Consider the following 62,349-nt stretch of genomic DNA (forward strand, 5'->3'; position numbering starts at 1 on the left):
GTGGTTCTCCTGCCAATAGAAGTCTCCCCAGCTGAGAAGAAGGCTGCACTTTAGGGCATAGTTATCTCCTTGGGGGTGGAATGGGGTTATGTGGGAAGTTGGTAGGAAGGGAGATAAAGAAAAACATCAACCAGAAAAGATGAAGTAGGGTGTGGTTTCCCTAGAAGGCCTCCTTTGCAGAGCCTCCCCAGAGAGTGGTGGAGAGATGGCCTAGGCTGGCCACAGCTGGCGCTGGCTTCTGCCCAACCTCTTGCCCCTAAGTGATTCCTGGAGAAAAGAATGGCAACCTAAGAACATGAGGAGCAGGAACAGGGCTGCAGAGAATAAAGGGCACACATGTCCATGCTCAGGGAGACAGGGGGCCATATATCCCCACCCAAGGAGTCAGGGTGGCATGGAGAGGAAGGGAAGGAAGTTGGGTGTCTGAGCAACAGCTGGAAGTGAGTTGTTGTCATGGGAGGCAGAGCTGGACTGGGGTTTGTCAGGGAAAACTGTGTCCAGATGTTGGAGAGGCAGCGCCATGCCTCATGAATGGGTTTCTGCATGTGGCCAGGGCTGGCCATCTTCGTTGGTTTTTAGATCAGGGAAGGAGGCGTATCTCTGTTGTAAGTACACGGGGGCAGGGGACATGCTGTCAGGGTGTTCCCAGGCAGGGCAGCATGCCAGCTTCCACCTCATAAAAAAATCAAGCCTGGAATTTCCCTGAAGCTCATTTCCTACCGTTTAATTCTCAGTCGAGGACCTTAGCTGCCGAGTCTATCTCCCAAAGTTATACGCTGGGTGCACGCAGGGAGCAGAGCCTCTCAGGGTGCTTCCATGCCCTTGTCCTCCTCTCTACCCAGATGCACCCACTCCTAATACAAGGCACATGTGTCTTCCCTCGGGGGTCCTTCCTCCCTCCCCTCCAAGAAGGGATTCAGGGTTAGGAGAGCTGCCCCTCTCACTAAACATGTGACCCTGGCATAGGTGCTGGACCTCTCTGGACCTCCGTTTCTCATCTGTAATATGGGTGCTGCAACAAACACCATGGGGCTCCTGGCCGAATAAAAGAGATAAAGAATGTAAATGTGTTCAGCCAGCACCTGGCACATGGCTGATGGCTGATGTTCCCTTAACGTCTACTCATTCATTCCTCCCCTCACACCTCGGGAGCATAGCCTTCTCCCCATACCTTCTGGAGACAAAACACCTGGGCTGGCCTGTTTCCCTCCCACCCCATGCATCAGTCAATCAGTCCAGCATGCAGAAAGTACTTATTGCCCCCTGCCTCTAAGAAACCCATGCAAATGCCAAATGCAAAAGAGTCAGAGGGAGACACAGCCAGCTGGGGAAGGAGGCTGATCACCCAGAGAAGGCGGCTTCATTGTGGTGCTTCAGCATAGCCCAGCAGCTGGTTCTCAACTAACCCATGCACACCGTGGACAAGCCAATCTCAGGGCCAACAACCACAAACTGAATGCACAAAGACTAGCATACGGAAACTGGATGCAACTCCTTAATCGGCAGAGACATAGTCCCCAGGTACCTGGACACATCCCTCCCGGCGCCCTCAGAATGTAATCACTGAGCAGGGAATCAGAACAGGGCCAGGGCATTGGATGCACTTAATGGCTGGATGACAGATAGCCTGAGGCTTCCACACCCCTTTGGGACACTTCTGTCTGGTGGCTTGGCCCCTGATTTTTCAGGACAGGTAACCAACTTTCCTGCACCACCTGGAGACCCAGCACCTTATTGTAAGGAGGAACTTCCCTCTTGTGCTGGCATTTTCCATCAGGCAGAAGACAATGCAGTTACTTCGTTAAAATGCCATGGCAATCTTATTTGCTCCTCAGAGGTTTCACCCAGGTCTCCTTAATTGGATCTGGGATATTCACAGACAGTCAGTCTCCTAGGTAATTTCTGCAGAGGGCTGATATCCTCTCCTAAACCGGGTTTCTCCCTAATTGAATTCTCAGAAGGTGATGTTAACTCGAAGGTACTTGGCTGTCAGGCCCAAGTCCCACCCACCTGGGACACTGTGAAAGGGACATAGGAAAGAAGTGTAGACCCAAATCATTCCTACCTCTAAACAGTGCACAACCCATAGGAAAAAACACGACAAACACATGTGGTACAAAGAACAATCTAGCGCTGGACGGTGTGCCTGACTGTGTGGGTCTGATGAGTGTTCAAGTTCCAAGGAAAGACAGCTTGGGGTGGCCTGGAGGAAGCTGGGAAGGCCTTGGGAGACTCTGTGGACAGCTGATTTACGTAAGATAAGCGGGGGAGGTGGAATATTCCAGGGGCAAGCGAGGAGTTGGAGAAAGGAAATTGGATGGTGTGGATGGAAGGGGCAGAAATGGCAGATGGAGAGCCTGGCCCTGTCACAAATGCCTGGCCAGTTTCCTTTTCACCCACTCTGCTCTGGCTGATCTTTCCTGTACAGGAATTGAGTGTGTCGAGAAACTCAGAGCCCTGGTGAGGCCCTGCAATTAACACAGACCTGGCAAATGCCCATCTCCCCACCACACGTACACACAAACAAACACACACTCATCCAGTTGCAGAGTTGATGGTGTGCTTCCGTCCGGCGGGAAAGCCCGGTCAGAGACAGAGGGCACACAGCCTCCACCCTGCACGAGGAGGGACACCCTGTGCCTTCCACCTGCTGTGCTGCCCATGTGCCTGATTCAGCCCGGAAACCAGCCCCGGGTGCTAGACACAACACAATCTCTTCCCTTCACCTAGCCCCTTGGGGTTCTCAGAAGTGATAAGAGGGAGTTCCCTTGTCAGGGGCTTTCCGAGTAGCTTCGGCTGCTGCCCCCCTCCTCCGCCCCCATTTCCCCTCAGTAAGCTACTAGCCCAGGCGACAGCAAAGCGGAGTTTGGCATGCCATTTCCTGAAAGGACTTGAGGACAAGACTCTCTGTGCCCATTTTAGGAGTGTAGGTTCAGGGACAAGACATTCAGTCCCCTGTTGGTCCCTCTGTAATTCCACTGGGGTCCTTTTTGAAGGAGCTCCATCGTGGAAACAAGACGACTGCCCCTGTGCTTCCTAAGATCACCGATCTGTCGGGAGAGCTGCAGTGGGGGGCCGAGGTCTCAGGAATGGGGGGGGTCTGTGCTCCTGCTGACCCTGGCTGTCTGTGTCTGGGGTGATGAGCTGGCAGGCCAGGCTGCACCCTGGGAAAGAGGGAGTGCGCCTGAGGGAGCCAGCCGTCAGTTCAGGCCATGAATAACGGGAGCCTCATCACCAGACCAGAGCTGCGAGGGCAGGAGTACCCGCACAGGGCTGACTAAGAGAGCAGGTCGGGGCGGGTGGCTGATGAACAGGGAGGCTCTGCCAAGCTCTCACACAGCAATTCCCCTGGCCTGCTCATTGGTGTCCCTCCTTTCCAAGCCCTTCTCCCACAGGACTCTGCTTCCCAGGCTGACACAGCCTCCCTGCCCACATCCACCCACCTTATACCAAAGGTCTGTCCCTGGACTCCTCCCTGCCCGCTCCGGGCCTCAGACATCCCTTAGCTGGAGGCCTGATCTCAAGAGGCATTTGCCACACCTCTTCTTAGAACTCCTTATCTTAATAAAGGCCTGTCTCTCCGGAACAGGGCCGCAAGTCCTCCAGGGCCACAGCCATATCTCCAGCCACAGCACCTTTACATGCCCCACAGGCAGAAGACACAACAAACGCAGCTCTCCCTGAATGCATGCAGATGGCAGTTATGATAGTGACTGTCATTTTTGCAGGTCCAGCTCATAGGCCAGCCCCCCACAGGGTCCTTCCTGAGCATTTCATGTGGAGTTCTTTTGAGGCATTTGAGGCATGTTCTGGCTCTTCTGGCCCTGCAGGTGAAGATAATCCCTCCATACCCTGGCCCAGCTTCTCATTTTCTCTCGGCCTTCTCCAACCACCTCAGTATAGAGGCTGAAATCCAAGGTCAACAGAACACCAGGCTGCAGATATGCACGGGTCACAAAAGCTGCTCACTGAGCCACTAGGTCAAAGGACAGTGTTGCATATCCTTTTCTCCTGCCACCACTAACAGCTGCAGCTCTCGGGTACCAGGACACCCAGGCTCAAGGCCTCAGGGAAGACTGCCCAGCCTCAGCCTGTTAGGTGGACTCCTTCTAGTGTGATAAGAGGGCCCCTAACTCAAGTGTCCGTGGCCCCAGGGGCGCTGGTGCCTGAAATGCACACCCTCGCTCTCATGGTCTAAAGTCATCATCTTAATCTCAGCGAAGAAGTTGCCAGTACAAAACCAGACCAGCATCCCAGGATTCTCCCTCAAGATTCAAATCATCAGAGGTAGGAGAGGGTCTCAGGACTTCTCAAAAGCTCCTGGGTGAGCCTAACGTGAAGCTGGGGCTAAGAACCAAGGTGTAGAATGTCACAATTCCAAAGCAAGGGTGACAGGAGGGTTTAAAACAGAAACCATTAAGGCCTGAGTTGGAATCAGCTCCTTCTTAGCAGCAGATCTGAGGGGAGGAGGGGCAGGACCTAGATGAGAAGAGTTCAGAAGGAAGGAGTCAATGGTGGGAAGGCGAGGAGTGGGACATGGGGAGGGAGGGAGGGACCTGGGCCTGTCCTGGAGCGGGCAGGGACCGCTGAGGCACTGAAAAGCAGAATGGAGGCTGGTTAAGAACTGGGGGTGCTGGGGCCAGCTCCTCTGGTTGGCTGCATGACCCTGAACAAGAGAATCCACGCGTCTGTGTTGGTTTCTTCATAGGAAGAATGGAGTTAGTGCCCCTGCCCATCTCTGGGCTGTAGGAGAAAGGACTCAAGACAGCAGTGTATACCAGGGCTTCGCAGACAGCAGCTGCTTGGCAGTTTAGTCATTGTTGCTGCTGGGATCTGGGGAAGGGATTTTTTCCTAAAACTCTAAAGAAAAGGCCTGTCGACCCCAACATCATAGAAATCAATGTATTTGCAGATCGGAACCCACCCGAATAAATTAACAGGGGCAACTACAAATCCAGACTGCCTGGCACAATTTTTGGACTCTTGGCATCCATCCTTCCTCTGGCCTTAGCTGTGTGGAAGGCCAGGATGGATCTCAGGGGACCAGTAGCCAGCAGCCCTCTCAGTGGTGGGAGTGGGGGTGTTCTTGCTGTCCCTTCTGCACGTAGGTTTTTTCTGGGCCTTCCAAGAGGCCCAAACTTTGCCCTCTGGCACCACACACAGAGGGGAGCCCTGGGCTGACCTCCACCCTGCCCTGGCCTGCTCTGCTTCAGCCCAGATGGAACTCTCATAGGCTCCACTTTCTGGAAATCCTGCCCCGGAACCTAGTGCTGTCTTACTTGGTTTCTGGCAGCGGCTGGCCCCTCAGAGGTCTATGGCTATTCTAGCTGGCCTCAGTGGAGCTGGGCTTCCTTGCCAGATGCTCCTTTTGTTCTGGGCAGGGAACCTCGTTTCTCCCTGTAGGAGATCATCTGCCTTAGAAGGCCAGAAAGGGTGCAGGGGACATTTCCCTTAGTTGGTCCAAAGGCACCCAGACCTCCAGCATCTACACCTGGAGGACAGGTCATTACGGGCTTCCCCGGGCCGGGTGGGGGCTGTTTACCTGCTGGGGGCAGGAAGGCTCTGTCCTCTCCCTGCTCCCTTGCTCCCTGGAGGGTGACTCTCCCCTGTGCTTTGTTTTCTTTCCGGTGGAATTCCTGCTCTTGAGGACTTCATGTTCTGTGTTACTCCTGCTGCCGCCACTGCCATTCCTCACATCCCGTTTTCCTCCTGTCCAGACAGTGCTGGCCATCAGCCAGGACCTCGACCATTCATGGAGAGGATGGGGGCTGAGGACAGCAAAGGGGGAAAGCAGGAAATGCGAAGCCGACACTCCTCCTGGGTCAGGGCTTCAGCCTCTTCTGCAGGGCCTGCAGCCTGTCCACATGCGTGGGCAAGCCCTCCCCCCCTGCAGTGGGGGGTGTGAGTCCAGGGACCTGAGGTGCACACATGAGGAGGCCCCACACAGTTGGGGACATGCCCTACAACCTTGGACTTCATACTCCCCAATCAGCTTCTCCCTGGATTTGGTGTAACACCCTCCTGGCTCTATGGGAGGCAAAGAGCCCAAACAGACAGGTGAAGATAGAAGCCAACTTCCTATGCGGTTGCAGGCCAGGGAGTGAGGGGTTGGGGAAGTGGCCAGGACTGCCCAAATCATGCCAACTCTCCTGCAATGGCACGTCTTGTGGGGGCGCACAAGGTGGGGGAAGGGGCAGGCGTGGAGGGAGGTGACTCTGCCCCCCATCTCCTGTCTCAGACCCTAGGCCACATGCCAATTCCAGGGAAGAGCCCAAGTTTGATCCTGGGGTGTTAAATGCACCCCAGGTCAGCCTGCCCTTCAACCCTGGAGCCCTTTGTCAGCCAGGTACCTAGGCTCCCCTGGCCCTGACCCCCCAGTCCCCTTCCTTCAGCACTCTCCCCTCCAAAGGCAGAGCTATAATGTAGCTCTGCCCTGCTTTAATCAGCATCTGCCCTACTCTCACACATGTCAGCCTTTACTCACACAGTTCTGTTACTTCCTGACACAGATGTGGGGGTAGCTGGGTATGGGGGTGTACAGCAAGGCCTCCCAGGCAAGGGACTCAAGAAGAAGCCACGTGATAATTCAGGGTCCTGGAAATGGAAAGGCCAGTGGGCACCCCCAGCCTTGAGCACCTGCTTTAGACTGAAGGGATTTTGTTTTTGCTTTGTTTTTTAAAGAAAATTATATGACTTTATTTAAGGATATAGAAGAAGATAAAAATAAATGGAGAGATACCATGTTCATGAGAGGAAGACAGGACTGTAAATAAGTCAACTGTTCTCCCCAGTTCCTCTGTAAATTGCAGGCCAGACCAATTAAAGCCAAGCACGATAGTTTTCCGTAGAAGCTAGCACATTTATCCTAAAATTAAGATTAATGAGTAAAAGGCCAAATATAGTGAAGAAAATTCTGAAGAAGTAAAAGGGGCATGTGTGTAGACATGTGTGGGAGTAGGGCAGACGCTGATTAAACCAGACTCCTGAACCCATCCTGTTTGTATACAGGAACTGGTATATTCTTAGTTCAGATCACTGGGGAAAGGATGGCCTAACCACCAAATGGTGTTGGAACTATTAAAATGGAAAAAGAAAACCCAAACCTTATCCTACACCATCATCCAGAATAAACTCAGATGGATTTTTTGCTGCCTCAAAAAATTTTAGAAGAGAATACAGGCTTGTCTTTGCAATCTTCGAATAAAAGTGATTTTCCAGAGACCAAAACACACAAGGCCCAAGGGAAAGATTGATGAAGATGACCTTTTAAAACTTTCATACTAGAAAGTACACTATAAAAAAAGATTATGAGATGGTCAGATAGGAAGAAGATATTTGCAAGCCTATAAAAGTGACAAATGTTAGTGTGTAGAATTTAAAGATTCCCTGTAACTCTTTAAACTGATCTTTAACTTAAGAAAAGAAACCAATCAGAAAGATGAGCTAAGCATATGTATGAGCAATTCACACAGATATGTAAAGCAAATAATCAAAATGTATATGCTTTTATGTTCAGTAGTAATCAGGGAAGGTAAATTAAAAGAATGAGGTACCATTTCACAACTATCACGGGTGCTAATGTTTAAGTCTGCCGATTAGGCATTTTTCTAAGAATGCTTGGGTCTTAGCTGCTTAGTCCAAGTTGCGCAGGAAAGAGCAGCCGAGTGGCCCAGCACATGGCCAAGGCTGCCCAAGCCCCGTGTCCTCCTTCTCCCTTTCCCATTCCCACATGCACACCGTGGTCTTAGGAGGCTCCTCAGGTCTCCCCACCAGCTGTGCTGTGGGTATCCTTAGTAGGGGACCCCCTGAGGAGGTGGGCACAGAACCATCAGACCAGGGCCTGGCTATAGTGGAGTGTTCCCTGGTTCACCAGGCCCTGCAGAGTGTACCTCTCCTGTCTGTGAACGGGTTGGACACTGGTATGGTTGGGACATGATGGAACCAGATGAGTCCACACCTGCAGACATCCATACCTGCCTCTATGCGAATGAGCAGCTGAGGGAGCACCTGATGTTGTGGCCGCCGTGAGCATGGAGAACTCCTTAGATACAAGTTCTTAACATGGTGCTAGTGCCTTCGTCAGGCATCTGCAGAAAACCCAGTTCCCCCGCTCCCAGCACCGGACATGGGCCAGAGCCCTTGGTGGCCCTCCTTGGCCAGCCCCGCTGAGCTTCTGGGTTCCTTACCTGAGGACCTAATTAGTTAACCCCAGGAGTCCTGGTCTCTACCCTCAGGAAATCAAGAGGGTCAAGAGAGAACATACCATGCAAAAAAAAAAAAAGGAAGAATACCATTCTCAAAGTCAACTGAAACTTACGAATAACTTTCTCTCTATGACTAGACACAGTGGGTCATTTCATTCAGGCCATCTTTTGAAGTCCTAACAATGTGGTTATGAAAGTGGCAGCATTCTTCACACTTGGCAGAAGAGAAAACTGAGGCTCAGGGAGGTGAAGGAAGTTGCTCAGAGCTTCCTGCTAGTCCTTGGGCCAAGTCTGCCTCTTTCTACAGAAAGTTCCTGATTTGCACCTGTGGTATCTGTCCAGGTGGATGAGGTCCTAGACAGGACAATGACTTGCCCCCAACCACCCGGGCAGCTGGAGCCAGGACCGTCTGGTCACGCTGATGACAGGATAAGAATCCTGTGTTAAGAGCAAATATCTGCCTTGGATATCCGATTCCTAAAGCAGGAAGGGAAGGGGAATCTTCAGGTGGCGGTGATCTCCTTGGGCTGACCCTCCTAATCAGGGTGGGCCCTCTGGGGTCAGAAGGGTACAGCAATGGGGACCTGGAGAGGTAAAGCAGAGCTCCAAGGGCCCCTGAACAGACAGGGATAGGGGGTGCAGTAACAAGGCTCTGGAGAAGAGAGTGGGCCCAGGAAACCAGGAGTTGGGGTGGGTGCGGGAAGTGGGCAGAGTTGGGAAAGTCCTTCCAAGCAGGCCCAGCCTACACGGGGTGGAGGGTGCTGCTTAGGAAGGTGATGCAAGGCAGGCCGCTCGAAGCAGCATGGTGCTCATCCTCCATGTCTGAAAATCACATCAAGCCCATCCCTGAAGAGTCAGAATATCTGCTATAGGAATAGCTGTGTTGGAGGACGAAGGCAAGGCAGTCATGTGTGCGACCTCCTGACTAGGCTCAGGGCCTCCTGCTCCCCAGCTCAGGACCACACGGGGAACATAGAAGGTTCTGGGCCCCAGCTGAGCCAAGCAAGCCAGCAGCCCAACTGCACTGCTGCTCACCAAGCCAGCTGAGGTATCCAGGGTGATTCAGATGGAGAGACATGTGGACAGCCTGCTTCCATATGGCAAGGAAGTAAGGGAGAGGGAATGGCGGGTGACTTGGTATGTCACCAGCGGCAAATTCCATCTGTGCTACGTCACCCACGCTGCTTCATCCCTGGGACCTCTGCCACCCTGGGGTCAATGTCTCTCTGGGCATCTGCTCAGTAAGACAGTGGTGTCCAGAGCCAGGATCCAGACTGGAACAAGAACATTTTTTTCAAGGAAATGGGAGGAGGATATGGAAAGAGCAGAGACTTGAAACACCCAAGCCAAGGCAGAGATGGGATGCCTCAGCCAGAAAGAGAAAAGATTGTTCCCTAGAGATGAAGACGTGGTGAAGGACAGGAGTGTCTTCTTTCTTACCCTGTAGGGTTCTGTGCCTCCCGATCCCCCATCCATACTGCTCTCCCTGCTTCTCTGCCAAGGCCATCTGCCTTCCCCCAACCCTGGATCCCAGCATTATTCCCTCATCCTCCGGGAAGCCTCCCCACCACATTCAATCCTTTATTTTGAGAGCCCAGGTCTTACAGCTTAGCACCCAGACAGTATTACATGTTTAATTACTACATGTATGTTAATCCTCTGTCCCAGCATGCATGTTCCTTCAGGGAAGGGGGAAGTCTATATTTCTCTGAATCACACCATCGGGTGTTGATTGTCAATAAATACTTTGGGCCATTTGGGGAAAGGCAAGATTCACACAATAGCCAGGGTCCAGAGAAAGTTAAGAAGGGAGACTGAGGAATTTAGAGAATGAGAAGAGGACAGTGGCTCTGGGCTGCCCTGCAGGCCTCACTGCCTCCTTCTGGAAGCTCCACCACGCTCTCTAGTCACACCAGGAATTGCACACTCCACCCTTCCCTGTGCATTAAACTTTCCCTTTGGCCACACTGGGCCCTAATCATTCAGGCTCTTTTGCCAAGAGCGGAGGCTCCTTCTTGCTTGGGGGCTGTGCCGACCTCTGGTGCTCACTGAACACCGACACTATGAGAACCCCTTGCCACCCAGGGGATACTGCCCCCTCCCGTCCCCTTGGGAAATAAGGATAAATGAGACATGGCAATGGCCACATTTAATTAATGGCAATGGTAAGTTTAATTAATACAGACATGGCTATAAGACAAGGGGCATGGATAAATGTGCTTTAAGCATTAGAGCGTACTTCAGGGGGCTCAACAGGAGATGGGGACATGGGAGGCAGAGTATGGGTCAAGAGGGCTAGGACTGTAGAGCAGATGAAGCTCAGCTCGATTTTTACCTGTCAGTGAAACAATTCCCCCTCCTTCAGTGGGGTCCACAAGTGACCGGCAGCCCGGAGAGGAAAATCTTCCCCAGATCAAAACCTGCAAAGTCAGCCCATGGGGAGTGTGTTAGGGTCAGGGTGGAAGCAGGAAGCTCTGCCCTGAAATGGACAAGAGGGGCGAGAGCCTGTCTTTCAGGTACCAGCTGATCCATGGCCCAGGCATTCAGCAACCACACTCGAGGGAAGTGAAAAAGAAAGCCTAAATCAAGGAGCTTGCATTGTATGTAATTACCAGCTCAAGCTGTTTGAGTTCCTGTCCTGGCTCTGCCCCAGCCGAGAGCGGCTACCACTAGTGAGAGCCTAGAACATGCCAGACATTTATAGACAATATTTCCTGTAATCCCCACAACCACCCTGAAGGATGGGCATGTTTATCCATCTATCTACAAATTCCTATCTGCATAACTATCTGCAAGTCAGAAAACTGAAACTCACAAAGGTTAAGTTTTGCCTAAAGACACATAACCAGCAAAATGTCAGGTCCCACACAAGGCTGGGTCTGTCTGCTCTGATGACCACCATTGTCCCATTTATGAACAGTGACGTTTGAGGCCACACAGTGACCAGTGTGGCCTCAAACGTTTCATGTGGCCTCAAATGCTTCACGCAGCCTCTCCGGACCTCAGGGTCCTCGCTTGCAAATTCTAAGGCCTGGATTAAACGGTCCTTAGCACCTTCCTCCTCTGAATCTCTGTGATATAACTGGAGAAAAAAAAGCAGCCTCAGAGAAGCAGGGCCATGCTGGGGGCACTGGGGTTTTAGGGTTTCAGTAGTTCTAGAAGACACAGCGGGTGGGGGCTGGAGAAGGCAGAGGAGAGAGGGTTATGGAGCAGAGGCAGGGGATGTCCGGCAAGGTGCCACTGTGAGGAGGGACCCTGGTCAGACTGAGGCGGCCTGTGTCTGTTGGGCTGTCCCAGAGCCATGATCTTAATTCAGTGAGAAGGGACAGAGACACACAGCACAGGCCCAACTCACTCCTACAAGAGGGGCAGAGGAACCCAGCCCAAACATAGGCTATTTTTAGTGCTGTGTTGTTTGGAGCTCAACCAGGCCAGAAATAGTGCTGTGAATTAGTAGGACCCAGGCCTTCTCCCACCCCCAGCTCTCCCAGTGAAATCACCAAGAATCAGGAGGCCTGCTCCAGCATTCCAGGGAGCCTGTGTAACTGACAGGAGGCAGCACTCTCCTCCCCACAGGAAGGCAGGGACCCAAGCATTTGACTGTAAAAGGGATTCTGCAATCGAGGAGAGGGAAAGGGGGACTGAGTCACAGAGAGTGAAAAAGAGAGTGGGAAATGGGGAGATCTCCTGTGGCCAGGACCAGAGACCAGAGGGAAGAATGGGAAAGCAGGGGACCAAGGATTGAATAGTAGAGAGCAAAAAGAGGAAGTCTCAGAGGGAGAAAGGGAAGATGAGGAAGAGAGAGGGTGGCTGTGTTGGGAGCAAAGGAGAAGCAAAGGGGAAGAGCAGAGGGCAGGCAGGAGGGTGGCTGGAGGGCAGGAGGTGAAGGGCTAGAGGGCAGACAGGCGCAGAGGCCCAAACTGAATCAGGGCTACCAGGGGCTGGGGGTGGGGACAGTCATGGAAAATATGACTCTGGTCTAGTCACGAACCACCTGCGGAAGGACAGATGGAATCTCTTTCCCAGCTGGCTGGAACTGGAACTTCCCCCAGAAATCCATGGCCCTGTAACTCACTCTTATCTCTGACCCTCTGAGAGTCAGAGGCAGCTATTTCAACATGGGGACTTTTCTCTTTCAGTTCTTTTGACCCATTACAAAAGAGCCAAGGCTTGAAAGAGGAGATTGGGTCAAAGCTATTCACGCGGGGTTCAGGGAAAGGGGGGAAAGTGACAGTCCCTGAGTCAGGCTGGGTTCTGAGACGGGAGGCCTGCTGGGGCCGGCAGGTGATTGGGCTGCACGGTGCTGTGTGGGAGGACTCCGGGGGGCAGACGAGGTGCGGGTAAGGCCACCTCACTGACAGTGATCGGGTCCCAAGGTCATCTGGCAACCCCAGCTCATCAGAGAGTCAAAGGAAGAGTCAGAAACCCCAGCAGGGGAGTCAGTTACACTAGGCTTTGCCTCAGTTTCTCATACCCACCTACCACACATTCCCTCTGGTTTGGAAAAAAACAGCCCATTCCATTTCAAAGTAGAGCATGCCCCCCTCTGTCCCTGACAGGACACAGACATCTCCCAGACCCCCCTGTGTCCAGGAACAGAGTGTCTTCCCTGGAATAGCATCAGGTCCAGGAGCAGGGACTGAACTGGTCGCTGCCCAGGCAGGACCCAGGCTGTCCATAGAAAAGAGCAGGGGTTTTGATAGCTGAGACCTGGCAAGGGAGGGACAAAAGGAGGGGAGGAGGCTCAGCTGAAGTGGCTGGAGAGAACAGATGGCTTTTAGCTGCTTCTGGGCCACCTGCTCTTCTAACCTGGGGCTTGGCATTCCCAGCCCAGACTCCCCGGTCCCTGTTCCCCTGTGATCCCCAAGGGTGGAGAGCAGGGCACAGGGCTGTTTCTCAGGGGAGAAGGGTGGAGGGTGGCACTTCTGTGTTCTCCCCCTGAGAAAGGCAGGCGTAACTGCTTCTCATGGCCTGCTGCTCTCCAAACCAGATGAAGAGAGGGCAAAAGACATAAACAAGCAGTTATGTGGGAAGAGCCTTGCACTGGGAACGGGTCTGTGATCCTGACTTTCCAACTGAGGTTTCCCCTTATTTCCCTGCCACCCTGCATCCCCACCTGATTCCCAGGAGCAACAGAGCAAACAAAGGCAGACGCAGAGTAAAAATTGGAAAGCCATCCAGCTGTGGTTGCCCTTGGTATCTGTTTACTAAAAAAAAATCCAAAACAAATATCCCTGACGCTTCCACCCACTTAAACTTCCTGTGATTCTGCTATTGGCCATCTCCATGGATACACCCAGTGGAACCCCACCACCTACACAAAGCATGACTGTGTGTGGGCCCCCATATCTAGTGCACCATCTGCCCCCACCCCCCAGCAGGACCCCTCTGGCACCATGCCAGCCACTCCTCTGTCCACAACATGCTGGCCACACCGCCAAGGACGCTTGACTCCACCAAGCACCCAAATGCACTAGTCTGGTCCCACACACTCACCTCTAGCCGATTTCCACCCTCTCTACAATTCCTCAGTCACTCTTCCACCCCTAACCCCAATGCCCTAGACGCAGACCACATTAATTGACTCTCTCACTTCTGTTCCTACCCGGTCCACAGGGGTCTGTGTCTGGAAAAACAGGATAAGCATTATTCTCCCCAGCCACAGCAGGTGGCTCAGAGAAACAAAACTTACACATTGGCTCATAACACCTTGCCAAAGCTACCTTGGTAAAGCTGGTCCCTTTCAGCCTCCACGTCTCCCTGCCCCCGACCCAGTGCACCTCAAACCTCAGCTAAACAGGGCTGTTGACACAAAAGAGAGCCCTGGGAGCACCACGGGAGTCTGGACACGTGGGGGAGTCAGCCGTGCATCATCGACGGGCGGGCAGCCCTCAGCAGGAAGGAGGAAAAGACGGAAGGGAGTCCTCTGCAGGGCTCCTGTCCTAGACAGTCAAAACCCAGACAAACACGTGGCACGCTCCGTGCCCTCCGGCTGCTGGGATGAGGCCAAGAGGAGGGAGGGGTGTTCTTCCCGGGGTGAAACACGCTGGCAGACAAAAGTCTGCTGGATTGTTACTTCTATGATAACTCTGTGCTGACCCATTTCTGCAAAGGAAAGGGAGGACTTGTGGACTGTTTTTCCCCAAGTTGAGCACAAGGGGGAAGATAACCCCAAACACTGGGTGTTTTTTTGGCTCTCTGGCACTGCCAGGGATCAAGCTGGCAGAACAGCCACAAAGAGAGGGACACAGCCAAATCAAGGGAGGCTCCCAGGCCAAGGCACTCAGGGTTTGTTCGATTGTTCCTGCTCCCGCTCACACGCTCACACGTACACACTCAGGACAGCACGCACACACATGCCTCAGCAAGTCCTGTGGAGGGAGGTGCTCAGGGGGTGTGGCCTGCTGTTCAGACAGACTTCCAAAGCCAGAAAGTGGGTGGGGCTGAAGCATGAGTTCATCTATTTCCTGTCCACATCTGTATAAAAGGAGGCAGCAGTGCGCTGAGGAACACAGCTGTTGTCCACAGGGTCCAGAGCCCTGTCAAGAGAGCCACACCCCTTCTCACGCTGCAGAGCTGTCAGCCCAGCACAAAGGACAAACTGCCAGTCACAAGGCACCTTGGAGAACTTCAGGTAAGAGAAGATACTTTCTCCATCTCTCACTTCCAGCTAAGGCAGAGAATGCGCCCTGGCTCCTCCACAGAATCTCCTCCGTCCACGATCCCCACAGTCCTGAGCTGACCCCGAGGCAGTGGTGATCACAGGGGCCCAGGAAGGTGTGCAGGCCCCACTGCTGACCCTTCCACAAGAAACAAGGGCTTCGACTCTCCCTCCATCCCTCTCCATCACCCTTTCCACCTCAGGAGAGGGTTATCTCAGGCCTGCTAACTTGCATGGGACAACAGTTGTGAAAGCTGTTAAGACAATTACAAAGCGCCATGATGTTATAAGTTTGCCGTTCAGCTTCCTGGCAGGAAGATAGATACACAGGAGGGTGGTGCCTTCAGTTTCCAAGATTCCCACAGGTGAAAACTTGTTTAAGACTCCCTGGGGCTGAGACTGAGGGTAAAAGGCTCAGAATCTGAACCCCATGGTTTCTTAATGAACTTTGCCCTGGCGTCCACTAATCACCTGCCAACAGCAGACACCGGGAGCCTGGCCCACGGCCGGGATGCCAACTCACCTCCGCACATGCTCTTCCTCCAGATCTACTCCTGCATCAGATCCTTTCCCACTTGTTCTAGGATGAGGATGTCTGCAGCCTTTGCCTGCCTCACCCTGAGCCTGACCCTCATCTTTGGTGAAGGGTCTGCCTCCCACAATCGCCAGTCTCAGGCAGCCCAGCTGGCCACAGACTTTGGAGTGAAGGTGTTTCAGCAGGTGACACAGGCCTCCAAGGACCGCAACATGGTTTTCTCGCCCTATGGGGTGGCCTCGGTGCTGGCCATGCTGCAGCTGACAACAGCAGGAGAGACCCAGCAGCAGATCCAAGCGGCGATGCAATTCAAGATAGATGGTGAGCAACACAGCAGAGTGGGAGGCAGGCGGTCATGCAGTCTTCCTAGGACAGGGCTGTAACCGACCCAGCACAGGAAAGGCTGACTCCAGGCTTAGCCGGGCCAGCTCCTGTGCTGCTATGCCACAGGGACAACTGTGTCTTCTCCCACCACACCCTGTGTCACTTGGCTCTTAGCGAGTGACAAGGTGTAAGGCCAGTGGATTTGTTGTGAAACAGCTTTGCCTCACCACTTATTAACTGTGTGACCTCAACCCTTCTAAACCTCAGTTTCTCATCCACAAAATGGGGATGATAAAAGTATTTGCCACATAGGGCTGCTGTAAGGATTACGTAGAGTTATGCATGTGAACTGCTTAATAGGAGCTGTTATTATTATAAGGAAAAGTTTAGGGTTCATGACTTAAAAACAGAGAAAGATATTATAACCCAATCAAAGGGTTAGAACTTTTGAGATTTTTTTGAGGACATGAGAGAGATGCAGAAGAGATTAAGGTTTGGTATGAAATCTCCCTCCAGAGATCCCTGGGGGAGCAGAAGGGCCCATCCATGTGGGCAGGGTGGGCCTGTCATGGGGGAAGTCAGGCTAGCTGGGAGCCCTTGGTTCCACATGAGCCTAACACATTCTTTCCTCCCTGCCTGGGCACAGAGAAGGGCACGGCCTCTGCCCTCCATCAGCTGTACAAGGAACTCATGGGGCCATGGAACAAGGACAAAATCAGCACCGCTGATGCCATCTTCGTCCAGCGGGACCTGAAATTGGTCCAGGGCTTCATGCCCCACTTCTTCAGGCTGTTCCGCACCACAGTCAAGCAGGTGGACTTCTCAGAGGTGGACAGGGCCAGGTTCATCGTCAATGACTGGGTGAAGAGACACACCAAAGGTGAGCAGGCAGGAAAGGGAGACTTAGTCCCAAGGGCCTGCATAGAAGGGGATTGGGAAATGAGGCTGAGTACCCCAGCCTCTCCCCAATCAGCACCCCCCTACTCTCTTCTCTGTAGACAGAAGGTCAAGTGCTTTAAGAATCACAGCATATTTTTCATAATTAGGCCTCCTCATCTTAATTATAGCCTCCCCCAAATGTGAGGACAGTTATACAGTAATAACCAGGACAAAGAGCATACACAGTCCCTCCAGATTGCAATGCAGAGAGCAGAGTGAGGGGAAAGGCAAGTTTCCGGGTCTCATGCTGGACAGGCACTCAGGGCCAAGAAGGTATGGTGAGCTGGAGAACTTTCTGAAACTGTTAGGAAGATGGAACAGATTGGAAGCAGCTAGACTGGTTCACACTCCCAATCTGTCTGCTGATCAGATCCCTTCAACAGGCGCACATCCCCCTGAGGATTGGGAGCTAAAGGGGACCATGTAAGAAACTTAAAAATTATCTAGCCTCCTAATCACCTGGCTCTCCCACAGGCATGATTAGTGACTTACTTGGCGAAGGGGCTGTGGACCACCTGACACGCCTGATGCTGGTGAACGCCCTCTACTTCAACGGCGAGTGGAAGACGCCCTTCCCAGAGTCAGGCACCCACCGCCGCCTCTTCCACAAGTCTGACGGCAGCACCGTGTCTGTGCCCATGATGGCTCAGACCAACAAGTTCAACTACAGTGAGTATAAGACACCCTTGCCTAAGCCCCGCCCTTCAGCCCCAGGGTGCTCCCTTCTCAGCGAGGAGAGAGCCTAGGATACACCCCAGCTTCAACAACGACTTCCCCAGGAGGAGACCCTGGGATAACTGCAGCAGCAGAAAGGACCTTTATCTCATGCAAGATGAAGCCGACATCCAGAAACCCACTCAGGCCCACATTTGACCACTTGAGCCATCTCTCATCCTCATGTTTCTAGTGTGATTACTGGGGGTACACAAATCCCGCTGGGGGAAGAGCTTCGTGGAAGTTGAGAGTTAAGGAGATGAGTTAGTGGCTTTGTGAGGGGGAGAGAGGAGTAAAGGTAAAGAAGGCCAAAAAGAGACAGAGAAACCAGAGACACTGTGAATTGGCAGAAGAACTGGAATAAAGTGGGCATAAAAACAAAGAATAGGGGAGCGAGGGGAGGGGGCTGGGGGGTCTCAAAAGCCAAGATGGAGAGCTGGCTTCCAGAAATAGTGGAGGGGACAGGAGACCTAGCTGAGAACCCAGTGTTGGGTGAGATTCAACAGGAGCTGGGGCATTTTCAGTGCACCTTCTTGGTATCTTGACAGCTGAGTTTTCCACCCCTGATGGTCATTACTACGACATTCTGGAATTGCCCTACCATGGGGACACGCTCAGCATGTTCATTGCTGCTCCTTATGAAAAAGAGGTGCCTCTCTCTGCCCTCACCAACATTCTGGATGCCCAGCTCATCAGCCAGTGGAAAGGGAATATGACCAAGGTGCCCCGCCTCCTGGTTCTGCCCAAGTAAGCAACCTCTTGCTCGCACCACACTTGCCAATACCCTAATCCCCTCTAGCGGCCCGCTCCCCTCTTGCCTGACTCCCTGAAAGTAACATTCCTGTGGTGAGTTTCCCAAATGCAATGTTTGCAGGGCAAGGACACGTGTGAGAGGCTGATGGCCGAAACTCTGGCCTGGGTTTGATTGACATTTCTCTCGTCATCCCTCCTTTCATTCCATTTGGAGGGCAGGCAGGAGCTTTTCTAGACCATGCACCCACATTTGCCACCTTCAGAATACCTGGCAAAAGCCAGCCAAAAGGAGAGCCAAAGAACGAACAGGCAGAGGTGGGGGGATAAGCCGGTCTGCACTCTTTTATGAACAACCTGCACTCCTGCCCCCACCTCCTTAAGTCAACAGCCGAACAATGGAGACAAAAGGAACCACTTCCCCAGATGGAATGGCCCCAACTATAGCTTCTAGCTGCTTCCAACAACAGATTTTTTAAATCCTTCCACAGAAGCAAAGAGGGTGGACAAGGCTGAGGCTGGGTAATTTCAGAATTGGAGGGAAGCCTCCCACCAGACTTACCCCAAATTTCCAGATGCTATAATGCCAGGCTTGGGGAAAGAGAATTTAGCTGGTGAGCACGCTCTTTCTCTCTGTGCCTCTCTCAAATCTCGAGGTAGTCATGCCCTGCTGGGAGGCAGAGAGCACCCCAAAGCCTCTCTGCTTGAGCCTTCTTCAGGGTTAGCTCTCAGAAACACAATCTACAGACCAGATTTGTGTTCAGATATACTTGCAGGAGAATTTATACTGAAACTACTGCCTTATTTGAGGAAAGTAATTAGTCATAGGTTCAAGGGGGTGGGAAGATTGCAAAAGGACGTTCATTAATATGAGAAACCTCCAGCGAAGAGACCTTGCTACAGATTTGAAAAAACAAGCCTTCCCTTCACATCAGTCCCCATCCTGTCAGGCTGCTAGGGTGGGGGAGTCACCTGGCAGGGGACTTGGGGGCGGGGGCGCTGGTGGCAAGTGACTGCTGAGCTTGAGATGTTTCCTGCACCATCTGCAGGTTCTCCCTGGAGAGTGAAGTTGACCTCAGGAGGCCCCTGGAGAACCTGGGGATGACCGACATGTTTAGGCCAAACCAGGCAGACTTCTCCAGTCTGTCAGGTAAGAGGTTTTCCTCTCCCTTTCTTACCTTGGTGGATGGTGGGGCCCCTTGGTGACACGGGGGCTTTTCCCTGAGAACCATGGCTGACCTACTCTTGGATCTGCCTGTTTCAGATCAAGAGCTTCTCTACGTATCACAGGCACTGCAGAAAGTGAAGATTGAGGTGAATGAGAGTGGCACTGTGGCGTCCTCCTCTACAGGTGAGTCAGCCTCAGGAGAGAGCTGGCAAGTCTTGGCCCAGTGCCTCCAGGATGGGCCACTGTTTGGCACCCAAACCCGGAGGGAACCTGCTGCTCTTCTCCACCAGGCCTCTCCCCTCGAACTGCACTCCTGTGCAGACAGCATCATCCTTTCCCCGCTAGCTAGTGTTTCTCAGCCTAGAAAATGGGCTGGCTTTCCCTGGGACCCCTCTCACCTGATGGCTCCTGAAGTCCCCTGAATGTGAAAAGGCCTTCTAAAGGAAAACCTGGGTTGTTCCCACAGTGGCTAGTCAACTTTAGGAACTTGCTTATCAGTGTGGCCTAAAGGGGTCTAGACAAATGTCTGTTTGTGAGTAGCTGTTGGATCTCCACCAAACTCCTAGAGGACACCAGGCCTCAGAGGACCTAAATTTTTAAGGTTCAGGTCCAGGAAAACAACCAAGCCCTAATCATCCCCCAGTGCTGTGTCAGACTGGTGCCAATGGATCATGTGACATAATCCAGGCACCAGAGCCAACCTCCCTCTGCTCTCAGACATGCTCCCTTCTCTTCCAGCCATTATAGTTTCAGCCCGAATGGCCCCTGAGGAGATCATCATGGACAGACCCTTCCTCTTTGTGGTGCGACATAACCCCACAGGTGAGCGGAGGCCCATGAGGCTGCACTGCCTTCCCCCTATTCTCCTTGTCTGGGGCACCAATCAAGACAGGTGGAGAACTCCTCATACCCCAAAGGACTCTAGGCAGGGTCTCTCAGGGCGCTGAGCCAGACCCCCAGCCCTAGCTTAGTCACTGCAGCAGCTGTGACTCCAGACATCTCACTGGCTTCACACCTCAGCTCATCCGTAAACATCCAGCTGGGTGAGGTGGGCCCTTCCTCCTCATTCTTATCTCCCGTGACTTTTCCATCCCCAGGAACAGCCCTCTTCATGGGCCAAGTGATGGAACCCTGACCATGGGGAAAGGAGCCCTCATCTGGGACAGAACTGGAGATGTATCAGAGAAGAAGAACTCCAGGGAAAATAATTTTTATTTTCACTAATCTTTCTGGAGAAAGGACATTTGCCTTTTTTTTTTCTTGTAATGGTAAATCCTTCGAATCTGCCTCCTAGACCTCAACCTCTCCCAGGAGTGGGAAAGAGGACCTTTCAGTAAACCTCCCTAGTGGAGACCCTGGAGAAGAGACTTCCAAAGCACACATCCTGGAGTCTCCAAGCAGGACAGTAAGATGCGTAGAACCACTTGCGTAGCAGGACAGTAAGATGCATAGAACCACTTGCGTAGCCACTTCTGCCCACTTGGGTCCTCAGACCTGTATCCCACTGAGGCCCTGGCAGGATGGCACCGCAAGGCTGCTGTGTGCTCAGTAGAGACTATTTGTGTTCCGCTCACGTTGCCGTCACTCTTGCACTGTCTGCCACTGCTGAGGAGGCTGGCAGCAGGCCAAAGAAGGCCAGCGGAAGAAACACCCTTTCATTTCAAGGGCCATCCTTGCCCGGCTCAGAGGTGCTGCAGACTGGCAGAGCGACGGCCTGCCTGGCGCAGAGACCCACCCTCCCTGGCCATCTCCTGCCCCAGAAACAGTGTGCATTTAGTATCTTGGAGTGTAGGTGACTTGTTTACTCATAGAAGCAGGTTTCTGCTTCCCACAAACTATATTTTGCAGGCATAGAAGTAAGGTGAGATCTATGCCTGGCTCTTGGCTCCAGCCTCAGGGTGAGGAGGGTGGGATGCCAAGGGTGTGCTTGAATATTTATCACATCCTTGCCCTTGTGTTTGTAGAGAGAAGGAGGATGATAGTAGAAACAACCCGTATTATTGAAACCTGTTCACAGTACTCCTTTGGTTTGTGTCACTGCCAATCCAGGAATCTGGCCACTTGGCTGGCATGCCCCTCTGGGCCGTGAGCGCAATGGGGCCCACACTGCCACCTTGTGGCTGCTCAGACGCTATCACGCCTCTCCTTGCCTTGCCTCTCCACTTGATGGCATAGGACCCCTGCGAAGATTCTCTCACTTCAACTCACTTTAGGGATTCGGGTTGGGGAGAGGGACAGAGCGAGGACAGAGTGGTTCCAAAATTTTCCAATATAGTCAGGAGCAGGAGTGTAAGGGGCTGCTTGACCTAGCAGGACAGAACTTTCCCCAATTACAGGATGATTCACAGCCGCATTGGTGACTCACTTCAATGTGTCATTTCCGGCTGCTGCGTGTGTGAGCAGTGGACACGTGAGAGAGAGAAAATGAGAGAGACTGAGAGAGACAGCGAGCTTGGCCTCAACTACCCCAGTTAGATAATCTTTCTGAAAACCAGCTAGCTAGAGGGTAGGGCACAAAGACCACTTTATTGAAGAATTGCACATACATGTCGAATGAATGTAACCCAACAGAACCCTAATCACCCGACCGTGCTTTTCAGTGAACACTTTTCGTTCTTTGTTTTTATTTTTTCATTATGCACTGGATAGTGACAGCCACACACAGCACCCCAAGGACACCCAAGTATGGGGTCCAATGTTCTTGAAATTGTGTCAAATTATATGCTTTTTCACTTTTGTTACATAAACAAGTAAAAATGTTTTTTAATAAAATAAATAAATGAAAAGAATATTCCACAAGAGTCGCTGCCTTATTTCACACAGTACAAAACCAAAATCCCACCGGCTCCTAGACCTCTCTGGGGAAAGGGGTCTTTATGAAATACATAGTCATAAGCCTGAGGCACACTGACGTCTCTGCAGGAAGGCCCCAGGGCCACTTGGTACAGGGCACGATTCTCCCCTGAGCATCATCTTCAAAAAGGAAAGAGGCTTCCCCAAACACCTGCCACCCACCAGATGGGCCAGCTCATGGCCACTGTCCCTGTGGACATGTTCATGCCATTTCCCTATCAAATGCCCCCACTCCCTGCACCTATTCCCACTCCCCATTTCTCAAATCCCAAACGAAGTCCCTTGCCCCAACCTAGCACTCCCCACAGATCCAGTCAACCCCATCACTCTCTACTGGGCATTCACCAACCTTTCTTCTTCTGGGTGGGTAACAATGCTTGTATCCATGTATGCTCACCAACTCTGAGTGTGTGTGTATCCTCCCCACTGCCATCTACACATCAGGTTCCTTGAAAACAAGGCTCTTTTGCTAATAGATTCTTAATATCCTCCTCAAAGTGGCACCCTAAAAGTTTTTTATTCTCTTCCTCAAGTAGCTCGAAGGCTCTTGCCAGAGGACATACTTCCCACCACGAATTCCTATTCATATATTTAAAAATTATCTTTTAAACTGAAAAAAATACCAAAAACTATCTGTCCAAACTGTGCTGTACAGCTCTGAAGCACTAAAGATACGACTGGTAGGTCCAGCTCCCTGGTAGGTCATAGAAGCAGGTTCTGTTAAGGTAGGTCATGACTTACTAAGAATTAATTTTCGTCTGAGGGCTCTTGGTCAAAACACTGCCTGATAGTTATAAGTAACGAATTCTCCATTACTGGAAGTGTTCAAGGCCAGTCAGGAGGACCTCTTAGTGATGATGCTTCAGAGGTTGGGGTATCAGATGAGGTGACTTTTTAAAATGATAAAGAACACGTGCTCAAGGTAAGACATTTGTTTCGATAGGGTAAGCCTGGGAACTGAATTTCTTGGGTGTTCTTTGAACTCTGCTAAGCATTTATAACAATATCTAAGATATAAATAAAGGTGAAACTAGGTGATGCCTAGAAAAAAAAGAATATCTAAGATATTCTTTACTTTCACACATATATATGTATATTTATATGCACTAGTATACTAACATACATATTAGTGCTCTGCCATCTACACATCAGGTTCCTTGATTCACCAAATGCTATATCCTACGCACCTGTCCCTAACTCTTTTTGCCAGCTGCATATATGGATGAACTATAATTCCTTAATCACTGCTGAGGGACATTTTGGTTGTTTCAAGGCTTTTTTATTGTCATGGTTATTACCAACAGCACTGAGGTGGACATCGTTGCCCAGCACATTTATCCCAGGGCACATGTGCTCGTGCACCCTCAGGGTAACTTCCTAGCGATGGGCTTTATCTTTCAAGAAATTCCCAATCCTGCAGTTAGGTGATTCTGGTAAAACAAACATTTTGAAATGGGACAAAACAATCAAAAGTGATCAAGTGGCCAGGTTAGAACCTCATCTTTTCTCAAGCTTAAATAAGCCTTCGCGACTTCCCTAAATAAGCCCACTGCCATGAAATAGAGATTTTAGAACTTGAACTAAAAGAACCTCCACATTATCATTTCCTCTAAGATTATGTTAGAGTTCCTTGGAGGAAATTTTGATTATAAGGTAAATCCAGAACAGAGTATTCATTCATTTCCTCACTCCCCCATCATTCAACCTGTACTAAAGGCCTTGCTGTCCTTCCCATTCCTGTTTCCCTGGCAAAGGTCAGCTGGGGGCTTTCTTGGGTGGTGAAAGGAGATGCAGTTGTTGGACACCTCTTTGTGGATTCTTCTGTTTAGATTCACCTTCATCAGGCTTACTTTTCTCCCATGAAGCTGATGTAGTAAGAGGGGCCCCGAAGATGGATCAAGCCTAGAAGGAAGGTCTTCCTCTTTCTTTAGAAAGCCATGGGTACCAGGAAGACCCACAGAAAAGGAGGGCCCAGAATGGGCAGCTCACTAACGCTACCCTTAGCTTTGGAGAGATGCTCTCTTTCAACCTCAGTAAGTTCTTCCCCTACCCCTGTTCTCACTGTGCACCTGGCAAGCTCTGTAGGTCCAAGATATGGTGTAGTAGACAAAAAAGCAATAGAGGTCTCTTGGCCTGCTTCTAGCTGGCTCAGACCAGAGATGCAAAAACTAGTTGTGGCCTGATCCAGTTTCCAAGATGCTTCTACACTGAGAGTTCTGCCCAAAATATCAGCTGGTGCTGAAGTACTCCTCTTCATGCAAGAATACTTAGAGTGGGTAGCTGAGCATAAAGGCAACAGTTCAAGAATTCAGGGGCACCGGGACCGATATATCTTCTGTCCTCCTTATGTCCTAAAAATATGACAATTCCAGGCCCCAGGCTGCTTGTTGAGGAGTTACCCATCTGTGAAGGCTTTGCTTGGAAACAGAAAGAGCCTCTTTTTTCCACAGATGTTTTAAAAAGCAGAACAAAGTTAGCCTCATTCTACAGTTGACAGTTCAAAAACTGTCCCTGCATGCTGAGAAGACTCAGAAGAAAAGACTTCTCCAGAGGCCTCATCACCGCAGAGAATCTGCTCTGGGAAGTGCCCCATTTAGCCGTGCCCTCTGCTTCTTTCAGTCATTTCCAGGACAGAGATGATAATGCGGCCCCACAGTGCCAAGCCCGCCCCATCCCCGCTCGGCTTCGCGAGGGCCCCCTCCTTGGACATTCCAAATCTCTCTTCCTCTCTCTGTTTCTTTAGAAAGGAAAAGCTAACAAGATCTGCCTCCAGCCATCATCACAGCAGATTCCTTGTAAACCTCACCCAGTGGTATTATTTCTCTGCCCACATGTGGGAAAAGAATATGACTCATTTTGTAAATCCCTCATTGGTAAAAATAACCTATCTGAATGAAACGTGTCAAGGAGACACCATCTGTTTTTCCAAACCAGTTTTTAGGAAGCTCCTCAAGTCAGTTTCCTTGGACTAATAGTAGCCAACACTTATGCAGAGAGGAGGAAAGTAAGACACAGAGAAGTTGAGTAATTAGCTGCTATTATTCCTTAACATCTCCAGGCGTCGGGCATCTCTGTACTCCTCACCATTCCACTGTATCATCCCTCTCTAGGGCATCTGTCTACACAGGTCTCCCTGAACACAGAGAAGGGCTCAGATGTGGTCGGAAGTAAAGGTGCTGCCCTCATGCACCAGTCACCGCCATGTCCCGCATGCATTTCCACCTCTGCCTTAGCCTGAACACAGGAGTCCTGAATGTAGCCTTTTATCCCCTAGCCACCAGATGTCGCTTTGACTCCAGTGGAAAGCTCTTCTCAAAGCAAAGCAGCTGTGGCTTCAACCAAAATCTTGCCAAGTTTGAACTCCATTTAGTTTAACAAGAATTTATCTGAAAGCCTAACTTTATACTGGTGCTATGGAGCACTTTTAAGAAAGTGTAAGTGATGTTTCTTATTATCAAGTACCTAAGACGAAGAGACACCAAAAAGCTGAAATGCTATGCAAGTCATTGCAAATATAGTTGAAAGGAATGTTGTAGAAATGATCACTATTGTCTAGACTAGAGTGCAAAGGGTCATCGGGGCAGATGCCTGACTGAAACTTAAAGGGTAAATAAGACAGATTTGGGTCTGTGGGGAGGGAATGGCAGGGCACTCCAGAAAATGGTGTGAACAAAATCAGGAGGAAAAAATAATAGCAAAGGCAAGTTCCAGGGTCACACCTGAGGATGAACTCTCAAGTCACCGGGTTGGTTTTCAGATGGTTGGTCTCAGATGGTTACAGGTTGGTGTAGAGATGAAAGGCTTCAGAAGCCATCTGCGCCATTCCCCCAACCACCCCCAGGAGCCATCTCTATGAGAGAAGGCTCAGGGAGGTGCCAGCATGGTTTGTAAGACAACAAAACAAACACTATCTGCACCTAGGAAGGATAATCTCACCCCTTTCATTTTTCCACAAAGGAGGATTTCATCCCTTTCATTTTTTCATTAATCCAAAGGGCACCACTAATCGTACAGGCTTATCTTTGGTCTTCCTTCTTCTCTACTCACAGATGAGTTATCAACTGCAGCTGACTGGTCCATTACAGATATCACTCTGATTTGTCTCTCTCCATTTCTTCTTTGTGGCTAGATTCTCAACACTGCCTCCTAGATGACCTTCCAGCCTTCACTCTGTCCTTTCAAATTGTCCCCCATAGTACTATAAGCTTAACTTTCTCAAAAGTTATTCAACAGCTCAGACAACCATAATGACTCCCAAATGCCCACTGCATGAAACCCAAGCTCATCTGCAGACACAGCCATGCTGGGTCCACTAAGCCACAGATTCTCCACACTCATCACTCACTAACAATGAAGACATCCAGTCCTTCTACCTCACTTACACTACTTGAAGTCCTGAATTCAGCAAAGTTGCAGGATATAAAATTAATACACAGAAATCTGTTGCATTCCTATACACTAAAGATGAACTAGCAGAAAGAGAAATCAGGAAAACAATTCCATTCATATTTGCATCAAAAAGAATAAAATACCTAGGAATTAACCTAACCAAGGAAGTGAAAGACCTATACCCCAAAAACTACAAGACATTCTTAAGAGAAATTAAAGAGGACACTAATAAATGGAAATTCATCCCATGCTCTTGGCTAGGAAGAATTAATATTGTCAAAATGGCCATCTTGCCTAAAGCAATCTACAGATTCAATGCAATCCCTATAAAAATAGCAATTCTTCAATGAACTAGAGCAAGTAGTTCTAAAATTCATATGGAACAACAAAAGACCCCGAATAGCCAAAGCAATCCTGAGAAGGAAGAATAAAGTAGGGGGAATTACATTCCCTGACTTCAAGCTCTTCTACAAAGCCACAGTAATCAAGATAACAGTAATCAAGAACAGATCCATAGACCAGTGGAACAGAATAGAGAGCCTAGATATAAACCTAAGCATATATGGTCAATTAATATATGATAAAGGAGCCATGGATATACAATGGGGAAATGACAGCCTCTTCAATAGCTGGTGTTGGCAAAACTGGACAGCTATATGTAAGAGAATGAAACTGGGTCATTGTCTAACCCCATACACAAAAGTAAACTCAAAATGGATCAAAGACCTGAATGTAAGTCATGAAACCATAAAACTCTTAGAAAAAAATATAGGCAAAAACCTCTTAGACATAAACATGAGTGACCTCTTCTTGAACATATCTCCCTGGGCAAGGGAAACAAAAGCAAAAATGAACAAGTGGGACTATATCAAACTAAAAAGCTTCTGTACAGCAAAGAGCACCATCAGAAGAACAAAAAGACATCCTACAGTATGGGAGAATATATTCATAAATGACATATCCAATAAGGGGTTGACATCCAAATTATATAAAGAGCTCACGCACCTCAACAAACAAAAAGCAAATAAGCCAATTAAAAATGGGCAGAGACATAAGAAAAAAACAAATCCTACCATTTGCAACAACATGGATGGAGCTAGAGGGTATTATGTTCAGTGAAATAAGCCAGGCAGAGAAAGACAAGTACCAAATGTTTTCACTCATATGTGGAATAGAAGAACAAAGAAAAAACTGAAGGAACAAAACAGCAGCAGAATCACAGAACCCACCCAAGAATGGACTAACAGTTACCAAAGGGAAAGGGACTGGGGAAGATGGGTGGGACAGGAGGGTTAAGGTGGGGGGAAATGAAGGGGGCATTACGATTAGCATGTATAATATGGGGGCAGTACAGGGAGGGCTGTGCAACACAGAGAAGACAAGTAGTGATTTTACAGCATCTTACTGTGCTGATGGACAGTGACTAATGGGGTATGTGGGGGGGACTTGGTGAAGGGGGGAGTCTAGTAAACATAATATTCCTCATTGTAATTGTAGATTAATGATACCAAAATAATAATTAAAAAATGGGCAGAGATGCTGAACAGACACTTCTCCAAAGAAGAAATTCAGATGGACAACAGGCACATGAAAAGATGCTCCACATCACTAATCATCAGAGAAATGCAGTTTAAACCACAATGAGATATCACTTCACACTAGTTAGGATGGCCAACATCCAAAAGACAAACAAGTGTTGGCAAGGATGTGGAGAAAGGGGAACCCTCCTACACTGCCGGTGGGAATGTAAACTAGTTCAGCCATTGTGGAAAACAGTATGGAGGTTCCTCAAAAAACTAAAAATAGAAATACCATTTGACCCAGGATTTCCACTCCTAGGAATTTACCCTAAAAATGCAGCAGCCCAGTTTGAAAAAGACAGATGCACCCCTATGTTTATCACAGCACTATTTACAATAGCCAAGAAATGCAAGCAACTTAAGAGTCCATCAGTAGATGAATGGATAAAGAAGATGTGGTACATATACACAATGGAATTATTCAGCTATAAGAAGAAAACAAATCCTACCATTTGCAGCAACATGGATGGAGCTAGAGGGTATTATGCTCAGTGAAATAAGCCAGGTGGGGAAAGACAAGTATCAAATGATTTCACTCATCTGTAGAGCATAAGAACAAAGAAAAAAACTAAAGGAACAAAACAGCACCAGACTCACAGAATCCAAGAATGGACTAACAGCTACCAAAGGGAAAGAGACTGGGGAAGATGGGTGAGAAGGGAGGGATAAGGGGGAAAAGGGGGCCTTATGATGTAGCTGGGCGGGGGAGACACGGGAAAGGCAGTATATACAGAGAAGACAAGTAATGATTCTATAGCATCTTACTATGCTAATGGACAGTGACTGTAATGGGGTATGTGGGGGGAACTTGATAATAGGGGGAGTCTAGTAACCATAATGTTGTTCAAGTAACTGTACATTAATGATATCAAAACAAAAACAAAAACAGAAACAAAAAAATAAAGGAATGGACCTTAGTTCATTTCTGTTTGTGAAAGAATAAATAAAAAACAAAAACGTAGGTTATCTCTGAATATTCTGATATATAATGACAGACACACAAATTAAGTACAGAATTGCTGGTAGGCAATTCAGCAGTCCCTGATACATTTCTTTTGAGATGTGTTTGGTTAATATTAATACACTGAATTATATCTCTTTCTCAGGCAAAACAATAGCAGCCACTGGATATACATTAAGAAAATAAAGTGTTTTCTACAAGTATATTTGTACTTCTTTTTACTCATTTAAAAATGGATTTTAAGTGAAATTGTTTTAAAAAAAACTACTTGAAGTCTATGATTCTACATGAGCAAAACTCATATTTCTAACATTTCTCTCATGAATCTTATCTTCTCTGTGGCTAGGCATACACGATTAGATAAGGAATAGTAGAAAGTGCCAGCTTTCCAAGGAGTGTAGGAGTTTACACCTCTAGAGCTTCCAAACTTCCAAGGATGGTTGCCCTGTTCTTCTTTATGTTTTTACCTTTTCCTTCATTACATCCTTATACACAACCTTCTCATCTCCCCTATGAGCATATTTCTCTTTATTTGCTTTGCCTTCTGCCCCTGCCCTTCTTACACATTTTCATTCCTTCTTTTCACTCTAGAATTATTTACTGTTTCTAACTCTAACAACTTGCTTTATTGATATTATTCTTGACCTAAACAATAACACCAAGATAGTTCAGCCAATGTCTAATCCATTGGCAAGCCTTAAGTTACTAGCAGAAGAGAAAGGGAAGTAAAAAAGAGGAAAAAGTAGTAGAAGAGAGAAGTTGGGGAAGGGAAACAATGATAATTCCTACCATTATCAAGTGTTTGCAGTGTGCCAGATACTTTCTAGACATCCTCAGAACAACCTTGCAAGGCAGGTATCGCTACCTGCACTTTTATAATGAGGAAATGGAGGGATAAAGAACTCTCCGGAGGCCATACATCTAGTATGGGTCAGATCAGATTGCATCCCAGGTGCGTCAGGCCCACCCTCTTGCTACTGAAGCATATTACCTCCATAACAAAGAGTAAGAAAAAAAGTAATGTGGAGACTGGTAAGGCTTTCCCAACAATTGCTTCAAAAATTATAGCATCATTAGTTAATAATTACCAAGAAACAGCCATTGTTTTCAGCATAAAATTTAAGATGTTCTCTTATCCTTATATGCAAACTCCTTTACTGCATGGACACACACACAGGTGTGTATCCCTCACACACACACACATCCTCAGCCATAAAGCTCAATTACCATTTACATCCTCCTCATTCTTAGACTTGTGTCTGGGTTACATTTATCCCCTTTTAATTTTGACCTATGCTAACCTTTAAAGGTTCTGTATTTCTTCCCCTTTTTGCCTAAATTCATGCTTCTCTCCCTGTTCCTTACATCACTTATATCAGCCCCTCCTTTTCTCTTATTTCTCATCTCCCTCGTTACCTACGCATCTCTCTTCCTTTAAGTAGTGTTGCACCTAGCAGGTTCTCGGTAGATACCTACTTTGAGCTCCATATACTTTTCTCATGTCTGCCCTCCCACTCCCACCCTTTGTCTTCATCTTCCTCTTCATTTCCTTCCCTACATCCAAACCCCCACCTGCTCCCTCTCAGTCGCCCAGCCCCTGCCATTAGTCCTCCCTTCCTCAAGACTCCAGTGGCCGTCGCACCCACCTCTCACTCCTTTTCCCGCCTTTTCCCCCCAAGGTTCCCAAGCTCGAGGACCTCATTGTCCTCTCTCCCATCCTCCAAACAGGCCACCAGACAGCCTCGTTACCACGACGACAGGGCTACTCAAAGCTGAAGTCAAGGACCTGGTTGCCATGGATTCCGCTTCTCCGCCTCCAGCCCCACCCGCGCGCGCCCCGCAGAGTCAGCGCCTGCGCAGTTGGCCACTCAAAGGGCCTCCGGACCTAGGCGGGACGGGGCGTGGCTTCAAGCGAGAGGGAGGAAAAGGAAAGAAAGGATAGGAAAGGGAGTGGAGCTGGCGCCTACGGTGGCCGAAGAGGGACGCGCCGAGCCGGAGGCTGCAAGATGGTAGGCTGTGCGAAGAGAGAGGGGAGGAGGAACCGAGGGGCGTGAGCTGCACCTGCGGGGGTCTTTGGGGGCCGCCTTCAGTGGGAGCCGCTCTTCCTTCCTGTGGTCCTCAGAGTCCCTCACTTACCTGGGCGGGGGGCGAGCCGGCCTCGGAAGGAAGAGCAGCTGGAAATGTCTTTAGGGAGAAGGGGCGGGGAGGGGCGCATTTGTAGGGTGAGAGAGGGCTGTCTAGGGGGCGGTGGGCCTGTTCAGGCCAGGGGGAGCGCTCGGGGGACGATCTAAGAGGGCCCGACCACCGCCGCAGGGAAGTCGCCCGAGGACTACGGGTGCGGGAGGCCTGTTGGCGGAGGGAGGCAGCGGGGGTGGCGGGTCATCAAGTCACTCTGTTCCCTGCAGCCCAGAGAGGAGCGGCGGCCGGCGGGGACAACGGTGTGTGGGAGGGAATAGTTTCCGGGTCCAGGAGTGAACGTCCCGCCTCGGTTATTGCCCTGCTCTCCTAGAGGCTGGGGTGAGGTGGGAAAGCCAAGTGGGCTCGAGGTCTTGCTGACGGGGTCCCAGGTTTCTGATCCCCCGCTCCGGTGCTCTTCGCTCTCCGCCCCCATCCCATTCTCTTTCCGGAACCCAGGCCTTCCGTCTTCCTGCTGGCTTCCCGCCCCCCACCTGCCCCATTATAGACGCGCACGGCCCCTTTGCGCCCCTCTGTTATCCACCTGCCACGCTAGCATCGCTTCCTCTATCCCACCACCCAAAACTCCTCAAATTCTGATTTACCCTACTGAACTAGTACTGTTCCACACACCCAGGGATTCCAGCCCTGGTACTGCCTATGGAGAGGAGAGCTGCAGAGAGAAGATAACTCCAGGATGTGGCCTGGTCCCCCAACTGGGAAGCTGGGTGTGCGTGGGGTGGTACTTCCTACTCTACCTAGCTTCCACTTTGTTGCACAAACATTCCCTAGGGGATCCTCTCTGGATGGCTGTGACCTAGCTGAGGAACTGAAAGAGAAATTGGTCACCTGGTATCTGGTGGGAAGTGGGTATGTAGTAGGAGGTGCCCTAAAAGGAAAGGAGAAATACCAGTGGCCAAATGCCTATATGGCTGAGGAAGTGGAATTTTGGGGGATCCCAATACCATGTGCTAATGTGAGGGATACTCCTGAGCATAGGATTGGCGCTGGAGGGCAGTGTATTGGGGACATCAGCAAGGGCTATGGCTAGGATGGAGTGGATAATTAAGGTAGCTTCTCCAGGGAGAAAATGGCTGATTTCAGCACAGTTGTGGATAGGAGCATGGAAAAAATCAGGCATCTCTTTGACATCAGCCATCACTAAAAGTTACTTTCAAAATGGTTAGAAACGGAGGTCAGAGAATAGCAATAGTGATACCTAATGTGTTACAGTACTTGCTGTGTAACAGGCAGTGGTACATATTTCGACTTATTTATTCCCTCCTAGTAACTCTAATGTAGGTACTTTTATTATCTCCATCTTACAGACCAGGAAACTGAAGCCTAGAATCATAAAGTCATTGCTCAAGGCACATTACTCAACAGGAGAGCCAGGATTTGAACCCAAATAACAGACTCAGAAGCTCTTGACAGCCCCCAGCAGGAAAGGCACCTGCTGATGGGAATACCCAGAGTTGACAGCAAGGGCTGAGTTTTGAAAGAAGTAGGACTTGTGAGGAGAGAAGAGGAGAAGAGGTAGATGGGATGAATTGGGGGCTGTGTGGTTTTGGAGGAAAGAAACAGAGAATCAAATCTCTGACCCTCAGCTCTGTCTCCTCCCTCCAGATGCGATTCATGCTGCTGTTCAGCCGACAGGGGAAGCTACGGCTGCAAAAATGGTACCTGGCCACATCAGACAAGGAGCGAAAGAAGATGGTTCGGGAACTTATGCAGGTGGTTCTGGCTCGCAAGCCTAAGATGTGCAGCTTTCTGGAGTGGAGGGATCTCAAAGTCGTCTATAAGAGGTGACACCCCACCTGCTTTCAGACCTGCCCAGATCCGTCTTGGTTGGGGTCTGGCAATGAGTTCAAGTGGCTGAGAAATAAGCAGTCACTTAGGGCAGGGAGAACTGGGAGCCAAGGACATCTGGACATCAGTAATGAACTCCAGCTTCCTTTACCTTCCAAATTCACCTTGAAGAAATTCTCATTCCTCCCTTGGTTTTACTCAAGCGTGACACCTGCTTCATGCACGTGCCTCTGTCCCAAAGACCCTGTCTTATCCGTTGCATATGTCCTTTGCAGTCTCATTCACCAGTCATAGATCCTGCGCTGCTTTTCTCAACACCACATGCCCTTTCCAGCTCCTCTGAGCAGGTGAATTAGCTGTCTCAGGTTTTTGCTGAGTCAAACTGAACAGATCAGAGGGCAAGAGGAAAAGAACTTGCATGTCTTTGCTTGTATTTATGAGAGGGACTAGGAGGTGGAGTGAGTTACTATTTGTATATCATGGGGCCACCATGTCTGCTTCCAGTAGGAATACAGACCGCTGGGCTGGGAATGAGGAGAAAAGGGACGTTTGAGCAGAGTGCCTGGGCCCTGAGGCAGGTCCAGCAGCACCCCCAGCCACCCCTGATGTGTCCCTGTCCTCAGATATGCCAGCCTCTATTTCTGCTGTGCCATCGAGGGCCAAGACAATGAGCTCATCACATTGGAGCTGATCCACCGATATGTGGAGCTCCTGGACAAATACTTCGGCAGTGTAAGTCTCCCCACCCACTCCAGCAATCCCCCCTTTTTACCAAACTCTGGGACCCTTCCAGTCTCTGCCCTGGAAGACTTGGGAGAGGTGAAGTTGGAGCAGTGAGAATGGTAATAATTTCCTTCTTTAAGCCTTAAGCATATTAGCCATGTCGTTTAATCAGCCCTGGGGAGATGGGAGGGAACCAGAATCTTCCACTTAATCCATCTGGAGCTCAGCTTGGAATTCTCATGCAAGGACAGAGGCCATGTTCAGATTTTATCAGTGGTTCCTCCCCTTAACTTCGCATTGGAATCTTCCAGAAAGTTTTTTTTTTTAAATAGCACTGCCTGGGTCCTGACCCCAGAGATTCTGAGTTAACTGATCTGGTATATAACCCAGGTGGCGTTGGCAGTCAGCTTAGACCTTAGATGGGGAACAGTAATAACTTCATAATCTTTATTCCACTTAACAATTTACAAAGTGCTTTCAGGTTCCCTTATTTGTTCCTCATTCTATCCTGTGAGTAGGTGTTATTACCTCCATATTCAGATGAGAAAAGGGAGACTTAGAGAAATTAAATGCCTTGTACATCTACGTGGTTAGTGACAGAGCCCTGCTTGGAACTCAAGTATTTTAGCCCATGGTCTAGAATCTCCTCTTTCCCTGCTTCCACCCTTTTTTCCCCCACCATGTCCAGGGAGGAAGGCTAGGCAGCCTCTGGTGGGAATAGTGCCACAGATTTGGGCATGGGGGGATGCAACTGTAGCCACAGTCAAGGGTAGATCAAGGCAACTAATATTTCACGATCACAGAGAAAGAGGCAAGAGGAGAAGGAAAAGTCAAACCAAGCACTAAGGCCTAAAGGTCGGGAGGACATAGACCCAGGGCAGGAGCCCAAGATGGGAGAGTAGTCGTGAAGGAGACCATGGGGCCAGGAGGAGGAGATGGATAGGGGTTGGGGTGAGGGGCTGGCAGCTGGGGTGCAGGCAGGAGCAGAATACACCCTGACACTCAACTCTGCTGCCTCCGCCTTGTTCCAGGTGTGTGAGCTGGACATCATCTTCAACTTTGAGAAGGCCTACTTCATCTTGGATGAGTTTTTAATGGGGGGTGATGTCCAGGACACCTCCAAGAAGAGTGTGCTGAAGGCTATCGAGCAGGCAGATCTGCTGCAGGAGGTATGGGCCCAGGACAGTGAGGAGGGCCAGGACAGAGGACGCACTCCCTTCTCTGGGCACCTTGCCTGTGGGCCACAGCTGCCTGGCCGCCCACTTGGCCAGCTTGCCCTCAGACACTGACTGTTTAGAGTGGGAGCTACTCTCCCTTCCATTCCCCAGTACAGATTGTGTAGTCCCATCCAAATCTCCTTTGTCCCATGTTTCTGTTGGCCTTTGGGGTTGCTTAGAGAATGGGAGAGGGGGCACAAGATAGATCATTTTCTTCCCCTGTTTTCCCATACACATACTCAAGAGCTTCTGCTTCTCAGAAGTAAAAGGTTGTGGGGATTTGGGGATGGGGTAGAGGGTGCTTGGCTTGATTCTCTCTGCTCTCCAGCGCCCCTCACCCTCAACCCATCACTGCCTGCCTCTCTGCTGTGCCACTGCTGAGACTTGGTGCAGGGAGATGAGTCACCAGAATCTGCAGTGATGAGCAAGCTGGCCTGAGCTAGTTCTGAGGAGGGGGAGAGATTGGGGGCTAGTCTCTGCAGCAGGAGAAAGGGCAGAATTGAACTTTACAGGTCCAGCCTCCCCTTCACTCACACACACACACACACACACACCCCTTCCCCTGTTGCGCACACACACACACACCCCTTCCCCTGTTGCACACACACACACACACACACCCCTTCCCCTGTTGCACACACACACACACACACACCACCACCACCACCCCTTCCCCTGTTGCTTGTGCTCTGCTTAGACCCTAATGACTCATCTCTCTGCAGTCTGGTTCACCTTCCCTCAGGGACCTGATGCCAACTTCTTACTCCCTCCCCCAACTCTGAACAAAAGAGGACCGTCATCTGCCACCCCCGCACCACTGGAAAGCAGGCTTCCCACCCCCCAGTCCTAGCTTCACTCCCTCCCCACTCAGATACCAAGGCTGAGCCCCCTGCTCACCCAGTGCTGGGCTTTGGGTCCCCTGGGTGGGCGCAGACTCAACCTGCACCCCCCTCCTTGCCACAGTTGGCTCTGGGGTGGTCCTGGGAGGCTGGGGAGCTCCCCTGAAGGGTCCAGCTGTTCCAGCCTTGGCCTCACGTTGGCTTTTCTCTCCCCTACCCACATGTCTCTGTGCTTCCCCCCTTCCCTGACTATCCTGTGATTGCCATTGTCTTGCCCACCCTTCCCTCCCTTGTTTCCTGTCTGTCCCGCCTGGTGTCTCTGTGTCAACCCGTCTCTGCCTTAGGAGGATGAGTCGCCGCGCAGTGTGCTGGAGGAGATGGGTCTGGCATAGCCCCCGCCAGGCCGTGTGGAGATGTGGGAAGCTGGTGGAGAGGCAGGGTATACGTGGCCCTTTCCTTGGTGGGACCCAGCTGCCCCTCTCTGCTGCCTCACCTTCTTTTGGAGTGAGCTGTGGGCTCAGGACCCAAAAACAATCTACCCCTCCACCCCCTATCTCCTGTTTTCCCTTCTCCCCACAAAGGTTTTAGGAGGTAGGAAAACGTGACCAAGATGGGGGTGCTATTTGGTTTTCATTCCCTGCCTTTGAAGAACTCACGTTACCCCAACCTTCTCCTTCCCTTACAACTGTAAATATATAAATATGTCAGGTTAAAGGGAAAAGGGTGTCAGGGCTCTTCTCTTCCTGCCCCATGACCTACCTCCACCCTCCCCACAGCCAGCCAGGGCATCTTCTCTGCCTCGGAGGGGGCTTCTGTGTGGTGAGAGGGAAGCCCTTCCTCTCACGTGCCCCCTCCCCTTCCTTCTTGGCTGCACTGGGGCCACTATCCAGTGCCAGGGGAGGAACAACATAGTTAATTTTTTTCTAACCTTGCCACTTTGAGGGAAGGGAGGGTTGGGGGAAGGGCAGGCTTTATGGGACTGGGCCCTTTCCCCTTCTCTGTGTTCTGGGTGAGGCAAGAGCTAAGGGGTGGGGTAGGGAAGTATCTGACTTTATTTCTTTTCCTCTGAAATAAAAAGAGAAACATTTCTGGACTTTGCCTGCCTTAGGCTCTGTGAAGGAATGCAGGGCTGCTGGGAGTCAGGAGGGGAAGGAAAACACTGCCGGTTTGCCTCTTCCCTGGAACAAGAGCTACCAGATTTAGAGGGAGGGGTGGAATAGAGAACAGCCAGTTCAATTTGAATAATAATTTTTTTTAAGGATAAGTGTGTCCTATGTGAATGCACCTATTGTTTATCAGAAATGAAAACATAACTGGGTGTCCTGTATTTTAAATAGTACCCCTATCCCAAACAGGTTTGCAAGCTCAATGCCTCTCCCACCATAGTGCCTTCAGCAACCTGAGCTGCCTTCAGTCAAGGAGGAACAACTCCTAGGGACATGGTTCCACTCCTCAGCAGTTGAGGGAGGTGGGGCAGAGACCTGGGAGCCATCAGCACTGCCCAAGGATCATGGAAAGAAGAGTCTTCTCAGTGGCTCAGAGTTGGGGCACCTCATTCACTACATCGCTCTGCCAGGCCCTTGGGAACCAATGACTTTGACCACCACCACCCTCAAGCTGGAGGTGGAATTTAGAATGTAGGCCATATTCTCCCAACATACCGTTTAAAGTGGTTCTACCACTCAAGTCCCGCTTTTGAGCCGGGAGAGATGGATGTCCTAGTTGGCACTGACTTCACCGCCCCTTGGGAAGGACCAGGCAGGCCCAAGGGGACGAGTGAATAACGGAGAACAAAGTCCTAATAAAATAGTCACTTTTATTTCTTAGCAAAACTATTTCCTCCGTGAGGGGTATTTACAACAGGGAAAGGAAAGTAGGGGTGAATTCACAGCCATCTCGGGAGAGGGTGGAGAGGCTCATGGGAGGCCCAAAGGGCGGGAAAGACACACTTCACACGATTAACTGGGACGGCTTTTTCCGGTTTCGGACGGGGACAGGACCCCGCGGGGGTACTCGTACACACCACCCGCCCGTTGGCCCCGGGACATCCGTGAGTGAGCCTGGGGAATTCGGGCTTCGGATCCCGTGAGAGGTCCAACAGGTTCCGACACAGCCCGCGGGCGGAGTAGGGGCGGGGACGGGGGGCATGCAAACACCGAGTTGGGGGGGATGTGACACGGAGGGGGTGGTGGCAGCTGCGGGGGCGGGGCCAGGGCGGGTCACGGGCGCCGGAGCAGCACGTGCTCGACGTAGTTCTCCAGCTCCTCCTGCTCCTGCAGCCGGCGCTCCTCCAGCCGGCGCTCCTCCGCCTCCGCTGCCTCCTGCGCGCGCCGCGCCTGGGCCGCCCGGCCGGGATAGTGACGAAAGGGTGGCAGGGCGTGGTGGTAGTGGCGGCGGCGCGAGCCAGCGGGTGGCTGCAGTGTCCGCTGCCGGATGTAGTTGGGAAAATGGTGGTGGGGCCCTGGGGGAAACACCTCGTCCTCCTCCCGATCCCAGGGCGGGAGCACCACGTTCCAGTCGGGCAGCTCATCTCCAGCGGGAACAGGGTCGGGGGGCGGGGGCTGCGGGGAGCGCACATGGGCGGGGGCGGCCCGTGGGTGCTGCGCGGGCTCGGGAGGGGCGTTCTTCCGCTTCCGCTTCTCCTCCACCTCCTCGATGATGCTGACCACGTCGTCCGCTGGCAGGTGGAGTTTGGTGGACAGCTCAATGAGACTGTCGATCGTCTGCGGGTCCATCTCTTCGTCGTCGTCGTCCTCCCCGCCCTCCTCGGCGCCCTCAGCCTCTTTCTGCCGGTGGCCGGGCGTCTCCTCCTGGGAGCGTTTGTCCTCGGCTCCGGCTTCTCCGTCCTCCTCCTCCGCGAACAGCAGCGCGTTCTGCCGCGCCCTCTCCGCCTCCGCCGCCTCTGCCTCCGCCTCCTCCTCTTCCCCCACCCTCTCCGCCCCGCCGCGTCTCTCCTGCTCCGCCTCCTCCTCCTCCCCCCTCTGGCTTTCGCGCTCCGCAGCCGCCTGCAGCCCCCGACCCCCTAGGCCGCGCTGCCGGGCCCCGCCCTGCAGCAGATACTGGAGCAGCAGGTCGGAGGCGAGGTCCGCCAGCCGCTCCTCCTGCGCCGCGGCCTGCCTCGTGGCCTCCGCCTGCCGCCGCCCGGCCTCTACCTGCGCCAGCCCCTGCTGTAGAAGGCGCTCTCCTGCCTCTGAGCCTCCCAGGAGCGAGCTTTCTGGCCGGCGAGCCTTGGGGAAGGGGGCGCCCAGGTTGTGGTACGCCTTGGACAGGGGTGCCAGTGCCTCACCTGGGTGTGTTTTAGAGGAGGACACTCCTTCCCCGAAATTGTGGGCTTCGGGAAGGGGCCCGCTCTCGGGCATACGCGCCTGGAATTGCGGGGGAGCCGGGGGCGATAGGGGCGAGCGCTCTGGGACGCGCGCCTGGAATTCGCCCCACGAAGCGCGCCACACGCGCTCCGGCCCGGGGTTCTCCAGGTTGACTCGGGTCAGCGTGTGCGTGCGAGTTTCCGTCTCTGCTGCCGCCGTCTCTTGCTGGCGCTTGGCGCTGCTGGGACTGAAATCTCTCAGTTCCTGGAGCAGGGAAGCCAGCTCCTCGAGCTCCTCGGAGGGGTCTCCCGTCTCAGCACCATTCTCCTGAGTCTGAGGGCGCGGTGGCGCCGCGGGCTTCTGGGTCTCTGGCGCCGGAAGGCTGTGGGTCTGGCTGCGCACGGCCTCGGTCAAATCTTCAGCTGCTCCTTCCTCTGGCCCCTGCTGGGAACCGCCGGGCGCCGGGGACGAGCCCTGGCTGTCGAGTGCCTGGAGCAGCACCGCGGCCAGCGCCCGGGGATCCACACCCTGGAAAAGCTCTCCCTCGACCTGCGGCTCTGAATTTCGAGCGGCTCGGACCTCTGAGGTGCTAACATCTTTTGGTCCGGGCGCTGCGTCCCCAGCAACCGTCTCTTTATGCTCAGAGCTGAGGGGAGGTAGCTGCGCCTCAGAATACCCCGGGGGCGCTGCTCCCAACCCCTTAATCAGTAGAAGGAAGCAGAAGAGGGCGGAAGTCGGCAGCCAGAGCGATTTCATGACCAAAGCACTGCCAGAGACTGTGAAAAATAAAAGGGACCAAAGAAAAAGGATCTCTATAAGAATTTTCTGCCCTCTGATTCTATATTCCCTTCCCGCACCTTTAATCAAGATATCCGGGCTTCCCTTATTCCTCTAACCTTACCCAAAAGAGGGACGTTTAGGAGCACAAGAGGAAGATGGTGTGCCGATCTCTGGAGTCGTGTAAATGGGAAAACGCCTGCAACCCGCTCCCCCAGTGCCCCCTCGCCCCCCTCCCCGAGCCATCTCACTGTCAGCGCCCACGTACTAAGCAGCAATGATGGGGGATGGGGGGGCGAAATCTCTGCTCCCTTCCGACAGGACTCCCCGGATGGTGCGTGGGCGACTTCAGCAGCAAGAGAAAAGCAACTCCCGCATTTGCGAAGGACCCTTACCGGGGGCTCCCCGCTGTGTTTTCAACACCCCTATCCGGAAGGAGAGGGAACCCTCCCTGACGCCCACGGCTGCCGAGGGTTTGAGGGACGGACAGCAAAGTATTTACCAGCTGGTGTCACGATGCGGGAGGTAGAAAGGAGGGTCGGGACGGGGTGGGGACAGGGGAAGATCGGGACGCGTCTAGCCTCGGCTCCGAGCGGTGGCTGGGATACGAGCGACGGTCGAGGTCTGGCGTCCAGTAGGCTAGGCTCCGCTGGGTCGGCGCAGTTTCAGGCGGTTCGCTCACTCCGGCTTCAGCACGCTGGACAGCGCCCGCGCCGCCACCGCTTTATAAAGGGAACCGCGCGGGGTCACGTGGGTTCGTTCCGCCCCATTGACGTCAATGTTCATTCATGGGGAAGCGGGCGGGCGCCTCGAGCTGGGGGGACTCCCAGTGATTGGAGGATGAGGTCCTCTCCCGGCCCGCGCCTGCGCGCTAGGGTCCTTCGCTGGAGGGGCGTGAGCTAGTCGAGCGCCGGGGAAATGAATGAATGAATGAATGAATGAAATGCCGACGCGGGCGGGGCAGGGGGGCTATGAATGAATGAAGGAGAGACGAGGAGAAAAGGATGAATGAATGAATGAATGGGAGAATGAATGGAAGGGTGGATGCAGAGACGCTGCACCGCCCGAGGGTGGGTTACAGAGCAACTTGCAGCGGCGGAGCCAGTGTTGCTGAATGAAATAGGATGGGGCACCCCTGCGTCTGACTGGGCACCAGTAGGAGAGTCATACTGGGGAGGTGGAGGATAAAGATTCCAAAGCCCAGGAGGGAGCCGGGCTCCTCATCCCGGGACTGCACGGTCCATGGGGAACACGCCCAAGGACAGAGTGAACCCGAGAGCCAAGGAACGCATCTGCGCGCCTTAGGGCGCTGTCCGCGGATCTGCGGTGCGGGGTGCCGGCCCTGGGCGGGGGTAGATGGGTAGAACGTGCGGTTGGGTAATTCTGTCGGAAAGGGTTCGAGTCGGAAGAAAGGGGAAAGATTGAGGATGTATATGCCTGTGTCGTGTCTGTTCACTGTCGGTGCGTGTCTGGAGAAAAAGGTGTGTCTGTCCTTCTGTCCAGCTGACTATAGCGTATGGCCCCGCTTTGCCCCTTTTCAGCCCACCTCTCCCCACCTTCCTCCTCCTTTTTTCCCTCCTGCTGCTCCACCGCCAAAGGACATTTGGAGGGCGAGAGCAGACCAGGTGGGGAGGGGGTTGAGCAGGTGGGGGGGGGGTGACTCAACTCCAGCTCTCTCCACTGCTTAAAGGGAAGGTTTGGAGGCGATACGGGGAGGGGGAGGCATGCAACGTCAGAGATCTCCCCTCTCTGCCACCAGACTCCTCGTCTGTATCTCCTGCCAGAGAGGTTGGGGCTGGGGGCTTGGACAGCTGAAGGTTCCGGGGGATGGGGGGCGATGACGCACAGATTGCGCAAAGAGAATCCATCAACTAGCCGGGTCCAGTGAAGGGAGACTAGCCGTGGGCGGGGTGGGGGGAGGACGGAAATGGGGAGGGGGTGGGGAAGAAGGGAGGGAAGCAAGGGGAGCAGCCACTGCAGGAATGAAGGGGAGGGAGAGAGGCTGGAGGGGCTGCGGTGCAGGCAGAGAGCTGTGCGGGGGCGTAGGCAGGGAAAGGGGGGAGTGACAATGACACACACCAGACACACAAGAACTGCGGACACAGGGGTGCCTATGGGCACACGTAGGGCACTCATGCCCTAAGACCCTGGAAATATGGATCAGGGCCGCCTGTCAGGGGCTGAGAGACTCTTTGCGAGCCAGTCCTCAACCCCCTCCTCATCTCTTCCTAGCACTGACCCTCCTCTATCTGTCTCTCTTTCACACTCCCTCTCTCTCTCTCACACACACACACACACACACACTCACGTGCTTTCCCTCTATAGCCAGCAGTGGCTTCTCGGTTCCATCAGTGGTTCGACTTTCCCAGAAGAAAGCCCGTCAGCTCTGCAGGGAAAGAGGTGGGGAGTAGAGAGAGAGGAAAGAGAAGAGATGGGGGCAGGAGAGGGTGGAAGGGAGGAAGGGTGAAATCTGGAGCAGGTAGAGGAGCGGGCTAAAGGAGAAAAAACAACTGAGACCCACGGTGGCTGTGGAGACTCCAAGGAAAGGAGGGAGAGGAGGAGCACCAGACCGCCAGGCTGTGCCTCTCCCCCCGACCACACACATACACAACTCTCCAGGGCCTTCCCCTACCCTTGTGGGCACCCCTCATTCCTCCTCCCATCTCCCCTCTAGCTTCCCAGCCCACTGGAAGCAGTGGGATGGGGAGGGGGTCACGTTACCTTCCTGAGGAGGATGAATCAGAGATGGCTCAGGCAGCTGGAGGGCGGAGGGGAAGCCATCCGAGAGAGAGAGAGAGAGAGAGAGAGAGAGAGAGAGAGAGAGAGAGAGAGAAGGAAGGAGGAGGGAGGGAGCCCAGGGGGCAGACAGAGAGGCTCATGGGGCTCAGAGACTAAGTATGAGATGAGGGGAGATAGGCAGCTAGAGAAACTGTTCCCGTGGGCACCTATGTGTGCATGTGGGTTTAGGTGTGTTATATTAATGAAATATAAGGGGGAAAGAAAAAGAAAGGGAATTAGGGGGCCCAATTGTATATTTAATCAGACAGAAAGTGGATAGGCATGACATTATTCCAGTTTAAATATGTAATCTTCTCTTCCTATCTGTGTGGCTGTGGTTTTGCTTTTTCCAGGTGTCTGTGTGTAAGTATGAGTGCGTGTGGGTTCTGATCCTTCTGAGTGCACATATATCTGTATGGTTGGGCATCTTCAGGTGCATTCAGTCTGGGAATCTGCTGGTGTCTGAAAAGTGTGCTTGGCTTGGTGTGTCAACAAGGTGTGTGTGTGCATGTGTGTGTACATGTGTGTCTTTGTGCATTTCTATGTGCCCTTCTATGCCTCTTGCTATATGTTAGAGGTTATGTGGACTTTCCTGTACCTTTGATCTTGCCTGCCCCTCCTCCGTTCACCTTCATCTCTAGGTTTCTGTGCAGTAAAGCCTCTTATCCAAGCCTCTCATCTGCAGCCCCCCAGTTTAGGTCTTTGCCCCTTGTTCAGAGTATGTCCCCATACCTCCATTCTTTCCCAACTCCCCACCCCTTCTTCCCTCTACTCAGCCCAGAAGACCAAGGGAGCTTCTCAGAAATCAGCATTCCCAAGAGTCTGTCATCATGGAGTGGAGAGGGAGCAGTGATATGGAAGCCCAGGGCACAGAAGGCAATAGGCTTGGTGATTCCACAGTCCGGCTCCTGTCTGCATAGACTCTAAATCTCTGAGTCTGTTCCCGCCTCTCTCCATCCCAGATCCTACCTGGGTCTGCTCATTCACATACACCCCACCTCTTAAAGACATGCTGTGCCCTTCAGACCCTGCTACCTCTAGGGCTTGTGTAAAAGAGCTGGACTGGGGATGGATGGGTTCCTGGGATTGGGAGAAGGAGGGCAATGGCAAGAAAAAAAAGGGGATGGAGACAGAGCTGGAAAAAGCAAAGCTGAGACGGGCACCTGGAGGGGATGCTTGGTGTTTGCTTTGAGTTGTTTTTATAAATTCATCTCTCTTTGTCTTTGTTTCTGAATCTCTCATCTCTCCAAGAGAGTAACAGGAGAAGATGGGGTCCGCTGAGTAGGGATACAAGCTGCAGATTTTTACAACAGGGGAGGGGGTCAGAGCACTGGGTCTTTTTCCTGAAAAGGTTTGGGAGAGAAGAGGGCAGGGGCTTAAGGCCCCTGCAGCTCATGGTCCCCCTCCTCCCCCCAGCCAGTGACTCACCTCTGCAGCCTTCCATTGCGTCAGCAAGGGGGCAGGAACGGGCAGGGAGAGGGGTGCTTTAGGAGAGGGGCAGGGGTCTCCACTTTGAACTGAAAGAAGGTGCTGAAGATCCCCCTGAGAAGAGCTCAAATAGAACGATTCATTGTCCTAACCCCTGTCCATCCCAGTTCTGTAGGGTGTGGAGCCCTGGGACGGGAACAGGAAGACGGCTGGGGGCCACTGGTGGGTCTGGGAGTGATAAGTAATAGGAAGGAGGTGCTCACCCTGTTTCACTCCCTGGGGTCCCATTCCTTCCTACCCCCACCCACTTCTGAGTGGGGGAGGGGAGACCCATCAAGCCGATTGGGAGGGCAAAACCGCATAGATGAGTCACCAAGAAAGGGAGACAGAGATAAGGAGAGACACAAGAGAGACAGCTTCTGGAGAGACTGAGAAAGGAAAACACACGCACGCACTATGAAGGTGGTATCCACAAGACCAACAAGAGAAAGAAAATTGTGTACTTCCATGATCCTGACCCAGCCTCCTCCAACATCCACCTTTCACATACAAACACACACTATTATTCAGTTCCACTGATATCCTGAGACACACCCACTCACACAAACAAAATATCACACCTAGCCTAGCAGGGTCACCCAGACACATGCTGAAGATGTGTCCAGAGTAATGGAGATTCCCGTTGAGAGCCCTCATTCCTTTCACACCGGATGAGGAGAGGTAGTAAAAACCCTGAAGAAATGTGTCTTCAAACATCCAAGATGCGATTTCAGGGACTCACAGGCTATGCCTTGCACACGGGAGGATACACAGTCGCCTGCTTTCCCATCCACACGTACATAGTAACATATCAAGCATCGTCCTCATCAAAAAACTACTTGGAGTACCAATTTCTGGGGTACACCAGGCACATTGTCCCAAATACATCCCACCCAGACGCCCCCTGACTCGTACACACATGTACGAACGCAGACACACAAAGACGCCCATGGGCACACTCACACGGACGGAAACCACCTTGCGCTGCCTCGCCCGCGTCCGCACGCGTCCTGGCGCCCCCGCGTGTTATTTTTCGGGATCGCAGTCCTCGACGCTTCAGAGCTCAGCTCCCGGGGGCGGTGCCCAGACTCCCTCCACCTCCTCCCCACTCCGCGGGGCGCCCACTCTGGAGTGGGAAAAGCGAGCGCGCTGCCCACGAGAGCGTAGAAAACTGGGAGTTAGACGCCTGGATCGTAGGGCTGAGGGAGACTGGTCCTGAATGTCAAGGAGAACTTGGGAGAATAACCCACAGAATAGCAGCGGACTCCCAGGTCCAGGGAAAAGCGAAGGCCAGGGCTAGTCAGGGCTCCCCGCTGCTGATCGCCTCCATTCTGAGCGATCGCTTCTTTCCGCCGCTAGGTTGGGGTGGGAGTGAGGAGGGGGCACGCAACGGTCAGCAACCTCCCCAGCTCCAGGAAGCCATCAGCCCCATTGCCACAGGGCTTAGAGATCCTTTCTAATACAGGCAGCTGGGATAATGCGCCTCATCCCTCCCCCACTGAGAAGTGAAACAGACACAGAGGGTGTGCTAAGGGTCCGTTTTATTGCAATACAGCCATGGTGGAAGTGACAGGGAGGGTGGCCGCAGGAGGCAGCCAAGCAAGGAAGAGCAGCGCAGCAGAAACCCAGAACTGGGGAAAGTGATGAAGCAGCAGCAGTCCTCTTTGCCCACTTTCTTCCACATCTTGGCATCCTCCTCTGCCCACATCTTTGATGCCATCCCAGCGAACCTTGTGCTTGCTGCCAACAAATCCGTAACAACTGTCCATTGTCCAACAAAAAGTTCAAGCTACCACCGTCACACAGAGTGAGGTTCTGAGGCATGCTTTGGGCTTGGGATACTTCAGTTCTAGTATCTGCCAGGCTCCCAGCTATGTAAATGACTTGGAAGTCACTTTGATCTTTCTGAGCCTGCTTCCTCCCACCTGTGGTAGATGTGAGGATCTGGTGTTAAGAGAAAGCGCTGTGCAATTGCAGCTGTTACTTATTTGCATTTACACAGAAGACTGTCCAAGTCCAGAAAGCATAATGGAACCAGAGGAAAGGGGGGTTTCCCAGAAATATCTGGAAATGGGGGTTCCAGTCTCATTAGAAGACAGCTTGGTTAGAACTAGGAGACAGCCCCACACTGGGCTAAGGGACCTTCACTACAGTAAATTCTCCAGCCTCAAACCCCTCTATTCATGGCCTGGTTCAAGCTGCTGGTTAGGAGCTTATGCAGGGGCATGCAAAATATCAACGTGGTAAAAAATTAGAGGAAACCCCACTGGGGGTGGGGGCAGGCTCAGAAAGGTGCATCATCAGAGCACTCAATAGGGAACAAACTGGGAGGGGGGCATTATAAATCGATTCATTTACAGGGTTTCTTCCGTACAACACACAGAGCAGGTGATGAAGAGGTCACGGAAAAGAGGATGGTGGGGCTGACAAATGGGTAATGAAGAGGTAGCTAAGTATTGGAAAATCCAGGAGTATCAGGATGGGGCACAGAGAGAAGGAGGGTGAGAACGCTGACTCAGAGGCATAGGAGGCTGAGAGTGTGGCGAAGATGGGAGCGCGGGACAGTTGGGGGGGCTTAAGAAAGAGCGGGAGGAAGGAAAGTCATACGTACTGGGCAGCTATGCTCCGGCCAGGTGAGGGGCACTGCACCCACCTCTGTTTCCACCCACCAGGAGGCAGAAGGAGAAGCCAAAAGAGCAGAGTTCACTGCCAGGCCAGGGTGACAGACAGAGAAAGGCTCTGAAGACTGTGAAAGAACCCATTCTTTGGTCAGAAGGGGAAAAAATGGACAATATCTGAGCAAGGGGCTCCCGCAGAGGTTCATCAGATCAGGACCCAGCTAACAGCGTTTGGTGGCGGTGGAGGACAGGTGGCAGAGCGGTAAGAGGAAAATGGGAGGGAGGCACGAGCACTGGGTAAGGGTAGGCGTCAGGACCCTTTCCCCAGGGAAAGGGGAGGGGCGGAGCCTGCAAATAGTGGGAGGGGGGATTTCTGGGGATCTGCAGAAGAGGGCGCGTCTGAAGTGCTTCTTTTCTCTGCGGGAAGAGAGGCTTCGGAAGTCCGCCTCCAGCGATACCATTCAGTATAACCCTTGGCCTGTTGGAGCCTCAAGCCACCCTGGCAGAAGTCTGCCAGCTGTGACCACAACCGGGGCTCTAGGAAGAGCTGGCACATGACACTGAGGCCGGCAAGCATGGGGCCTGGCGCTGCCGGTGCCACAGAAGCTGGCTCTGCACCTGCGCGCCGTCGCTGCAGAAGGCATAGGCATCGACGTTGAAGTAGCTCCACGTGCCGTCGCGGCAGTGCGGGATGGGGAAGGGGCACGTGCACAGCGTGAGCACGCGCGGGCACGCGTGGCTGTCCACGCACCACTCCAGGTCCTTGGCCGCCAGCAGGCGCAGGTTGCTCTCGCTCGGCGGGTAGGGCTGCCAGTCCTAGTTAATGGTTCCGCCCGGAGCACGTCGCGCTGCACATAGGGCGACAGGAGGAGCCACGTCGCCTCCTGCTTCCTACATAGCCTCTGTGGGCAGCGGGGAGAAGATGCCTGAGGCCCACGGCCCTGCACCCACTGTAGAAACGGGTCAAAAAGATGCCCTGTGTGGGGCACGAGTGTGCGCGGGACGGGCGGCGGGAGGGCTAGTGAGCCCGGCGCCTCTCTTCATCTTCACTCCCACATTCACACCCAGGGGCTCCCTCCTGAGGACTGCCTGTACCAGAGTGTCTGAAAGCCTGGGTACCTGAGGTAGCATGGAGGAACCAGGGGCAAGGCCTCCAAATAGGTACCTGGATCTCCAAAGCGGAGATCAGTGTGGAGTAGCCAGGAAACTGGGGCTGTAGGCCCCTGGGTCTCTGTGGGGCGTGGAAACCAGGGAAAGTAGACAGTCGGTAGGATGGGGGAGGTAGAGGAAAGGACAAAGGCTCAGATTAGGATGTTTGGATCCCTGAAGGGCGGCAGGGTCACAGAAGTCCAGACACCTGGGCTCTTCAGCCTACTGGAATGAGGACTGAGGGTGTGACAGCTGGGAGTCGGGGGCTGTTTGACTTCCCACGGCAAAAGTTTCCTGGGTAGGGGCTGGGAGGCCTGGGATAGGGCTCAGGAGCTGCCCCACTCGGCAGAGCCGGCAGAGAAAGCAAGGCTGTGACTGGCTGTGCGTCGGGGAGCACGCTGGGAGACCCCCCGGGGAGAGGCCGGGCCGTGCGAGCTCCCTTGTCCTTCTCACCTGCTCAGTGAGTAGACGGTATTTCTTCAGCTCCCGGGGTCCCAGCTAGTCGTCCCGGATGAGCGGTGCCACCCTGACCCCCGGTGCTCTCTCTTGACCAGCTGCCAGCAGAAGCGCCCGAGCAGCCGGGCCACGCCCATGCCGCTCTCCCAGGGCGTCAAGCGCAGCCCCTCCACCAGCGCCGTTAATCACGTGCACCGACTCCAGTGCCATCTGCGGGCCCAGGCGGTCGGGCTCCCCCACCCCCTCGCTCCCCACCTCCGCCCGGCCAGGGTTCTCAGCACCAAAAGCTAACCTCTTCCCACACGCTGAGCACTCTCTCCTCAGCACCCCTGGTGCCAGGCCAGTCCCGGGCCTGCCCAGGGAGCTCTCCTCAGCACTTCGTCTCGGATTCCAGAGCCGGCATAAGGGTCATTCGCCAGGATATCTTCAGCCTCTGGAGATGCTTCAGCTCCCCTCCCACCCGGTCCCGGACCTCTTGCCACGCCCCCTCTCATTGGTCCCACCCCTAGAGCTTGCGGACTCCAGGCCCAACTTGAAGCGGGTCCTGACCGCCGCAAACAGATCCTCTTATGTCAGAGTTCAGTCTACACAGGAGATCTGGACCCACTCCAGTTGTTCTCACCCCGTCCTATCCCCTCCCTCTTGCCTGCTCCCCTCTTTTTTACGCTCCTGCCTCCAAAAATTCCTCTAACGAATCCTCAAACACCTAAGGTCTCTCCGACCCCTCCCCTCGGTTCCTCCGGTGCTCCTAGTTCTACATGTACCCCACCCCACGCTCATTGTCTAGGCCCTGGATCCGCACACCCTACCCTTTGGCCCCAAAGCCGACTTCTGTTCCTCAGATCAGAGCTGGAGGAGAGGTTTGCTTCCTCTCCCCCGTAAGATCCAAGCACCCAAGCGTGGCTTCACCCCTTTTCAGCTGGGCACCGCCCTCTGGCTCTCACCATTCCTCCGTTGCGCTTGGCCAGCAACGTGCTGCGGTCGGGATCCGGGAGCCAGCTGTGGTAGCGCTGGGAAGGTAGTCAAGGCCACCGTAGGTGCCCCCCGAGATGGCCATCACCTTCTTAAACTCCCTTTCTGAAGCCGCCACTTAGTGCAATGGCCCAGCCTGGGCTCAGGCCTTGATCTGAACCTGAGCTTGATCTTCAAGGACTTGGGGCCTTGGCCTCAGACCCTGACTCCTCCTGCAGGGGCTTGACTTCAGCATCAAGCCCTGAGCTGGAGCTGGACGTGGCCCCGGGCTCCTGTGTCTGAAAGTGGCTCTGTAACTCTGCCTCTTTTTCAGGCTTAGGGACCTCTGAGGTGGCTATGCCATTTCTGGCTTCCAGCTTCATTACCCTGCAGAAGAGAGAGAACCCAGCATCAGGATCAGAGTCCCATTTCACATCTGACCAACTACACACACAGTCCCCACAGCCCTTCCTACACAAACACCTCTTTTCTGTTCTCCAAACAGACCCTGGGAATAGTGGGCCTCCAGCTCCCAAAGATTCTGACCCTACTCTGCCCCACCCTGCCTGGATGCTCCTCAACAGCCACAAATGAATGCCTATAGCTCCCCAGAGCCTAGCCCTAGATTCCCTCCACCCCAGTCACCCTCAGGGACTCAAAGGAGAGAAGACCCTTGAAGGAGAGTAAAAAATGTGGGAACATCCACAAGGGTCCCACCACCTCTCCAAGACCTCTGCAAGAACAACACAAGAAACTCCCATCTCCCTTCCCCCTACTAGAGCGGTCCCCAGGAAAAAGCAGAGGGTTCCACTCCCCCACCCCTTTCCTGCCACTTATAATCCCAGCGCGAAGGGAGGGAGATGTAGGCCCCAGATATCCTCTACCCAGTACTGCCTTCAGTCCCCTCAATATGCACACATATTTCAAACATAAACTAAAGGAGTGGACAGATGGACAGATCCATTACAAAATGTCAGGCCATTCTTCCCAGGCCAACTAAAACTGCCCTTTCCTTCCTCCAGTTGGAATCTGTTCCCTCCTTCTTCAGAGGGACACTTGGCTCCACTCCAGGGTTAGGTGATCATTTTGGAAAAGTCTCTGTTGGGACTCCAGCAAACAAAATATTCACCAATATTACCCATGCCTCTTTCCCTATTTGCCTCTCCATCACAGATGGAGTCCCTCCCCTTCTCCCTCAGTCCTATTCTTTCCCCTCCCTTTCCCTCCTCTTCTCTTCCTTCTTAATTTCTTCCTGTAATTCTTGCCCACTCTGGCTGGCATCCCTTAAGCACCTGGATCTTCCATTTTTCCTGCCCAGAGACAGGGTTAAAGAGACAGCCCCCTCCCCAAGTCCTGATGACTCCTCATGTCCAGACCAGTCAAATAAATCAATTAAATTCCCCTCTTCTCTCTTTCAGCCAATTATGAATGTCCCCTCACATAACTCACATTAAGCCTCATTAACCAACATACCAGTTATTTTGTTGGCGGGGTGTGTGTGATATTGCCTTGGGTGGACTTTTTCTTTTATTAAACAACATGACCAAAAGGGTAGTTTGGGATGATTTTAGCTTCCATACATGCTTGTTGTACAAGCAAGGCTATAAATCAAGAGCTCCATCTCCCTATTTGTTTTCAGTCTGATGTCAATGCCTAAGGCTCTCCCAGGTAAGCCTGGGTGAGATAAGACAGCCAGTATCATCAGAGAGCAGGGGAAGTTCAGGTCAGGAGATCTTAGACCCCTGCTAGAGCCATGGAGACCACCAGGTTCAACCCATTCCTTTTACAGTTTGGAAACGGAGGCCCAAGGAGGTTAAGATCTTGCTTATGGTGACTTAGGTTGGGCAGAGCCAGCCTAAAAGTTAAGTTTTCCTGGTTTCCAGATTGGTGGGGCAGATCTCTTTTTGATATATCTAGATCTCTAAACCTAGCCTGAAGAGCAATGGTAGGAATTACTGGGCCCTTGGCAGGATTCAAATATACAAGTGCTAACTAAGGGCTATGCTGACTCAGAACCAGAGATGAGACTGCAGAAGGAACCCCCTCTTACACCCCCTCTCAGCAATTCCTGTGCCAACACCAAGCCTGGGTCCAACTCAAGCACTAGACTCCTTGTGCTCATCCTCCTCTGAGGATGAGCCTGGGAGATGAGCAGGTTAGCCTGTGACTCCCATCTGCATCTCCAGGCAACCTCACCAACTGCTTGTTCATGGGTCCCTGGAAAGTTCATGCTGTTAGTTCAGCAGTGACTCCAGCAATTCCCCACTGCCCCAAAATGGGGCAGAATGCAAGCAATTTGTAGACTGGAACACATCCAACTAATCCAAGTTATTTAGGCTTCAGCTACCCTCCTTTGCTTTCAAGATGGTGAAACTATTTCTGAAGGGTGTTTCCACATCTCAGATAAGGCTGTAAGGTGTGGGGGAGTCCCCGGGGTCACAGGGAGGAAGGAAGAGCTTGACAATTCATCTCCCACCTTTTCTCTCCAGACACTGCTCTATTCCTATTCCCTTTTTGGGGTCACAAAAAAGTTCCAAGGCTCTTAAATCTTGGCGGAGGTGGGTGCTGGAAACTAAGCAGGTCAGGGTTCCAGGCCAAGCCAAAGCTGCTGGCTTGTCCCACAACCCTTGCTCCACTTTCTGATCCCTTCCCACCCCAAGAAGAGAGCCCTCCAACCTGGCTCCTTGAACTTCCCTAACATCCATAAGGTATCTGGGCAGAGCAGAGGCAGCCCTGTGCCTCCAGGGCACTGTGGGAGATGTAGTTCAGGCATGTCCTGGGACAAGCTCCAGGAAGAGGGGCTGCATTTCCCTTGCCATCCACCCTCACAGACGTGTATCCATTCTTTTAGTCTCATAAATATGAATGATCACTATGAATGATAGTTGGAGTCATGGCTGGGCATGCTGGGAGTCCCCTCCCCACCTCCACTGCACCCCACACACCTGAAATATGGATGCCCTTGAGGTCGACAGCTTCTCCAAGCTGGGAGAGGGAGGAGAGAGAGCAGAGAGCAGAGAGGCGGAAACAAAGAGTCCAGTTACACAAAGCGCCCAAAGAAGAGAGTGAGGAGGACGGAAACGGAGGCAGAGCGGAGACAAAGGCAGACAGGGAGGGGCAGGGCGGGAGAGGATAGGAGAGGGGAGAGGGAGAAGGCACGGACCCCCGAGTGACAGACAAGACACCTCGTGACTCAGAGCCCAACAGATGCCAAAAAAGTCCTAGCACGCACCCCCTCCCCAGAGAGGCCTTAAATGAAAGCGGAGTGACACACCCCCTTCTTCCCGCGGTGAGCGGTGGGGGAAGGGGTCAAGGGGAGGAAAAGCCAGAAAAGAGGCTAGAAGATAGGAGAGACCTGAGGAGTAGAGGCAAGGCGACAGGATGAAGCAGGGCGGAGGCAGGGAAGGAGGAAGACGTACCTGCGAGCTGTGTGTTCGTGTTGGGTGGGGGGCCCTAGGGGACTGCGGCCCTGCAGCAGCGGGTGGTGCTGGAGGGGAGTCCCGCTCTTCCCTCAGCCCCTTTCCCCGAGTGGGGCGGGGGAAGCAGGAAGGAGGGAGATTCCGAAGGAAGCTGTCTGTTTGGCAGGGGTCCCCCTGGACACTTGACTCTGGAGACAGATGGAAGCTTAATGGCGACGGGGTAGGGAAGGGATGAGGGGAAGGCGCCTCTGAACACCTAGGCAAAGTCCGGGTGTCAATTTTCTAGGTCACAGGCTGAGAGGGGGGCGGTGGCCTTCCGCCGTGGAGGAGCTAGCCAGCCCCCACCCTCCAGGCCTGGCGCCCCCCTACCTCGCCGGAGCCGGAGCGAAAGGTGCCGAGAGAGGGGTCACCCCGGAGCCCTGAGGGTCAAGCTCGGATGACTCGCGGGGCCCGGAGAGAGGTCCCAATCCGGAGTGCGAGAGCGAAAGTGGGATCTGCGCTGCGGCTCGGTCCGGCGCGCGGGCTGGGCGCCCAGCGGTCGGGGTCCGGCGGGCCTGTGGCTCCCGCCGGGAAGCTCGGGCTCAGCCACCGCGGTCGCTCCGAGGGGCGGAGACCCCGGCGACACAGAGAAAACCCGGCACGGATGCAGAGCGGACTCGGGACCAGCTGGGGGCTGGCGGGGCGCGAGAGCAGGTGCCGGGGCGCTGCGGTCCCGGCGGCGGGCGCGGTCGGGTGGGCTCAGGTCCGGCGGAGGAGACTGAGTCGCGTCTCAGCGGGGAAGTGGGACTGAGGGTGGGGAAGTGTCTCGAGTTTGGGCGGCGTGGGTGATTGCTGACTTAGCTATCGCCCCAGGTCCCGCGTCAGTATGCTCGGTCCGGGTGTCCTTACCGCCCCGCAGTTCTCCTGCTCCAGGGGCCACCCCCTCAATGTAATCCCCTCCCTCCTCCAGACAAGTTAGAGCATAGCAGCTGGAAAGAGGACGCGGAACCGATGGCCCTGGGAAGCGGGTCGGAGAAACTGACAGAGGAGATTAGAAACCCGCGCAGATCGGGAGGAGAGACTTCCAGACACAGAAGCAGAGCGGCGGAAAGGAGAGGAGCGACGTACCAGGTCAGAGGGTCACCACTCCGGGGTCGTAGAGCAGAGCAGCCTGCCCCCGGGGCACCGGCCGGCCCAGCTCACACTCGGCCGCCCACCTAGCACCTGCCGTCGGGCAGGAAGGCTCCCGCAGGGCAGCACGCAGATAGGCTCCAGGGACACCCGTGTACACCCGACCGAGCACACGCACGCCCTGGGGGGTGGGTCTTGGCACCCCGTGCTAACCCGGGTTGGGGGAGGAAGGGTGGGAGGAAGAATGAAGTGTGGACCTGGAACGGAGTGGTGGCAGCGCTGCCGCTGACTCTAATAAACAGGCGGCCGGCCCCCAGCTCTTAGCCCCACACCTCTACGAAGTGAGCTAAATACACATGCAGTTCTGCTCTGTAAGGAACAGAGAAAATGATGGATACAAAAGCGCTTTAGTACCTGAAAAATGGTTCAGAACATCAAGGTCGGCTGCGAATGGGAGCGCCATCCCTTTGTCCTCCCTCCAGGGCCTGCCCAGCTCCCGCGCTTCCCCCTCCACCAAAGTTGATCTTTCACCTATCTCATTCCATCTTTGCCCGTTTCAAGGTGATAACTCTATAACCTGGTAAACAGATCTCATTGGCTATGCTAATGTAATAAGGTGGAGGATCATGTTCCTGGGCTAGTGCACACAGCCACACCAGGGACTACAGGATGAGTGTCATCTCTTGAATTCCAGGCGCAGATAGGCCAATAAGTAACTGACAAGTCACTCAACCTTTTTGCTTTCAATAAAACTTCCTATTTATGATTTTTGAAACTAACACACTATGTATCTCCCAAAATTCCAGTTAAGGTGGAATATGCTCATTGTACAAAAGCATCTAGAAAAGTTTAAGGTGTTGGAGGAGAGTCATGAGTGGCAAAAGGGAGAAGCAATCATATACAATCCCTCCCTCCCTCTTCATAAGAACCCTCGCCTTCTGCCCCCAAAAACTCTTAGATTGGTCCAACATTCACCCATGTCCCTTTCCCTCAGCCAATCAAAATTGAAGGTTTCCCAAAGCTCCAATCCCCTCTTGTTCAATCAATACCGTCACTTCTCATTGGGCCAATCAAAAGCCCTCTGGTTCCATGCTCAGACTTCTTCCATCCCAATTCCTTTGGTGGATGGAGGGCAGTGATAGTAAAGAAGTTAAAAGACAACTACTCTTCTGGGTGCTGCTCCCAGCAAGAGAAAATAAGAAGCTTCAGTATCCTTAAGTGCTCTGAGGATGCCAGGAGGTGGGCTATCACCCTGGGCTACGAGGTCAAGGCTGGTGGGGGAGGAAGATGATCCACTGGTTGAGAGGTGAAAGCGCTGGCTTCGCAGGCCTGAGTCTCACTGGGGGTCATGTCATGTGAGCCACAGAAACATCCAGAATGCTTAGAAAGCACTTCGCTTAATCCTTACAATACTGTAGAAGGGGTGGGATTGCTTAGTCACTTTAAAAATGAAGTGAGTGGATTTGGAGAGGTTTCACAACTTGGGCTAGATCCCACAGCTTGCAAAGGACACTATCATTTAGATCCTCTGACTGCAAACTCAGGCCCTGCTGCCCACTACCCCTCAGAAGTCAAGTGTACTTTGCAAACTATAAAACATGAAGCAAATGTCTGTGCTGTTAATGCTGTTAAGATTTCATTCTTAGTCTTTCTGAATTTTGTAAACACTGTCTTGTACCTGGGGTCCTAAGTTTTGGCTTTGACCCTTATGTTGGGCTTATCTCTTTGGGCCTTTCCTGGGGGTGAGCCTGCTGTTTGTCTCCTCTCTGGGTCAGGTATGCCTTACTGGCAGCAGATGGTACTGCTGCTGTCATTTCAGTTGGGCCCACCCTCTGCTGCCCTTCCCATCTCCCTCTTCCTCTCCCTTCCCTCCTCCGCAATGGACAACCTTGGATTTTCTTCCCTGGCCTTCTGAACACCTCTGCATCATGGGATTCTGGTGCCCATGACTTTCTCTTCCACATTTTTGGTTTGTGAGTGTTCTCCTCTTTGACTCCTCTTCTCCCTCTGGCTCTCCAGCTGTGAGACAAAGCTGAGTCCCCTGGCCTCCCCCGATCTAGTGAATCCCCTCTGTGGGCAACTCCCCAATCTGTGAGTCAAGTCTTGTCTTTCCAGGCTGTGCTTAGACAGGAGCAGTGAAAGAAAAGATGTGAAAGTACTTTACAAGAATGAATCTGGATGCCTCATACACTTCCTGTTGTACGACCTTCACAACCAGTTCATTTTGCAGATCAAGAAGGAGACCAAAGATCAACGGGTTAAGTAATTGGCCCAAAGTCACAGAGCCAGTGAATGCCTCAAAGCCTTACTCCAAATTATAGAACTGAAGAGAGTCGTCCATATCATCCCAGAAGGCCAGGTCTCACAGATGCCACACACTCATGGGGACTCACAGTTTCCTCTTCTGTAAAGAGGGCATAGCACCTAACTTCCAGTAACTGAATAAGATAATGCATGTCATAGCACAGAAGTTCAATTAATGGTAGATGTTATGATGTAGCCAGCTGGAGCATCACTTCTCCAGTGGGGTGCATTACACTTGCACACTGGAATTCAGACATAACCAGAAGCATCTCTTGTTTATTTATTCTTCCATCAGGACTATCAGACTGTAGGAACTTCATGAATCAGGGAATGGAAAGATGGAAAGCCACTGAACTTGACCATGAACTCTTAGAACAGGGTTACAGCACTATTATTTTTATATCTCTGGCACTTAGTTCAAGTCTGGGCACATAGTAGGTGCTTATAAGTATGTTATAAATGAATGACTTGAATCTACTTCTGCATTTGGGGAAACTGAGACTAGACTGATCATTTATCAAAGATCACCCAACTGGATAGAGGTAAAACCAGAATCCTGGTACCCTAAACCAATACACAACCCACTCTACAGCCTCACACTGCATTTCTAAAGGTCAAGTGTGACTGCATGCTTCACAGTCCCTGTAAGCTCACATCTCTCCCCTAATCATCCAGTTCCTCTCCAGCCATAAACCAACACTGACTGTAATGTCCTTCATTTATTAATCAAGGATTAGTGTCATTTTCTATGGACCTGGTTTATTCCACTTCTGCTTTCAAGGAGCTCAGTCTATCTGGCTGTCAAAAAAAAACCTTTTATTCGGGAGAATATCAAACACACACAAAAACAGTGAGAAGGGCATAATGAAGCCACATTAGCCTATCATCAACTTAATAATTAATTATCCACTATAGTGTTTATACCCTAAGCTACTTCCACCTCCTGTAATATTTTGAAACAAATTTCAGACATCCTATCATTTCTCCAGTATTTCAGTAAGTCATTTTAATATCCCTATCACAGTGATATGGACAAAATTGTACCCACCTCCCCCATCTGTATATTGAAGCCCTGACCTCCCAGTGTGATTGTATTTGGAGATAGGGTCTTTAGGAAAATAATTAGAGTTAAATGAGGTCATAAGGGTGAGGCCCATGCCTTTTAAGAGGAAGCGACACTAAAGATCTCTGTCTCTCCACGCACACACAGAGGGAAGGCTGTGTGAGGAGGTGGTTGTCTACAAGCCAGGGAGAGAGCCCTCACCAGCAACTGACTCTGCCAGCACTTTGATCCTGGACTTCTGTCTTCCAAAATAGTGAGGAAGTAAATGTCTGTGTTTAAGCCCTCCAGTCTGTGGTATTTTGTTACGGCAGCCTGAACTGACTAATACACACACCTAAAGTATTTCTCTCTTGCTTCTGCTCTCTCTCCTCACTTGCTCCAGGGAAAGCCACCTGCCTTTCTTTGAGAAACTCAGATAGTCCTGTAGAGAGGCCCACTTGACAAAGAACTGAGACCACGGTCCAGCCATTAGGAATGAAAGCCTTCCAACAACCACGTGGGTGAACTTGAAAGTGTATCCTTCAACCCACTGGAGCCTTGAAATACTGCAGTCCCGGTCAACAGTTTGACTGCAGCCTGAGAACCCTCTGTCAGAATCTTCCAGCTAAGCCCCTCCCTCAGAAACCATGGGACTCATGGGTCTTGGTGGCACTAACAGGTAACTGACATGGTTGGTCTCCATTTTAGGATTCTCTTAAATCTGTAGGTTTCTGCTTCATCTCTCTCCCTTTTCAACTTACGTATTGAAGAAACACAATGGTTTGTCAGGTAAATGTCCTAGCTCTCTGGAGTCTCCTGATTACACCTCCATGATAGTGTTTCACCATATTCCTCTTGCCTCTGTTTATCCTGTAGACTGACAATTCAATCTACCTGCCCTGTCCGATATGATACTGCAATATACAGAGTCATAAGAAACACGTATTTGGTCATTCAGATGACCAAATATGTGTTTCTCGGCCACATTTGGTCTTCATCCACAGTTCCTGAAAACACTGCAGTCTTAAAGGTGAAATGGATGTCTTGTCATGTTAATGAGAGACTTTTGGACCCCCACCCAAAAGTGGGGGCTGGAGGTTAAATCAGTCAATGGTCCATGATTTATTCAATCATGACTATGCAATGAAGCCCTCACAAACACCTCTGAGAAGAGCATCTCTCTCTTGGATCCAACTTCTCTGTCGGGGAGAGCTTCCAAGCTTGGGGAAGGAGAACACGTCCACATGCCACGGAACCAGGCCCCGAGCTCCACAGGGATAGAAGCTCCTTTATTTGGGACTAACCCTATGTATCCCTTCATCTACCTGTTAAGTTGTATCCTTTTACAGTATCCTTTGTTTCCCCGAGTTCTGTGAGCAGCTTAGCAAATTAATCGAACCTAAGGGGTAGGTTGTGGGAGCCTCCAATCTGTGATAGTTCAGAAGCACAGGGAACTGCCTGGGGCTTACAACTCGTGTCTGGAGTCAGAGGGTGGAGGGCAGTCTTGTAGGATGGAGCCCTTAACATGGGGAGTTTTGTGCTGTCTCTGGGCAGATAGTATCAGGATCGCATTGAGCTCTCGGACACCCTGCTGCTGTTTGAGAATTGCTTGGTGTGGAGTGTGTGAGAAGACCCCACCTCAAACACACACACACACACACACACACACACACACACACACACACACACACACACACACACACACAACACTGGAATCGTGTCCAGGGACCTGAAAGGCATTATACTAAGTGTATACTAATACTATTATTGTTGTGTGTGAAAAAAATACACAGGTAGCCATTAGCCATGTGTGGTTGTGGGCACCAGAAATATGGCTGATGCAACTGAGGATCAGAGCTTTTTATTTCATTTAATTTGAGTTAATTTAGATTTTAAAATGGATAATTGATCCAGTTATTGGAAAGCTTTTAGGTACATTCAGAACAACTTTTTCAGTTGTGAATCTACTTCTTCATTGAGAATTTTATAAGTTTTAAATATGGATCAAGCATTTCCAATGGATGTTTAGTATCCAAATTGAACTATGGCCTAAGTGTAAAATACAAACCAGATTTCAAAGACAGTCCAGAAAGAAAGTATGGAAAATGTCTCATTACTATTTTTATGTTGATCACCTATTGAAATAATATTTTAGACATATTAGACTAAAGAAAACATTATTAAATATAATTTCACCAGTTTCTCTTTGCCTTTTGAAAGTGGTTACTAGTAGAAAGTTTCAATTATATATGTGACTCCCATTAAATTTCTTGCTAGCAGGTTGCACTTTTCGGTAGGTGATGTTGCATTTTTCCATTAAAGACTCAAATCTGGTTGTCTTGTTGGAATCTTATCAGGCATTGATGCTCAAGACTTTAAATCCAGTCAGTTTGTAGGGGCTGCACAAGGTTGTTCATTTTACTGGCTGGAATATGCCTATAAAAGGAAACTTCTCCTCTGCTGTAATCACCCTGAAGCACAGCTTATAAAGAGAAGACAGAACAAGTGCTTAAATACTTTCCCTGTATTTGTTAATTTTCAAAATGATGAGTCAGTTCCTCAGCATCTTTCGATGGCGATCAATTATTGTTTTAAAAACTCTCATGAACTGATGGGTTTTAAAGATGTTTGATGTGATACAATTTAATGCAAATACTGTCATTATTAATGCTCGAGTTATCAAGCTGTCTGAATAAATCGGTGTTTTAAAGCAACACAGAAGGGTCGTGGTAGATCTTTAGGAAGAGTGACCAGGAGGCAGAGGAGGGGACTGCGTGGACCAGCCTGGCAGGTTGGCAGGTCATGGGGTGTCCAGGTACTGGCAACTAAACCTGAGTCTTAAAATTTCTCTCCAGATGATAAAGAAAACCAGGGTGCCTCCTGCAGGAGGGGGCAGGCTGAGCACAGCCCAGTGCTGAAAAACAGCCTGCTTTGCCAGAGCAAGCAGTTCTGGGTTGCATCCATTCTGTAAGCTTCTGCCCGCCGGCCAGAGGGAAGGCTTGAGCAGGAGCGACTTGCCTTGTGAGTAGAGTCAGCCCTCTGGTGGCCACATGAAGGATGGCAGGCAGGGAAGAAGCCCCAAGAGGCAATGAGCTGAGCTCCTAAGGCTTCTTTAGCTCTCATATAAGTTAGACTCTTCAGATCACGAGGAGAAACCAGTGTTGAGCTTATTACCCAGCTACATGGGAGGAGAAATGGTACAGAGAAGCTCCTTAATGGCTCTGTATTGTGGGGCCCAGGCCTCTTGAAAATAAAATGCAGAATTGTCTAGTGATCCAACTTCTCTCTGAGCACCTGGCAACGTGCTCCTCTCCAAAGAGAAGATCCCATGGCCAGTGCTGGCCACACCCAATATGGAGCATTCTTTTTCTAATTTTCACAAAGACCACCTCTGGGTGAGGGTAGCCCCCAGGACCAAGCAGACAGCACTTTGGTGTGAATTTTTTAAAGGCATCTCTTGTGGATTTGTGTCCCCTCAAAAGACAGGTTGAAGCCCTCACCCTTAGTACCTGTGAAGGGGATCCTATTTGAAAACAGTTTCTTTGCAGATGGAAATCAAGTTAATAGGAGGTCATACTGAATAAAAGTGGGTCCCAATCACATATGACTGGGAAATTTGGACACAGGAACAGAGGGAGAAGGTTATGTGACAACAGAAGCGGAGACTGGGTGTCGCAGCTGCAAGCCAAGGATTGACAGCTACCACCAGGAGCTAGAAGAGGGAAGGGTTTCCCTTCTATAGGTTTCAGTGGCAGCATGGCCCTGCTGACACCTTCATCTGGCCTGCAGAACTGTAAGTCAAGACATTTGTGTTTTTTGGAGTTACCAAATGAGTGGTACTTTGTTGTGGCAAAGCTTCTTCTGGCTTTGTGAGGGGAACTCCCCTTTGCCCCCATCCCAAGTGGGACATCCTGGCAGCAGGGCACAACCTTCAAACCACGTGGCTGATTCCCTCTGCACTAGGGCTCTTGGACGCCCTTCATTCATTCAGAACCCACCATGTCCCAGGCAGTGTAATCACCATGACATGGTCAAAATGCAAAAACAGACAAGCCACATTTCCTGCCCTTAATCTTGGCATTGAGTAATAGGAGATGAAAGATAATGAATAAGCCCTGTTTGGTGTGGCAAAAAATAATGTGACCACATAATGTAATTCTCGTGATGTATTAGGTAAAGATTTTGTGGAAAAGAGGTGGACCGGGTAACAGTGACAGAGGCTAACATGTATTGCGCACCCTGCCAGGTGCCATGTCATAGTGAGGACATTATGGTGTGCCTGGCTGGCTGAGGTTCAGAGACATTCCGTGTGCCTACCAAGGTCTGCACAGAGGAGGAGCTGATGGTGTGACTTGATGGTCAGAGTTCCAAGCATGGTGGGCAGGACTCCAGTTAGAAAGGAGAGCAGAGTTAGGGACGCTTGGGAAGCTGGGTTGGGCTCTGTTTGGGGGGTACCTCAAATGCTGTGCTGAGGTTACACCTTCTAACAACAGGGATCCAGTGACAGTGAGAAGGGAGAATGACGTGATGAAAACAGGGTTTTAGGAAGAGCGTCTTGGTAGCATGAGAAGGTTTTAGATGGGAGATAGGCAAGACCTCTGATCTCTAAGGAGTGGAACCAGAGAGAGTCCATGGGAAGGCAGAAGAGGCCAGAATATCTGATGGGCATTCAGAAGTGGGAAGGTGATTAGGTGAATTTGGCATTTCCAGCGTGTAATTAGGCAATGATGACTGGTGACAGCAAGCAGTTCCGAGTACAGGGTTCACAGGCTATGCAGATGCCATGTTCTGTCTGCAGACAGGCTGACTTTTCAGGGCCAGAGGGATGAGCAGCGGGGAGAACGCACAGTCTGACCACTCTGTGGCCTGCTGCTCCCCCACAGTGCTGACATGACCCATGGGCCACTTTGGGTCCTCAAATCCAGATCCTGTGTCAAGCCTCCCCTTGAAATATGTGCCTTCCAACTCTGTCCTATTTCTGTTCCTGATAAATGACCATTATCACACAACACCAGGTCAGCCATGTGGCACATTTTACCTGTGAGGACCTAGGACTTGGAGGCTAGAACCAGAAGGGACAGTCGCCTGCACTGAGTTCTGGGCTCAAGCTCATCCTGTTTAGGGTCTTGATT

General features: G+C 51.7%; 4 protein-coding genes and 1 long non-coding RNA gene across 10 annotated transcripts; 3 read left to right on the top strand and 2 right to left on the bottom strand.

Moving 5' to 3' along the window:
- The first annotated feature begins 14,681 nt into the window (after positions 1-14,681).
- SERPINE1 (serpin family E member 1) lies at positions 14,682-22,086 on the top strand. Of its 2 annotated transcripts, none has more exons than XM_017658335.3 (9): positions 14,682-14,838; positions 15,412-15,721; positions 16,371-16,604; positions 17,138-17,332; positions 17,926-18,124; positions 19,177-19,277; positions 19,392-19,478; positions 20,034-20,117; positions 20,393-22,086. In XM_017658335.3, exons 2-9 carry the CDS (start codon positions 15,451-15,453, stop codon positions 20,428-20,430), a joined length of 1,209 nt encoding a protein of 402 aa, XP_017513824.1. In that variant the 5' UTR covers positions 14,682-14,838; positions 15,412-15,450; the 3' UTR covers positions 20,431-22,086. The 2 variants fall into 2 exon arrangements, with proteins under 2 accessions (XP_017513824.1, XP_017513817.1); XM_017658328.3 differs by having other exon boundaries at positions 14,686-14,838; positions 15,450-15,721.
- Positions 22,087-30,954: 8,868 nt separating this feature from the next.
- AP1S1 (adaptor related protein complex 1 subunit sigma 1) lies at positions 30,955-36,934 on the top strand. Of its 2 annotated transcripts, XM_017658357.3 has the most exons (6): positions 30,979-31,087; positions 32,582-32,789; positions 32,880-33,058; positions 33,686-33,794; positions 34,817-34,954; positions 36,186-36,934. In XM_017658357.3, the coding sequence occupies exons 3-6, from the start codon at positions 32,880-32,882 to the stop codon at positions 36,231-36,233; spliced, it is 474 nt and encodes a 157-aa protein (XP_017513846.1). In that variant the 5' UTR covers positions 30,979-31,087; positions 32,582-32,789; the 3' UTR covers positions 36,234-36,934. The 2 variants fall into 2 exon arrangements, with proteins under 2 accessions (XP_017513838.1, XP_017513846.1); XM_017658349.3 differs by lacking the exon at positions 32,582-32,789 and having other exon boundaries at positions 30,955-31,087.
- Positions 36,935-37,637: 703 nt separating this feature from the next.
- On the bottom strand, positions 37,638-42,684 carry VGF (VGF nerve growth factor inducible). 2 transcript variants are annotated; one of them, XM_017658256.3, is made up of 4 exons: positions 42,645-42,684; positions 42,232-42,309; positions 40,426-40,645; positions 37,638-39,922 (listed from the first exon to the last, which is right to left on the bottom strand). In XM_017658256.3, exon 4 carries the CDS (start codon positions 39,900-39,902, stop codon positions 38,061-38,063), a length of 1,842 nt encoding a protein of 613 aa, XP_017513745.3. In that variant the 5' UTR covers positions 39,903-39,922; positions 40,426-40,645; positions 42,232-42,309; positions 42,645-42,684; the 3' UTR covers positions 37,638-38,060. The 2 variants fall into 2 exon arrangements, with proteins under 2 accessions (XP_017513745.3, XP_036854638.2); XM_036998743.2 differs by lacking the exons at positions 40,426-40,645; positions 42,232-42,309; positions 42,645-42,684 and adding an exon at positions 40,048-40,167.
- A 3,013-nt stretch (positions 42,685-45,697) lies between these two features.
- On the bottom strand, positions 45,698-52,885 carry NAT16 (N-acetyltransferase 16 (putative)). Its single transcript, XM_017658367.3, is given in 11 exon segments — positions 45,698-47,362; positions 47,365-47,717; positions 47,719-47,762; positions 48,389-48,471; positions 48,474-48,574; positions 48,576-48,601; positions 49,336-49,403; positions 49,406-49,499; positions 49,591-49,729; positions 52,288-52,327; positions 52,762-52,885. Coding segments are annotated over 9 exon segments (1,170 nt in total). The 5' UTR covers positions 49,726-49,729; positions 52,288-52,327; positions 52,762-52,885; the 3' UTR covers positions 45,698-47,096.
- On the top strand, positions 52,289-59,926 carry LOC108395808 (uncharacterized). 3 transcript variants are annotated; one of them, XR_005056096.2, is made up of 6 exons: positions 53,330-53,454; positions 53,711-53,871; positions 55,987-56,128; positions 57,386-57,491; positions 57,621-57,896; positions 58,222-59,926. It is a non-coding gene; the product is annotated as an uncharacterized lncRNA (long non-coding RNA). The 3 variants fall into 3 exon arrangements; XR_012122181.1 differs by lacking the exon at positions 53,330-53,454 and adding an exon at positions 52,289-52,631 and having other exon boundaries at positions 57,621-59,926; XR_001852761.3 differs by having other exon boundaries at positions 57,621-59,926.
- The last annotated feature ends 2,423 nt before the right edge of the window (positions 59,927-62,349 follow it).

The sequence above is a fragment of the Manis javanica genome, chromosome 10 (genome assembly GCF_040802235.1).
Source record: "Manis javanica isolate MJ-LG chromosome 10, MJ_LKY, whole genome shotgun sequence".
NCBI classification, from domain to species: domain Eukaryota; kingdom Metazoa; phylum Chordata; class Mammalia; order Pholidota; family Manidae; genus Manis; species Manis javanica.

What these genes read in the sequence shown, in the direction of transcription:
- SERPINE1 (XM_017658335.3), top strand. Translation starts at nt 15,451, where the DNA reads ATGAGGATGTCTGCAGCCTTTGCCTGCCTCACCCTGAGCCTGACCCTC. An exon ending in GGTGAAGAGACACACCAAAG is followed by an intron (nt 16,605 to 17,137) that starts GTGAGCAGGCAG and finishes GCTCTCCCACAG; the next exon opens with GCATGATTAGTGACTTACTT. An exon ending in TGTGGCGTCCTCCTCTACAG is followed by an intron (nt 19,479 to 20,033) that starts GTGAGTCAGCCT and finishes CTTCTCTTCCAG; the next exon opens with CCATTATAGTTTCAGCCCGA.
- AP1S1 (XM_017658349.3), top strand. An exon ending in TGGACAAATACTTCGGCAGT is followed by an intron (nt 33,795 to 34,816) that starts GTAAGTCTCCCC and finishes GCCTTGTTCCAG; the next exon opens with GTGTGTGAGCTGGACATCAT. An exon ending in AGGCAGATCTGCTGCAGGAG is followed by an intron (nt 34,955 to 36,185) that starts GTATGGGCCCAG and finishes TCTCTGCCTTAG; the next exon opens with GAGGATGAGTCGCCGCGCAG.
- VGF (XM_017658256.3), bottom strand. Translation starts at nt 39,902, where the DNA reads ATGAAATCGCTCTGGCTGCCGACTTCCGCCCTCTTCTGCTTCCTTCTA.